The 68651-nt window shown below is 41.2% G+C and overlaps 1 protein-coding gene and 1 long non-coding RNA gene across 3 annotated transcripts in view; one reads left to right on the forward strand and one right to left on the reverse strand.

Moving 5' to 3' along the window:
• Nucleotides 1–11674, reverse strand: part of LOC106889538 — a 231124-nt gene extending 219450 nt beyond the window's left edge. Inside the window, exon 1 of one of the 2 annotated variants that reach the window (XR_001412356.1) lies at nucleotides 11570–11674. This is a non-coding gene — a long non-coding RNA (uncharacterized LOC106889538). The remainder of the gene's footprint in view (nucleotides 1–11569) is intronic. The other variant, XR_001412358.1, reaches the window with a different exon arrangement.
• A 3808-nt stretch (nucleotides 11675–15482) lies between these two features.
• GATB (glutamyl-tRNA(Gln) amidotransferase, subunit B) lies at nucleotides 15483–59379 on the forward strand. Its single transcript, XM_014944935.1, has 13 exons — nucleotides 15483–15659; nucleotides 17688–17838; nucleotides 30959–31072; nucleotides 34170–34368; nucleotides 35328–35450; nucleotides 38672–38785; nucleotides 39853–39937; nucleotides 40300–40344; nucleotides 42270–42459; nucleotides 48969–49102; nucleotides 49518–49596; nucleotides 56251–56385; nucleotides 58928–59379. The coding sequence occupies exons 1-13, from the start codon at nucleotides 15511–15513 to the stop codon at nucleotides 59054–59056; spliced, it is 1647 nt and encodes a 548-aa protein (XP_014800421.1). The 5' UTR covers nucleotides 15483–15510; the 3' UTR covers nucleotides 59057–59379.
• Nucleotides 59380–68651: the final 9272 nt, after the last annotated feature.

The raw sequence follows: 68651 nt of genomic DNA on the forward strand, positions 1-68651 counted from the left end.
TTTGTTGTTTTCCATACAAAGGATTGATTCTCTCCAAAAACAACTCTTTGAACCCATGCATATTCTAGCATTCAAATCTGCACTCATATTTCAGTTCTATAAGGGAACATTATGAAAATGAAAAGGCAGAAAAATTAGCTTAAGAGACCATCACATCCCTAAAATTCTATAGGCTCTAAAATTCTAACAGACAATTTTTGGATTTGACAGGACAAGCCATACTGTGGTTGCTCCATATTGTGGAAATTTTGAGATCATCACCCCTGACTGCAAGACCCTTGTAAGTTTGCGAAGATAGATTTTTCAAAACAAGTCTTCTCTTCCAACTCTTTCAGAGTAAGAGGGGAAAAAAAAAGAAAAAAAAATACACTATTCAGAAAAGAAATCTTAATGTGCTACCGAGAAGTCAAATGGACTACAACAGCATTAAATCCGAGAAAAATCCCCTAGAGAAGCTTGACTCACCGTCTAATTTTTTTCAATTACCATCATAAAAATTATTTCTGCATTGCCATCATTTCTCTTACAGGGTAAAAGATAGAGCCTGCCTTCTCTCAAGCAGAACAATTAGTCCGTTAAGAAAAACTACATAACTTCTAACAGTAATTGAAAGTGTTCGTATCACAAGTTCGTAGACTTAGGCAGGAATAAATAACTGCTCAAAGCAGTGGAGAGCAGCTTGCTAGGTATCAGTTCTGTTGGAAGAATCTGTTGGTTGCATCATATCACAAATATGAATGAAATAATTTTAAGTTTCTTTTAGTACCATACAATAAGAAAAGCAGATATGCTATTTGTAAGGTTAAACAGAAGCTGAAATACAAGTGAAGTAACTCTATTCAGCACAAGTAACACATCAGCTAAGCTATGGAATCACACATTGGCATGACATTTCAGGAAAAACAACATGGAGAGAGTTCAGAAGAGAAGAGAGATCAGAGATTTAAAAAATATCACATATGAAAAGACAGACACGGGACTATTCAGCTTTAAGAGATCAAATGGAAACATACTATAAAGTCTTACTGGATTAAAGAAGACTGCAGCAAAGAGGAAGGGATTCATTTGTTCTGCCTGTTCACTGTGGATAGGACACAAAGTAGTCTTAATCACAGCAAAAAGATGATTTGTGGTAAATATTAGGAAAAGTTTTGCATTAGTAAAGATAGTGAAGGACAGAAATAAGTTGCCTGTAAGGTAGGAAACACCTATTGCTAGTAGTCCTTGAGAACAGGTTAGACAAACATCTGTCAGGAACATCACCAGAGTACAAGCCCAGACACAAACGACTTCTCGTGATCCAAGTGTATTTCCTGATTCTGTGCATACTCTCTACCTTTTCAAAGTGTTTTGTAGCATGCAACTGCTAACCATTTTTAGCCCATCTCTACTTTGTGTCCTAGGATAGTGCAAGTATTCATTCATGTACTGAAAGTTGTTGCAAGCGGAACTGCCAGGTTGGAGGACTCAAAACCAACGCCTAATATAAGCTTAAAAAACATAATAATCTATTGCATAAAAATCTTATAGAAAATACCTAAATTTGTGAGGGAAAAAAGTAATCTAAAAAATAAAGTAATAATTTAGGAATTACAATCCACTGTAAGACTTCTGGAGGGCTGGTAAAGGCCTGAAAACATTCTTGCTAAACTGAAGGTACGCATTTCTGCAGCTGGGAAGCTATACATCAAAGTTGTCAACTTCTCCAGTGTACTGTGCTTCATTTCTCTCTTTCAAAAAATTTGAAAAGCTCTGTAAATTCTAGGAAGACATACACATCATCTTGCACCTGACACATACATGCACCTACTAATTGTGTTTAGGAACTGAAATAAAGGAAATTAAGAAAGATAAATTCAAAAGTGACAAAGCAAGAACACTGCAATATTTGCACGCCCTATCCTCTTCTCTGTGTTCATTTGTCAAATAAATCACAGCACACCAAACAGATAACCTGACTCACTTCTCAGAGTGTTTAAGAATTTCTTCTTCCCTTACACATGATTTAGCAACTCTAGTATTTATTTGTGGAAGAAGGAAGTGGTAGAGAAGAGGGAGTTAATGAAAAGCGTTATTAATGGGTAGCACAGTAGCATTAATAAGCATGGGGGCAGATGGGGCAAATACTTTAGTAATAAATAATATAATTATTTGAAGCATTGCACACTAGTGAGAAGTCCCTGGGAGTCTTTCTCTTATAAAAATAATTGTTGCACCACTGTACTGATTGACCTCTTAGCTTCATTATCTTCTAGTAAGAACTGACAAGCAACAGGATACCTACAGGCTCCAATGGGACGAATATTAAAAAAATTCATGCAACTATACAGGACAAGTATGGCAGGTTAATCAATATTATAGTTAGATTGCTACTTATGCTTATTTTATCTTAAAATTCTGCTACATTATAAGCTTTTTAAAGAAAAAAAAATTAATATATATTTGTCCAGTTGAGTGAATAGTCCCTGTTAATATGAAATCTATGGTACTATCTGTGCAATCAAGGAATTACCCAGGTTAGAAAAGACTGAAGGGTTTGACTCAAAATATTTTTTCCTCCATCCTTGAGATTAATTGTGGAATGAGGTAACAACTCAATACAAATAGTGTTATTAGCATCTGGAACTTCCATCTACTTTTGTGAAGGATAGAGTCAAACAACATATTCATAAGGAGTAGTAATTTACACCTTAATCTCACTGAATTGAAAGGATGAGCATGCCATTAGTCTCACATACCTACACCAAGACACAAAATAGCTCGTTCTACTGCTGAAGCAAATGCAGAAGCAACACAACTGGGATCCTAGACAGGATGGCAAAACCATGACTGTATTTCAGCCAGCCTTCCTCACAGTCCAGCACATTAGCACAAACTTATACTCTGTCATGGCTTGGGCCAATACACCAAAGCACAGACACAGGCTTCATTCTCTGCAGCAGGAGAGATGGTGTTTACATCTGGCATACAGGTGGAAAAAACGGCAGATATGGTAAAAGTTGCCTACCCCCAAGACCTGGTAGCAGAGATGACAATGCCCCTCTTGCCCTAGTAGAGACCCTTGCATAAGAAGGGAAAAATAGGTAGGGTACTTGCTTCCCCTTTCATAAGGGACTTCCCTAAAGGCCCATGTAAGTACACACACTTTTCAATAAACCACATTTCCTCTGCTGACTGTATTTTCCCTCCATTTCCGTTCCAGCCTAGTTGAATGGTTTGTCAGCCACTGTTTGGCTAGCCCTGAATTGTCCTAATATGTAAATTAGACTCCCCTCTCACTTAAATACTCTAGAGAGCAATTTTCCTGCATTTAAATCATTGTACCACCCATTACATGGACAATGAATTCAGTCCCAAGTGTTTGCCCACACTAATGAATATATAACTAATGAAATGAAGATTAATTAAATATTAGTGCAGTGACCTAAGATAGGAAGTACAATAAGAGTACTAAATTTTACTAATGATGCATTTATGAAATATGTGAACAAACTCTGAAACTGAAGGTTACAACATCTTTGAATCTAGACATCAAAAACAAATATGTAACTCACTCACTGCCAGCATGCAATACACAATTACTGTATGACATCTGTAATAACTGCTGTGGCAAGTCAGCAGTCCAAGCAGAACGCAGCCCCAGCCAGAAGACACCACATTCACCAGTTTACTACTAGGCAGTCGAGCAGGTGCAGCCCATTCATAAAATCGTCTACCCAATGAACCAGACTTTTCTGGACTGGATACCAGCTTAGACTACATTTATTTTATATGGCTGTAATGACACCGTTGTCATTACACCAAAGTTTAAATCAAACTAGCATTGATGAAAACCAAGCTTCAACCCCACCACAATTGTGTTTGCTGCCACTGATTATGGGAAGAAAACATTCAGCCACACCTACAATTTGCAAACATATAGGACTGTTAAGAAGCAATTTGGCTTCCATTATAACTTAGAAGAGCATCAGGTTGGTTTAAAATTACATTTTAATGCAATGGTACTTAACCAGTTCGTCTGAAATCCTGCATTGCCAACACTCAGAGGAACACTAATGCTTTATTTCTTCAGCTGAAACCTTACCATCTCTTCAGCTCCCTCATACCATCTTTGGGAGAATCTGCTTAAGACTGCACTACCTGAACATGCTTTTCTACCTGGAAAATCCTCACAGGTTTAATGCTTTTTCCACGCCCCCCCAGAATGTATTTCTTTTGCATCATTAACGCTATTACCACAAAAATTCAGGCCATGGGAGTTCCATTTGTTTGCTGTCCTTGAAATGGAGTTTAGAGAAGATTTCTTGCCTCAGCTAAGGGCAATTACACTAAAACCGGTATGCATTTGCATTATTGGTCAGCAGTTACCACATTATCTGCACCAAAACACAGGCCAAAGGAGGTGTACCCTGAAACACAGTGCTTTTTGCAATTATTTTCTCACATACAAGCAATGATGCAAAAGGGAACAATGTGAACCTGAACCAAGACCTACTGTAACTGTGCTGAGAAAAGTAGAAGCAATGCTGTAAAATCTGGGTGGAAGATTTATATTACTATTATCCTCTATATAATTCCACAGCTGGATATGAAAGCCAATACATAAAGTGATTTTTAGCCATCTCTTACAAAATTAATCTCAGAGAAATGGCCCAGCAGACAAATAGTGAAGGTCAGATTTTTTTGGTTTAATAAGTATGTAGATAAATAGCATTAGACAAGCCATATTTAGGAAGCCTAGGTTAATGGTACTTAAATAGCAATGCACGAGATGAACATCAACTCCGAGGCCTTAGGGTTTCCTGGCATCCTGAGCTACGTGGTAAGTTGGAGTGAAGATCTTCCCCAGACTGTAAAGCTTGTGAGAAAGTCAAGCTACACAGAGTTTGGGAAAAAGAATCACTGCTGCTTACAGGCTGCATTGCTGGGTGGCAGTAGTGAAATTTGGTGAGCTTATCTATCAATCCTAGAAATCCAAGTTACATTCAAAACTTCCAATTATCTTTCCCAATGCATGCTCTTCTGGCCTGGCCTGCCCCTTCTCTCCTGTTAGTTAATTCCACCTGTGCAAGGGAAAGCTAAGCTTTTGCTGCATTCAAACAGGTATCAATGTGATATTTGCAGAATAGATATGAAATTAATCCAAATATGTATGTGGGATGATACAGCTCATCTAGATCCCTGTGTGAAACCTGCTGTCAAGATCCATTTATAGCTGAAGTTTGAAAGCAGACAAAGGAATTGAAAGAATTCAGAAATACATAAGTCTTGACTAGAAAGAGCCACGTAGGTACCTGCGTCTGTGTGAATGCCAATGTGAATTTAAGCAGAAGGAAGGGGGATGGGGCTGCTAAATCGGTGTCTCTCAGGTTGGGGCAATAGGCTTGCAAGGAAAAAAAAAAAAAAAAATTCAAGTCCAAAAGCATTAGTCTGAGTTTTGTCATGTCTGTCACGATTTAGCAACGTGCAAGCTTCTGTGTCAGCAGCAAAGAACCATAAAGGTTCAGCTATGCTTTGCCCTGCTTCCATTACCACTAGAGACATTTCTGTGCAAGTGCAAGAACAGGATAGATGACAGAGAGGAAACACTAGCTACCATCACTATCATACATCTTGTTGAATTCGCCTCACTAATACCAGGGCAGATCATGTAAATTGCCTGCCCAGGGCCTAGTAAGTTTGGTCCCTGGAGTTTTCACTTTGGTATAATCACTAGGCTTGATTAATTGTGTGGCAGTTCCCTAATCCTGCTCTGCTCACTCAGAGAATAAGCACTGGATACTAATTTTTTTAAGTTCTTTTTTAAAAGCTTCTAGAGGCCAAAGTCCATCTTTCATGCATATTATTAGTTCATTCCTAAAAACCAAACACCTGACTGACTGCAGCAGGTTACAGATGCCCTTGAACCTTTCGAATAATCACAGTATGCTCCTGACTTGGTTTATTTCCACTTCTATCAACTGTCGTGAATCAACAACTCCCATTATCAATTGAAAACACCTACTGCCATCCTGGGATCTCAAAGATTCAATACTCCATACACTCTTCATATTTACTTTATAACATTTATACAGACTTGGTAGTTCTGTATCTTCTAATACGAAGTTACATTTTGATATCTGGCATTCCATTTAAAGTTCCAGCTTTGGGAGTCTACTGGATTCATAAGAAACCACATCCCTAAATTTTATTTTCGTATTGTTAATTAAAGTGAGTTTAAAGAAAAACTGAGAATATTAATCTTAACAGCTTTTTTTTTAAAAAAAAAAAAAAAGCCAAGTAAGTAAGAAACACTACTACTTAAAAAAGAAAAAGATCCAAAGACCACCAAACCCCAACCTCTCACAACTCTTGATATATGCCAGTTTGGTCTTGTGATCAGGATTGAGGGGTTCAAACTCTCAACACAAAGAACAGCCCTTTCAATGAATTCACATCACATGGACTTGGATCCATACTTAAATGCATAATAGAAAAATCAAGCCTCAACATCTAAGTGAATACAGCCACACTCTGAAGAGATAAGCTATGAATGAATAGCTTAATTGGACACTTGCAAAATTAACTTGTCAAAAGTAATTACTCTATACATGATCCAACTGCAAATGTTTTATATCAACCACAATTTAAAATAGCATTTAAGCTATTCCTTGGACTTTGAAAGATATATTCACAATGTTCTGCTTATTTACTATGCTACTGCCATGCAATTGCAAATCTTTCAAGCACTATAGTACAAAGAGACAACAAATTCATCGTGCGTTCAGTTCTGAAGAGGTTAGCAGAGACACTGTCTATGTTTTTAATGGAAATTTTCTCATTCTTTCTTCTCCTTAAGTTAGAGTAAAATCATCCTGACTAAAATGTATGTCTTTGCGTTCTGTGTATAGCAATAAAAATGGATTTTAAAATTAAAAAGATGGAAACTGGGAGGCAATTAGCAATTGGGAAAGACCAAGTAAACATGACCACAAGCAAGACATCTAAATTTGCACAGAAACTACCATGGAACGTAGTTTACCTCTTTTCATTGAGGTTATAAGCTCCTTTGCATTACCAAGCACAATATACACATACAGTATGCCAGGACCTGTGTATTTCAGAGCACAGCTTGTTGTACTGCTCTCGTCCTTTGTGCTTTCCAATCACTGAAAGTGTGGCTGTAGAAATATTTGGTTTTATTTCTGTCCATTTGTTTTGTGTGGTGTTTTTTCCAATTAATGCTAAATTCCACATTTCAGAACATTGTAAGAAAACAACAGACAAGCTTTGGGGAAGAGGACTCCAAGAGGAAGCTAAACATGTCCCTCTCAGGACCTGAAAGGACGAGTAAGTTCTGCATGACTCATACAGCGGCAATAAAACGCTCCCTGAACTAGACAGTTCCTATCTCAGTACCATGAGATAGCAGATCATAATTGGAAAAATAAAGTCTCTTGATACGTGTATAAGGCAGCTGCATATCTATTCAAAATAGCATCTCACTGAATCTCCATCTCACTAACATGGGAAGCAGTAATCCAAAGCGTGCCGTTGAGGCCAGATACGTCACATAGCCTTCCAATACACAGTTGCTACTGCATGCCTGTTCTAGCAGAAAAGTTATTCTGTACATTCATTAAAAACACATGAGTTGTCTAGTGACTCAGTAGAGTATCACTTCTCATACTGGTACTACCCTGATAAAAAAAAAAAAGGCTTCCTATGCAATCCCTTATTTATTGCCTTAACCTACACAGAAACAGAAAAAGAGAGAAAAGATATCAAAAGTATTGTTAGAACAAAGGCCAGCAATGCATTCATATGCCATTGCCACTACTTAGGCCACTATAGTGAGCATCAGGAGGGAGAAACTACTACTAGAGTACATAGAAAGCTCTGCTATCATACTATAAATGCTAATGCTTCAAAAGGAAAGAGAATAAGGGCATGTGGCAAAGCTAGAATGGCTGGTCTCTTATGTCCCTTAGGCAAAGGCATTATTGCAATTATCTAACACACACTAACTCTTTTGGTTATACTTTAGCAGCAGTTTGGGGATCAAGCCCAAACTCTTACTAATGTTCCTGACGGTTTTATTTGAACATGGCCTGTAGATCCAGCTTTCTGACACAAAGTATACCGTGCTGCTGCTGCCTTGTACTGAATTCCTTGCACATGCTGCTATACTGGACAAGGCGAGGAGGAAATATAAACTTCAAGCATTATCCAGTTTATTAAAACTCAATGAGCCATTGCCTCAATATGTGCAAAGCACACAACACCTTTTACATTCTGGCTTTAGACTGCAATATACTAATCAGTTACTGAAGCTGAAGCACCTCAGTTCCAAAGCAGTTACTGATTGATTGGTTAATAAAAGTTTCTACAGAAAGAATTTCACTTCCATAATTGGAAGTTTAAGGGGCAAATCTGCTATGAAAAAACCCCAAACCACAGCACTTATTTTAAAGGTAAGGAAAAGAATTAATAGTAAAAGAGGTATTCTACTATCAATGTATTTTATACACTGGCATACAGCTGTTGTCCAGAAGACTGCACAATTATTCATACTTTTTCTAAAGAATAAATTGGAAAACAGAAGCTCTGTGATATAGTACGTACAAAACACAACCCCAAGAGTCTTCAATCAGGACAAGTTATCCCGCAAGCAACCAGGTCACAAGTTCAAAACAAAATGAAAAAGATTCTGGTTAGTCAGCAGCCTATGTGAAGTAGGCTGCTGTTACTGGTGGGCAGCAGTTCACTCCAGTCAGCATGAGCTGATGGTGCCACAGAAAGCCCAAGGACAGAATAAACTACACAAGATTAAATACTTGATTCAACTTTTTAGCAGTCCTTTCCATTAGGAAACTAGATACAAAAGTAACAAAACAGGAAATACATTTGTGCTGCTTCTGTGTATTCTGCCCTGTTCTGCACCCAAAGGCACTCATTTCTCCAGGTTGTCACAATATGACTCTTGTTCACAAGCTCTCAGTTAATGCCCGTGACTAACACACTAACGATCTTTATCAGGTCCATGGAGAAATCATAACCAGGATTCAAAAGCAATGAGCCTGAGTCTGCAGAAAAAAAACCCCAAACCGAACTGCATCCCTCCCATCTAATCTACTAAACAGCGCGGCTTACTTTCTGCTGTATTTCACTCACCATTTTGCTACGTCAGTATTTGGCATTTATACAGGAATAAGTATTGTTTAAATTCAGAGATGACTATATTAAAGGGCATTGCCTTTCTCTTCTCATTCTCAGGAGGAAGCAATGTTTACACTTTTTATTTCAGTATAAGAAAAGTTACCAAACATGCAGGCATGGCATAATTACAGTACAGAGTGGGGGGAAACCCCAAACAGACACCACAAACATTCTTGTCACTTATTTAAAAAAAAAAAAAGCAGAACATAATATCAGATTTTACTTCAAATGCCCCATGCACTGTGGCAAGAGAACAGCTGTGCAGCTATACAAGTAAAAAACAAAAACACGTCCCAGAGTAAAGACATTATATCCAGAAGTATAAGGGTTTCAACCTGTGTTCTTCAAGCCCACTTGGGTGACGCATAACACAATGTATAGGTGTATACCTTTGAAGGCAAGGAATATAAGAGATATAGGAACAGTTTTGAAATAAATACCCCTTTATAAAATAGTCCTAAACAAGCAAATCAAAAGTCAGTGGTGTTGCACAGAAAAAAAAAAAAAAGGTGAGACAGGGCTCACTCACTTCAGGATCTGCAACCTTATTCAAAGCTTTTGAGCATTTATCTGCATTTTTGCTGTGCTTTTAGTGCAGTAATTAATCACAAAGTTCCATCTGGTCAACAGTTTTAGTTCACATCCTTATTGCTTCAGATAATTAAAAACAATCCTTAGTTCTAAGAACAATAAAGGCAGCCCCTAGAAGCACTGAGCTAAGGCTCTGGAATATAATTGTCTTTTAAAATGTAACCTCTTCAAATTGGCTTCAACCTAGAAGTTATCTCACGTTTTAAAGAAACCCTTTGAAAAGCAGCACCTTGGCAGGATTTAACACTTGAGACTGTCTTTAGATTGTTTTTGATTAAAAAATTAATTTTAGACTAAACTAATGTCATTATTATAACTGGTTTACTCCAAGCATTACGCTGCTTGACAACTCTTTCAAACAGTTCCTTCACTTTATTCATGACACAGAAGTCAATACTAATTGAAGGTTTTGTTGATTATTAATGCCATCTCCTAGACAAGGGAAACACTTTGATGCCTATGCCTGATTTGACTGTTCAACTAAAATTTTTTCTCTTTAACAAATTTAGCATAGATCTTTGTGTCTATTTTTTCCTGGGGTGGGGCTGTCAGCTGGAATCTTAATAAATGAGTACATGAAACCAAAGCCATAAACAATTTTAAAGGATACCAGAACAGACAATCTATACATCCAGTGCAGTTTGCAAGGTACAGTTTGTCTATAATTAAATACTTTGACAAGCATCAAGACTATGTCAGGCTAACTTCAGAAAGAAAAGGTTACAATTTAGTCTTGTACTTTGTACAATAGGATTTAGTTCCTTCTCTTATCCTGGGGTCAAGGGAGAAAGTTCTTGTTAGAGTACCAGTTTTGTGAAACCATATGCTGCTGAAATCTTATATCCCTGACTTTGTATATAAACCATAGACAGCCTGCAACAAGAGTTGCGGCTCTTAATTTAGGAAGTAACAGGCCTTAGACATAACAAAGTTATTTGAAATTTCAGTTGAAAACTGTAAACAAAAGAACTGTAAACAGAAGTTTTGTGTAAACAGTTTACACAAAAATGCAATGCAAAAAGTAACAAATAGGAACAAATTAGTATCGCTTCTACATACTTATCCTCTGTCTTTCCTTGTTCTTTACTATATGGAGTAAAGTGAAAACCAAAGGCTGGAAAGGCATTATAAAAGCTTTCTTGTAGATGTCAATACAATTAGAGAATATACTAATAAATTTTAGATCAGCTGAAATGTTATCAATCACTTTCTTCTGCATGCCCCATTACAGACAGTACACGCATAAGATTCATACAGTAAATTTATGGACTCTTCTCTAACCTAGACACTAGCCTAGTCTCTGCTGTTTCCAAATGTAGTTCCCATTGCTTGTAAAGCACACTATAAAGGAAAACCACCACCACCAAAACATATTCCTTATAGACTGAACTGTACCTAAATATAAACCTGTTTCCTGAACTATAATTCAAGCATTTAAAAAACACTGTATATTATACACATAAGCTGTAGAAAACACTGTATATTATATATATATAAACTCAAGCATTTAGAAAACACAGGTCCAAACCAAAACCAGCAATCACCATGGAAATAAGTGATACTGACTTCCACGTAAAAAAAAATTAATCCCTAGACACCTGGGAATCATACCAGAGATAGCATATACTCATAAGGTGAATTTTCTTTAACTTAGTCAATATAAAACAGCAATATGGCAGTGACATACTAGGAAAATCTCTTATGCCTATAATAGCTGAACTTCACACTGGAAAAATAAAAGTTTAATTCTTTAAACAGTAGGATTAGCAGTAGGACTCACCATAAAACAAGATTAGTGGTGCTGAAATTCCCTCAAATGCTGATTTTTGCTTCCACTTTGCTTCCAAGTAACTCGGTGTCCTGAGACACAAGGAGCACACTGTGTACCAAAGTGCTAGTTTTCAAGATTGCCAACACCTGATAAAAATCACAGGTGCAGCCACTTGCTCATTGCAGCACTCCCAGACAAGACATGCCATGTGAAAACCATTACAGAAAGCCATAGTACAAGAGTCTCTCTTGGCTGAACCAAAGATACGGGTTCTCTACCGTAACACAGTTTCTGAGGAATGGTGAATTCACCTTCTATAGTAACATCAGTAGCTGCATGTTACTTTTATATTTCCATTACTGTTTATAGAAATTGCTTGTGCATACTTTTTTTCTAGACAAGTATGGCCCTTATTTCAATTGATGAGTAATAACATTTTATGAAATGAAGTTAAATGGCACTACCTGTCTGCCAATAGAAATCGGCAGCCATTTTGTACATTAACACACTTCGATACAAGACCCTTCAAACCATGAGGCCGTTTGTATTACCTGATCTACCACTGCACGCATGCATGCATGCACACATGCTCAGCAGATCATACAAGGCAGCTCTATTAGCTCCCTAAATACTGTCTCCTGTGGTCAAGAGAAATAACCACTTTCCAATCTGTGAGATCAGGTACATTCTTTTTTTATTTGACATCTCCCATTATTGGTAGATAGACAAATTGAATCTATAGTCCAGGCTGAAAATCATTGCCCTTACTAATTGAAAGTTGCCGAAAATGAATAAAATATTCCTCTTTATACCTGTAGAGAAAAAAAAAAGGCTTTCAAGGTACACAGGTGATCGATCTTAGGGGCCTAAAAATTTGAAAACATCCCTTACCATCGTTTGCTTCCAAACTTAACAATCCTCTTCATTACCCTTCCCTGTAAGGCAATGTCTGATTATTTCATAGACTACAGATTTACTCTTCCAAAAGCCACACCCTCTGCAAAATCTAACAGAGGTTCCTGCCTGTTCCTTATTTCACACACTGAAATAAGACACTGCAGGCAGCCTGTGAAGTATCTAACGAACACACCAGTCCGAATACCCCATTCCCTGCTATACCAAAAGGAGATCTCACAGCCCACAAAAGGAACTAAGTATGTGTGCTAAACATTGCTTGCAAGAAAGCAGAATTTAGAGCTCAGACCCTATAAACTGAAATTCAGAGGGATCTTCTTTCCAATAAATGGGACAGACTGCATGTTTATGGCTTACATGATATGCTGTTGGGCTTTTGTCCTCTACAAAATTCCAGTTTCCTCTCAGGCATTGGTTAAATTCCTATAGTAATAAGAAACTCAGACTCAGAGCAAACTGTCCCCTGCGTCTACCCTCTCTAAAACAGAAGTCTACATAGCTAGTACTGAACTAGCTTTATGCAGTGCTGGAGGTATTTTCCTATTCCAAGCCACAGCATGATCTATAAACACACTGCAAAGTAGAGGCTGCTGCCCAGGGTACGTAAGGAACAAATATGTGGCCTTTCCTACCTCAAAGTAAGCTGCAGAGAAAGGCAATTATTCTCTGCTTGTCTGTGATTGATCAGCTTCCTGTATATGGATGTGTGAGCTTTCATTTATTACCTACTTGGTCACTGGCACAGGGCCGCAAAGAAAAAGGTCTTTCTAATGGGATTTTTTTCTGGAAAAGGAATTAAAATGGCATTGAGGCAATTTAAATCACAAACAATAGCACTTTCCAATTCTCCTCTCTACATAAGACAACACCTATACAGCTAAAAGTTCCAAGGGAATTGTTTGGGATGCAGAAAGCGGATTTCAACCCCTCAGTTGTGTCTACTACCTTTTAAATAATATGCGCAAAGGGCAGAAGTCTGTGCAATCAAGGCAAAGTAAGGATTTAAGTAACATGATTTTAATATTCATAGGGTTTTAACTTCTTAGTAATTACTTATGAAATCTTCTATTACATCAGGATAACAGGCTTAAAATAAAGTAAAATAATCCCAAACTTACCATTTTTAGACTAGTAAAAACATTTTAGAGCTATATTCAGAAGCCACCCTCATAGCTGGGTTGAAATGACATGTCAATCCCAACAAAGTATCAAATAATAATTAAATCCAAAGTTCACGGAGGACAATTGTTAAAGGAATAAATTTGCTACAGAAATAACAATCATATACTAAAGCTTCAGCTTGAAAAGCATTCTTTGCACAATACATTGCATTGCCCCCCCTCTAAGTGCAAAAGACAATGGGGGTTTCTTCATATCAAAATTGTCAAAAACTCTTACCTATTCTATGGGCTTCAAGACTGCTACATAGGCTTTAACTTAGGTTATCTCATATGTGAAGAAGTTTACAACAGGAGAGAAGTAGAAGGGTCACTTCAATGTTCTTTTGGTCTCCACAACATGTCTGAGATGGCCTGTGGCCAGTTCTTCTTTACTGGAAAAGAATTTTGTCTTGGTCACATTTTCATGTACAAGAAAGGGATATTCCACAAGAAAAAAGAATGCAAAAAATTAATTAAACTGAGCTATATTGTACAAGTAACTGTAGATCCGTGTCTGTTGAAGGTATCTCTCATCTGGTTCTTCTTATAAAGAACCTCCTGTTAATGTAACTCAATTAAAATATAAATATATTAGGAAATTAGTGCTGTGGAACAACCATTATAAAACATTTTCTTAGTTGGATAAATTATCTTCCATGTGATTCTGAGCCACTCAGCATCTCATTTGAGCTTGGGAAGAACAGGAGGGTATAAAGATTGCAAGATACCATCAAGTGCTTATGTGCACCACTGTCCTCTGCTGGAAGAAATCAGTCTTACTCATGTTTGTAGCTGATTAGCTTGTATTAGCAGTAGGTGACATAGAGCAAAGATGACATAAGCAACAGCTAATGTACATTCCCATTTAAGCTCCACAGGCCTGTGGCTTAGGACAGAAGGTTGTTAATTCCATTGTCTGTGAAATGTAGCCGCATAAACAGCATTTAAGATGCTTGCATATGCCCCAGACGTGTTCTTTATTACCATCTATTTGTACAGCAGTAACACCCCCAGGCCCTGCGGAGACTGGACCTTGCTGCTCTACATACATGGAGTTAAGATCCAAGATTTCAACTGCATGGTACTCTATCATTTGATGCCCAAGATTTGCAACATGCCATCCATAAAACAGCAGCTGGTTTTGTATCAGTGTGAACCTGAAGGAAAACCACACACAATCCCTTTGAGGACCTGAGCATGAAACATTTTGAACAAGATATCAGACAAATGCAATCACTGTCTCTTGCTCCATTATTTCTAGGAAAACCACCAATTGTCTCAGGATAGACACAGGACCTATAGACCCCTGTTTCAAGCCCTCCCAAAGCTCCCTCAGATTGTGGTGCAGCTGCTTCCCACACTAACGCTACCACCTATCTGGGTGCCTGGGGAAAACACCACTCTGGGAAGAGGAAAGCAGGAGAGCTCCCTGCAGGGAACACCTGCCTGGTAACATGGCGCCATTACACTGGGCCACGAAGGCTAGGGAGGACTTCCCACAGCAAAGGTGAGGGACAAAAGCCCCAGAACGGTTCTTCACCCAGCCGCTGGTGAAGATGGGGATGCGTGCGCCTGCAGTTGCTCCCCACCTTAGCCCTGAGGAGCAGCGGGACCCTCCACACTCCCTTCACCTCTCCACAGCCTCCCTCCCGCCCGCCACGGCCGCCCTCCTGAGGTGGCGCGCGAGGGTACCCCCCGCCCCGCCCTTCCCCCGAAGTGCCGGGCTGCGCGGGGAGGGCGGGGCCTGCCGGGAGTTGTAGTCTCTCTGCACCCCCCTCCCCTCAACAACTCGCCGCTTCGCGCCGCCACCCCGCTCGCTGGACTACATTTCCCAGGGGGCGCTGCGGGAACCCCTCAGAAGCCAGCAAAGGCAAAATGGCGGCGGCGGTGGCAGCGCGGGGGTGCGGTGGGGTTTGGCGGCGGGTGTGGCAGTACGGCGCTGGGGGTCCCCGGCCCTCCTCCCGTGGGCAATGGGCTGCCGCCTCTAGCGCCAGAGGCGCGGTGGTGCCGGTGGGGAAGAGCGGGTACGCTGCCGGGGCGGTGCGGGGAGAGGGGGCCGGCGGAGGTGGTTCTTCGCTGGGGTATCCCGCCCTCAGGGCGTAGCTGCAGGGCGAAGGCCGGGTAGGGTTTGTGGCCACCGGGCTTGGGCCCGAGAGCAACGCCTGTGGGAGCTGGGTGGCGGCAGAATGGTGGTGGCAGCAGGGCCTTCTTTAAACACCGTCTTCTGAGTGGTGTAAGGCATCTACAGGTTCCTGATGGCTGGCAGCACTTCTTCAGCATGTATTTATCTCACAATCCTCCCAAAACGGTGTTTGTCTTAGCGGTAGGGCTGTGTGCCTTTTACACGTTTGGTTGTGATAAGAGCTGGATATAACACAAGCAGATTAGAAAGCCTCAGCATTCACCTGTTGGGAGTATAAGCAGGAAGGGCTGCACCAATTTTCATAAGTATTTTTTGAAGGGTTATTCTGGTCCAAAGGAAGCTTTCTCTTCCAGTGGAAAATTGTGAAACTTCCAGCATTGTGCCTGGAATGATGCACTTTATTCCCGCCACAACTGAAAGTTATGGGCTGTACAACTTTTTATGTTCTCTGGTGAGATTCAGGTTTTCTCTCTGCAGGGCTCATCACTTAAGTGAAGTTGTGCAGACACGGGCAGAAGTATGCTGCTGATTCTTTAGAAAGTAAACTTTGAACAAACACGGCAAGAGACTCCAGGTTTCTCATCTGTGTTGTTAGTAGGGCTCAAGGACTGTCTGATATCTTTTTATCTGAGTATAAGCAAGCACACTGATTAAGTGAAGACTAATGTAATTTTTAATGAGGTGATTGGCATGCATTTCTAAAGAATGCAGGAAACAATGAAATAAATTGGCCTCCAAAATAATAAAAAAAAAAAAACCGAACACCTTTTTTCCTAAACCTTGAGGCCTTTTTATGAACAATTGAAAATGCCAAAGAAAGTACTGTGTTTCAGTAGAAGAAAATGTGTTAGCTTCTATAAACACCTAAACCTTAATCCTTTCTGATAATGTTCTTCCTAAAGCAGTGAATATAAGTGGCGTCTGCATCACTAGTTTGGTGTTTGTAGGGTTGTCCTCAGTTGTTAGGAGGGCAGACAGAGAACTAAGATCTTGGCAATGTATAATGTTCACCTTTGGAAGGAACAATGTACTTGATATATTTGTTTGATGTTTTTCAGTAGCTTGCTTATCTCCTATAGCTGTCTGGGTACTTACACTGCTGAAGTATTCTGCCATAGAGATGTGATTTCATCACTGAAATATTATTTGTGCCACTTCATTTGTACAAGGCCAGATAATTACTTACAGAAACTGTCAAGCAATTCATACGGTAAAGGTGACCTTTTTCTCGTGTCCATATAAAGGTTATGGATGTGAGAATTGCAATTACTTTTTAGATGATATGGAGAAGCTTTATTCTGTGGAATGTGTTCAGAGAGCAGTAGCTCTCTAGTTGAAATGATGATTTCTCTATTACCAGATTACTAATGTTTATGCTAATATGCTAGTAACACTGCTCTGGAGAACCACCTTTCCCAGCATGCAAGTGACTAGCCAACAAAGAATACATAATTTATTATGCCACCTGTCTGTTGGAGATTTATCAAACTACGTGAGAAGTAATTGATAAATGATGATTTTGTGATTTTCACAAGGTACCAAATTAAAGTTCATCCAGCATGCCAGTCTGCCTCATTAATTTCTCTAAGATTTTGTATGTGAGGAAAAGTTAAAAGTTTCAGACCATTACACTTCTTTTTACAGCATTCTTTTCTGTATATAATGAAGACGACACTTTGCCATACAGTCCCCTATGCATATATTGTCAGTTAGTCTCAGTTCTCTGGTACTGCAGCAGAACTTTTGCTGTTACGCCTTAGATGTATTTACAACATCATTTACAATTTTCATATAATTTAATATTTGTTGAACAAATAAAAGGTTCTTAATTCTTGTATTTTTAGATGTTTATGGGGCTTAATGTAATTTATATTTAAATTGTATTTCCCTTCTCTTCTTTCCTTTTCAGTCTCGCACCATGGGTACCAGTTGTGGGTCTGGAAATTCATGCACAGATCAGTTCCAACTCAAAACTTTTCTCTGGCTCCCAAGTCCAGTTTGCAGCACCTCCCAACTCTTTGGTGTCTTTCTTTGATGCTTCCTTACCAGGAACTTTACCAGTAAGTTGTGCTTCAACTTAATTTATATCAGGATTAATGTCAGACAACTTTGAGTATGTTTCTGATTTTTTGTTCTTCCCAAGATTTGATTATAGACCTACTTTTACATGTTTTTATATTTTCTGGTTGTGTGATAACATGAGAAGCCTAATACTGGGGGTTTTTTTCAGTTTACTCACTCCTTAGTTATTGCTACAGATACTTGATATCCTCTGCAAAGGAAAAAAATAAGGAGTGTCTCTTCAACATATTGAATGAATCGCGGTATTTCTGTGAGGCCAGAGTGGGTGTATTTGGTTAGTATGCCACACAGGAAATTCCTTAAATATAAGAGATACTTAAAATCCTATGAGAGAAGAACATCTTAGATTTCCGAGTGGCCATTTTATGTTACTTTGCCATATGTTTGTTTATGTAGCTGTCATTTACCATTTGGAATGTCTCACTATGGAGGTACTTAAGGAAGCAAAGTACAAAGTCTCTGATTTAGGAAAGTGTCAAGCATTTCTATTTCCTGAGCAAAACAATTATTTAAAAAAAAAAAAAAGTCGTCTGTGTAAGACATTGTGGACTAATAAATCAGAATTGCTAGCTGGCACTTAGCAACGAGATTTACTAGTGACAATGTAATAGATTTTTGAAGTCACAGCTTAATTATAACTTTGTGATGTCTGTGATAGTGCTGCTCTAGAATTCTCTGAGAAACTAAGAAGATCAATATAAAAATAACAGTTAAAAAGTATAACATAAGCTCTTACTTTACAGTGAAAATAAATATTGAAGAGACTTAGCATTGCCTCATGCAACAAGCATGCAGAGGCTATAATGGGGTGAAATTATTTAATGCAAAAGTGTTTCACTGAGTATATTTATTGTACTGGAAGTTTGAATTCCAGCTGCAGATTTTTTTTAATCTATTGGAAGCTTTTCATTATCATAATACAGCATTAAATAATCTTCTGAAATTGAGAATTAACTTACACCTGGATTTCTAGGGTCTTGGTACATGCCGTGTGATCCTTAAAAAGAGAAATGAGTTGATATCTTCATTCTGTATTTGCAAAGGTATTGAAACATAAGGAAGCGAAGCTTAGATGCTGATAAAATTTGGACTTCACTCTGGCCTCAGCAGCAGTTCAGGGCTGAGTTTCAGATCTAACTGTATGGAAATTTTGAAAACTTTCCAGGGAGAATGGAAATCTTATGCAATCATTTGGTTTTAGAAGAATCTAGTTAGACTTAAACATGGAAAATAAGTTCCTTTCATTTCGGGGCAGGACTAGGTTAGGGAGTCCATAGTCACAAAATTTAAAAGGGTTCAAGATTTTGGTTTTAGATCTTCTACTTAATATTCTGATAATGCACAGAAGTCCTTGTAAATTGTCTAATGCTTAGCTTCAGTCAAGTAGAAAAATTGTTATTAAATGAACAAAAATGAGTATTTATGAAGGGTTTAATTTTTATATGCATTACTACGTATCTGGCGGTGGGTCTGGCTTTTCCCTCTGCTGAAGTTCTCTGCAGGTGAGGTTTGGTAAGACCTTTATGAGAAAACCCCGGTACCTGTGGGCTTTGGCAGAGAATGTAACTGCACCTGAGAAGCTAAAAGCAGTAAGGTTAGGTTAATTTAAAAGTAGTGATGCTGTGTTAGCTTCTACCAGATGCGTTTATCTATACAAAGAGAAGAAAGATTTTTCTCACTGTAGTACTGGTGAAAATAGAGTTGAAAGTGAATGTTACAAAATACATGTTCTTGCATGTTAGAATGTGATACAAAGTTCAGGCAGTAGTTGTAGCTCTATTTTTCCATTGTACTTGCTGCACAGGAATTAATGTTAGAGACCAAAGTCTGTTGTAGAATCGAATGGGCTTATTTTCTTGAAATAACTATATTTATTTGTACAGTAGTATCTGAAGTAGAATTGGATTTTGGTGGGTTTTGAGAGATGGAAGGTAGTTTTAGAAATTTTTTGCGTATTTCTAAAAGAAGAAAACAAAAACATTTTAATAAATCTTAAGATTATTGCTTTGTAAGTCTCTTTAGAAGGTAAATATTTGGCCTTTCCTTTTGACTCTGTTGAGAAAAAAATAGGAGCAAAGTTTTAATACAGTAGTTGGGCTGTCTGTAGCAGAGAATTAACTGCTGTTATAAACTGAGAGCTATAGGGACAGTTTTCAGTGTCACAGGGATTTAAATTTACTGTGGGATCATAAGATGGTTTTGGTAGACAGCCATGCTAGTATTTGGTTGTCTATCGTGGTGGGGCCAGAAAGAATGGTGGTTTTCTGCTTGTTACACATTTCTGGGTCACTAATGAATGTGGGTGTGAGCCTTTGCTGTGCTCTGCACATGAGAGGGGAAACTAGAAGAAAGCGTTTAGCCCCCCTCCATCTTTCCTCTATATTTTCATCCTGTCCTGTAATACAGCTTATTTTATGCTTCTGCTGCAAGTAGGCCTTAGGAGGACCATCACAGTGTTTGTGTCATGGCCATTTCAGTTATGCTGCTCTCATAATGTGCCTCTGAAACACAGCTACAGGCAAGAACAGCTATGCAGGTGCATTCCTGTTTGGCATGAGACAGAAAAATTGATGTGGCAAAGCTTTGATTAAAAAAGTAGATCCCATGCTACTCTGCACTTTTTGTGCCCTGTGGTGGTAGAGCCCCTCACCACTAAACCAGAGAGTATCTTACTCAAATTACCTCACTGTAAGGCTTTCCTGTCTCTGGAACTACATAGATCACATTTCATGCAATAGTATGTGCAAAGGCCTGGGTTTTTTCCTACCTAATGGATGGACTTGGCAATGATCTTAGCTTGGTGTCTTCAGAGGACCTGTTATAAAGGAAGTATTATGCTACATGTCGTGGCACATAGATCAATCTGCAGATATGATGTACTAAAATTCTTCTGAGGATCCATAAAGGTGGTTGCACTCCCAGTCTGATTTATCCTCTTTGAAAATTCTGAGAGTCTTTATAAAGGCTTTTAAAGATAACACTGGGCTCACAGAAAGAGATGATTATCCATGATTATCTATTTTCATGATTGAGGTGTCTGACTAAAGGTTGGCTCAGCCACAGAAATAAGATGGTAGATCTAGTAGCTGAAGGCTGAAACCTTTTCGCCTGTGCTTAGTCTTTGTTGCTAATCACACCAAAAGATGCACGTTTGATGTTTGTCTCCTGCATGACAGAAGTGAAAGTCTGATCCTATTTCTTTGTAGGCAAGTGTACTAAGAAATAATCTAGGATTTACATAACTAAGGTTTAAATTAATAAGATTTGAATGAATGTTAGCCCTACAGTCTTAAGTAGTTTGAAATTTTTAACACCTTCTCATGCATTTGAATTTCGTTCTCTTCACAGTGTGAACAGCATCTGCTTTTTCTTTTTTTAAGACAGGGTTTTTGGAAACACTTGGTAATGATCAAGCTCTGTTTCTAATGTGGAAAAGGTAAATGCCTTCTGACCTCAGAAGAAACAGAGTAAAATCCGTGTTGAACAATGCTGTAGAATATCATATGAGATGCACTTTTTTATCTGAATTTAGAATTCTTTCCTGTTCCACTGGACATCCTTGAGGACTTGATGACTAGCTCATTGGTGCTATTATATACAGAAAATTTTATATCCTCTTGTTTAAAACTCCTTTAGTTTTCCCTCCATAAGTAGTGTAGAAGGAACCATTTTGGACCTACTGTATCTTCTCTCACCTGTATAATGACAGTTGAGTAACCAAATATGCCTTGTCATGGAAGAAAGCGGGGCTCTAACAACTGTTGGCCCTTGCTTCTTCTGATACTGCACAGCGGGCAACTTAAACTCCAAATTCTGGTTTCTCCAAACCTGAGGAATGTCACTGCAACACTGTGCAGCAGCAGAGAGTGCGTGTATTGTGCTGTTGCCTTCCCCATCCTGCAGTGCTGTGCTATTGAGATGGCTGCCCAGGGATGTGACAGAGGTAATACCCAGTTTGGGGATGTAGAGAATGCTTTAGTTCCCCTTCCTGTATTGACACAGCATCCATCCTTGGCAGTGGCAGATAACCCAGTGTTTTTCCAGATGTCTGGGGTGATAGATTATGAGACTTAATGATGAATGTTAGATGTTACTAATATACAGAATTTACCTAATGCATTTGCTTTCAAAGGCACCAAGAGGTTTGTGTGAGATCTTGATGGATCTGTCTATCAGCTATACCTATTGGAATGGAAACAGTGTTTGAGACCAGAATTTATACTTTACAGCTTGAAACTAGATTTTTTCATATCCTGTGCCTGTTAACTCTGGTGATTGCAACAGCTGCTTTACCAACTTGTGATTTCAGCTTTGTTTTGACATTCCTGCTGGCACGCATACGAATTTACTCCCTACTTGCACTACTTCACTTTGGAAAAAAACCTGCTGCTTAGCGTGACTTTTGATAACTACATTTTTAATTGCATGTACCTTTCTTGAGGAACTGGGCAATCTTCTGATCTTTGTTGATTTTTCTTCTTTTCTTTGAAACCACCTGATGCCTAGGGTGTTGTATCCATGAGTTCTTCTCTAAAAATAAATTAGTGGCAGTGCCTGAAGGAAAAAGTGAGTTCATGCTTGTTTTAAACCATGTACTTATGTCTAGGTCCACTTCAACTGCTTGTTACTTCTTTCGATATAACTGTAAGAATTGTAGTTAGGGGAAAAAAGGAGATGTTTTCTTAGAAATTGATGGTACCTTTCAGTTGCGGTCCTTTCCTGATAATATTTAGGTTTGTGGCATGGATTGTATCATCAGTGGTTAACAGTCTTTTGTTGCCCATACAGTCCCAGGTTGCTGACTTCCAGTCCCAGTTATCCTCTGAAAAGAAAATCCCACATAATTTAGAAAAAAAAAAACCCCAAACAATCTAGGGGAGTGAAATAGGCTTTCAAACCATTGCTCCCTTAGAATGCCTTTGCAGTTCATAGACCCTTGCATTTCTGAGTGTGTGATGGATTAAAGCCTGCCTACAAATTTCAAGCTATTAATCAGTTCAGTGCTCTTTTACTGGTCAGGAGAGGTCTTTGAAAGATGAGGGAGGCCTCCTTCAGGCAATTTTCAGGGCTGGGTTACGGTGCAGGTTGTTCCTTATTCTATATCTTTCTCTTTCATAGGATCGTTCACAGCCCCAGGATTACCTGTGGAACTAGTCTCCTTCACTGGTGTCTGAGAAGTGTTATACTTCCTCAGTTACTGCAGTTGCTTAGCTCAACTTTATTTCATACTTAACTGTAAATGCCATTTTTCTGGAGACACCTCTGCTTTGAAGTATTTGGTGACGTTTGTTGCTCTTCTCTCAAGCTTTGAAGGAGTCCCCTGTAAGGTTTTCTCTTGGTTTTTGCTATGTCGGGTTTATTTGTGGGAAGTTCTGACACTCATTCTGGGTGTTTTAATCTTTTTGTCAAGGCTAACAATTCCTGTAGGGCTTTGTCTCCTTAGCACCTCAGTAACTATTGAGCTCTCTTTCTGTTTGTTGTTCTTGTTGGCTTTCCTGTTCGTCCTTAACAGGTCCCTCTGGCTGATGTAAACTTGCCAGTTAGAACGGCATTGAGTTGATAAAACATCTTGCTATCACCTATTTCAGTAGATCCTTCAATGCATCAGTGATGTTCTCTATGTATTTTCTCTTACCTCCTTTTGTGTTGGTTTTTTTATTGCTTTACCTTTTGCTTTACACAGACATTTTTTTACTTCTTAGTGGGGAGCAGGAGTTTGCAGTATCTTGTTCCCTTTCTTTCACGCAGTTCTGTTACTGCAGTTATTGTGCCATCTTTGATACTTTTGGACAGCACAACCATTACATGACAACTAGACAGATTGGTGTCTCCTCTTTCTGGATTCAGTCTGAAATTGCTCCTGAAATCACAGAATCACAGAATGATATGGGGTCGATTAGCTTTTTGTAGTAGGTTTTCTTAGTGGGCTGGGAACTTCTTTAAGTTCAAACCATGAGTGGATTTTTTGGGACAAAATTTCTATTACTTCTGTTATCAGTCACTATATATGCTCTGGCATCCTTAAGTGTTTGACTTAATTTTCTGTCAGTATGTAGCCAAACAGTAGTTCCATGTGACTGCCTTTGAGGAAATCCAAGGTGGTATATTATATGTATGTGTATGAAAGCTGTGCTCTGTGAAGCAAAAGTTTCTGTAACGCTCATTGTACTGCTAATTTCGTAGCATTTTAACTTTGCAAACTGATATCTTGCTTCTTTTTTCTTCTTAACAATTTTTTCTCTGAAGAGTTTTCTCGTTGAAAGGTATTTAGGAAACATTGTCCAACAGCAGTGATGGATAATTGTAGACTGGGTCTTTGTTCTCTTCATGGTTAGCTGTCTCGTGTGTAATGTTGCGTAACTGTCAGGTTTATGTATTTTGTTTGAAACTTATCTTGGTGCAATTAGGCTGTAATTGGTTCCTGGGGTGAAATTAATGTATTTCTCTGTGTTCTCTCTGACTGTCAGCCACCTTGTCACCTTAAATATATTATGATTATGTATTTGATTTTGAGAGGATCATGTAAGCTTCTGCAATTGGTGTTTATTAGTTACGAGTGCAGATTTTGCTACTGCAACCATTGTTTTCTATACAGAAATGCTAGTTTTGCAATTTCACTGCCAAGTTCAGCCAAATTTGCCTCAAAAAATTTTAGGTTTGTAAATGTTTTTGTGAATACATTAGCAAGCACATGAAGAGGAAATTGGCGATTGAGTCTCTTCTCCCCACTGATGTCAGCTTTATTTGGGCTGCTGCTATTCAGATATTTGTGACACTTTATACTCAATCTGGGATGTTTGGTGAAATGAGGAGAAGATGGGGGAATCATGGAGGAGAGAGTGTTGAGGTCACTGCTTAGGGAAAACGAACTAGGGCAGTTATTTAGAGGAAATTAGTCTTCATTGATTCTGCTGTTCCAGAACAACTTTGTTGAAAACAAATAATTTTAGTTTGCTTTCTTAATAGCTTTTTGCAAGACTTATTGCATTATGTCGCCCATTGTTTTCCTGAATTAGTATATTCTTGTCTCTGTGTGTGACAGACCACTTCTGGTTTACTCTCAATTTGTATGTTGTGCTCTCTTAAGTGATCTGGGTCAGCCTGGGGGGAAAGATGGCTCTGGGGAGCAAATAAGCATGTTTCAGAAGATGGCAAATGGAGGAAAAAGGAATGAGAGAGCAAAGGGCTGGGAGTTTATGGTATGTGTTCAGTGTGGGCTCTCAGACACACTAAGATTGCAAGAAGGAGCAGGGGGCAGATAGCCAAAACTTAGAAATTATAAAAAATGACAGACAATGTGTATCGAAGGTCAGAATTTGTTACAACTTGGGGAAACCACAGAGCTGGCCTTCACCAAGCCTACAAAAGGAAGGACCATCTGCAAGGATAAACAGGGCAGGGGTTGGTTTATAAACTATAAAATTCAGAACTAAGTGTTAATATAACCTAGGTTATATTGAAGAAAGCAGATGTTATTCATGTTTAAAAGCACTTTTTAGCCTTTTTTTTCTGTGGAGCTCAGTGTAGGGGAAAAGGTCTGAGAAAATCCATCTCAAAGCTCTGGTTGACTTTGGATTTGATCACGTTGTGTAACTTAGGTTTTAACTATTGCTCAGTCCCCTACCTCCAGAAGCAGTGAAGAGTTTTCACTGGATCTTCATGTATTTAACTTTTCCTGGATCAGATAACATTAGCAGTGGTTACATTTCAACTGGCATAAGAGAGGGAGCATCCTTATGACAGGTCAAAAAAAGCCATGTGGCAGACACAGAAGACTGTGCTGTCAACAGGGAGGACATGGATGTTAGACAGATACTGGACTTCTTTATGGGAACACCATAGAAACACGGTGTTAGATTATGGATGTTTTGAACAATTGTATTTCCACTGTGTTGTTCAGTCTTCCCTGTGGATTCTCTTGCTTGGAGCCAGTTCTGCATGGTAGAAGGTTTTTTTGGTTTTTTGGGTTTTTTTTAGCCATCCCTGTCTCAGAGGGCTGAGAAACCCAGAAGTTGGTCAGCATTTAAATAGCTTTATATCTGGTGATACTGTCCTGTTTTTCTTGGGCTCAGCATTTCTCCGTAGTGCTGCTGAATTTTTCTGGTCATCACAGGCGCTGGAAGATGCTTCCTCCAATTCAAAGCCTTGTGATATTAGCTCTGAGACTGGCTCTTCAGCTTCAAGAGTGTGTGCCCTCTTATTCTTTGAGTACACGTACAGTAATGTGTTTGGGAGCTGAGCACTTCTCAAAATGTCAGTTGCCTGGTTTTAAGATACAACTTGAATGAGTGTGTCCTGCATCCCCAGAACCTAACTTTGCCACCAGACAAAGTTAGGAATAAGAATGTATTTTGCATAGAAGCACATATCTTTAGTACCAGACTGCAGAAGGATAAAGTTACAAAATGTATTAAGGTATATTTAATGTCCCACCCTCCCAGTCTTCCTTTGCTGCTTCAGCTTCTCAGTTGCCATTTTGTTCTCTCTCTTTGCTTAAGATGAAGTCTCTACTAATCTATGATCTTAATTTTAAACGTCTGGTGCTTCCTCCCCTACTCTCTTGCCCCTTTCCTTAGGGATATAATGCTCATATTAGGGCAGGAAATATACTGTGAAGTAGATGTTGGACTGAAATGCAGAAGACCCGAAGCTGAAGCTGGCCTTCTTTTTAAATTTCCCTTGTGGTTAGAGACCTCAGTTTTTTGAACCTGTGGGCTCTTTGCAGACCAAACAAATGAGATGACTTAGGTTAGCTTTTTTTTAAAAAAAAATTTTTACTCCATGCTTGAGGAGTGGGGTTGGATTGTACACCTGTGGAAGTAAATGGGTCATTTGGGAATGGTTAGCTCTTCATTTATTGTAATGTACATTCTGTACATGCAGAGTTACAAGGCAGTTACGCCTTTCTGTGTGTGTGTGGGAAGATTCCAAGGAAGAACACTGCATTGAAATACTCATCTGCAGCGTCAGACTGAACAGTCACAATTACATTTGGACTAAGTAGATATGAGTAGTTTATTTTGAAGTTTAACTCATGATTGCACTTCAAAGAACCATATATTGGAACAAGTTGATACTTTTAACACAGCAAGAATAGGAAGACTGAATATATCCATTAGTAGAAGCCAATAAAAATCGGAGTGATATGAAATGGGAGTACTGGGAAATATGATTAGATAGATCTGTTGAGGTTTCTAAAGATTACTGCCTGGTCTACGGAGAGCTGGGTTAGTATATTGCACTACTTCCTTCTTCCAGCTGTTATTTTGAATGAAAAGGAGCTAAAATTAAATGTTTCTTAGATAAGCAGTCCTGTAGTTAATCTGATTAATGCTCATTTCTTCATGATTATAAGTAGGAATGAAGGTCTTAAGGTAGCCAGTTAATATGAAATCGACTTTATTAAAATGTGTGACCTAGAATCAAAAAATTTTAAAATTTCCAGGGGATTATTTTGATTTTACTGTTTTTAGTGCAAGGGATACTTTGTTCTGTAACTTAGGCTTCCTGGGTACCACTGTTATGGCAAAGATTACTTTTTTTTAAGGTAGCAAAAATAAACTTTTTCCAGGAGAGAGATATGGATGTTTCTTCTTCCTCCCCTCCCGCCCCCACCGATTATCCTATATAATACTCATTAGGAAAGCAAGAAGCTGCATACCTGCTCTCTTTAAAATGTAAAAATGGTCATTTACTAAATATAGAAACATATATCTTCACCGAAAAGGGGGCCAACTTTCTTTAATGTATTAATATAAGGAGTAAACCTGCTGTTAAAGAAAAAGCTGTTAAAAAATGCTCTTGGTGGGAATTTATGCCATCAAAGGTATTGTGTATAGTTTTGTATAGCTATTGGATAGTCTTGTATTTAAAACCAAGGTCTTGACTAAACTGACCTTGCAAATAAAGATGATAAATTTTTAAAAGGAGTCTTTCCACTTGTGAACTAGATGTAAAGAAGAGATGAATACCATAAAAAGAGAGATCTTGGTTGGATTGTTCGTTCTTTCCTTTAGTGCTCAGTTACCATGGTGCTCTAGCAGGATAGCGAAGCTACAAGGGAAATGGTGCTGGTGTTGTGATGCCATTGTTAAGGTTTTTCATGAGTTTCCAATACAAATGATTTACATTTCCTTTTGTGATAGCTCTCTAGGATTTTCTTTAAGTACCTAGGAGAGATGCTTCCACTTTAGAAAACCGGAAATATTAAGAAGACTTTATAGGCTCTTGTGTTTTGTCCATAGCTATTGCAGGAACTACATAGCTTTCTTTCAAGGCCAGCACTTTGCTAACATACCCGACTGGCAGCTTGTCAGTTCAAGCCAGTAATTTAAATCTTTGGTGCTAGTCAAAGCTGTCAACTTAATAACAGCTTACTGCATAAACAAGCTTGGGGGACTTATTCTAGGTCATTAGTATGGGAAGTTTCACATACTGAATTGATGTTTATCACTGCAGATTATTTGAAAAGCTAGGCTTGTTTGAAAGAAAAGTAGTAGTTTGCTTAAACAGCTCTGCATTGCGCGCACAGCCTTGATCACTGGAATGGGTAGTAGTAATCACTTCAGAAATGGAGCAATATTAAACAGGTAAGTTTGGATTTTTGAGCAAGTAGAGGGTGATCTTTTATTTTTGTTTAGAGTCAAACAGGGCAGGGGAAGCAGATTGGTGCGGTGGATGTTCAGAATGCCATAGTGGGAAAGATCTCCTTTGCAACGCTTTCTATCACCACAGAGGTCAATGGAGAAGCAGCCCAGGAAGGTGGTACTAGTGAATGAGTAATGGTGCATATGCAGTGATTTGGCTGGTATGACCCAGTACACTGGGGACACGTATACATTACAGTTACCTAAATGCTTAGTGATACTGCCTAGAAAATAATCAGTGCTTCACATTTTTATGCCAGTTTTTCCCCAGAGCCACCAAAATGGTTCATGAGCAGTAGTGCAAAAGCTTCTCACCAGTATGAGTAGTATGTATGTGGGAATTATTTCCTTCACCTCTAAACAGTGTTATCCCTTAGGGCAGTAAGTAAGATACACGCTACCTCATTTGAAGCAAAAATTGAAGAGCCAGTGGTCAAAGCCAGTAATTGTAGTATAATCAGTCGCTAAACTCCACCTGTGTTTGAAGAGTGTGCTGTGAGGCTCTAACTGGCTGCAATTTGGGACTTAGGTCTTGTCTCATTCTCCGATTGCAATCAGTCATAACCATAGAGAAATGTAGCAAGACACCAGTTCACTGCTTGGACGCAGTGGTGTTTTGAGTCTACCCAGTCCTTTTGGAGTCTTGATGGTTTCTGGTGACCACTTGTTAAAGGGCTGACTGTCATGGTCCTCCCTAGTTTGCAAAGCTGACCGGGGTCATACCATAAGGCTTTAGTAGGAGGAAATTATGCCTGTGTATTTAGAAATACGATCTTTTAAACATTGAACAATTTGACTAGCACTGTTACAAGCTTCCTTAAACAGTAAAAAAACAGTAGTTATTCTGTCTGGAAGCATTTAACGGTTGAAAACAGGTGCATATACTATATAATGAACTGCAGCTATGATACTAAAATAAATTAATATTTTCTAGTTACTGATTTAACTTTAGATTATAGTCAGGACTAATTGTGTTCATTTTGCTGCAGATCAGTATTTCAAAGAGAAATTGTTCTTTCTTTTTTTCTCATTTCTCATTTACTTTATGTATCTTTTAAATTTTTTAATAAATAAAATATGCCTGAACAGATGATGTGTTCTAGTTAGCCATATATAGCTACACTAAAGATCTGAAAGTTCCCTCGTTAAATGTCTTAAATATTTAATTTCTTGTCTGTATAAGCAATTTTTAAGTTTCTGTTATATGAAGAGTTTCTCATATTTTCTCTTATTATTTTGATTTTTGAAATATTAGATGAGTAAAGCAAAGAGAGTCCTTTTCCAGCTGAAGACATGGGATGATGGGAAATGTACAGCTGCTTAATCTGTTTTCAGAAATCAGGCTGGAGAATATAAAAAATAAATACTGTCAGAAGCATTGAAGAAAACATTATTTAAGCCTTTTATGTTCTGGTCAATGCAGATGAACTCATGTAGATTCTTTTACATAATGTGTCCCTTAAATGGTCCTGCTGGAAATTGACTTCTTGGCAGCTGTACAGTGCAGAATAAGATGGATAAAGTTCTGTTCCTGTTTCAAAATACTGTAAGTGTAAGCATGTTAGTTGTACAAATTCATTCCTTTTTTCTTTTCAGTTTTATCCATCTGATGTTAGTTAAACCAATTAATAATGAGAGCACACATGAAAATACCACAACTTTGAAACATTGCTTGTTAGTACTTTTAGGAGTGGAATTTTCTTTCTCCTCTCAATTCTGACCCTGCTGAGGAGACAGAAGGGTATAGCCCTGAGAGTGGTGGGTCCGTGGTGAGAAACCATATTTAACTCATTTATACCTTCATGAAGGCCTTGCTGGGTCTTGAGATCACGTGGCCTTCTGGAAGAACCTTAATCCTGTGGGTTACCTGAGTACTGGACATGCGTGTATACTTGCAGCCACAGGGTCAATCGATGTCTCTTTGGCTCTGCTTTAGCAAAGCATGTAAGTATGCTTCATTTCATCCTGGTTAAGCAAAGCATTGAAATCTTACGTGTAGATACTCAGGAATTCACTGTGGTTCTGCAGTTACAGGTGAAGTGTTTTACTGAAATGGCACTGCAGTCTCTAATGCAAATCCCCTGTGTTTCCAGTTCCCAGTATGAGTTGTCAGCTGGTTAGAAGTCAGTTATCATTTGCTATGATTTGTCTCACACCCTTGAAGATTCAAAAGTACTGGAATGTTTGCAAAAGTAGCAAGCCAGAACAGTGCACACCTCCTTATGTGGCATGACAAAATGACTGAATGGCTTGTTTTTCCTTCTTTAAGCTTTGCAGATTTGTAGCTACCACGACTTTAATGATGAATAAGAACTACCCACACAAGGAAAGAGATCTAATGGTCACTGAAGGCAAGCAAAATCGAATGTATGCTCCATATAAGGCAATGTGTGGGAGACACATTTATTACATACTGAGTATCTGAGCAAAACCATGTGTCATGTTTCCTTAGGTTCTCAACAGGAGATGTGTAGAAGCAGCAGTGATGACAGGCCTGGCACTCAACTGCAGCATAAACAAGAAGTCCTTGTTTGACAGAAAACACTATTTCTATGCAGATCTGCCTGTAAGTATGCAATATAGCGGGTTCCTTTACCACTCTGGGAGAGGACAAGTCTGGAGTAGGAATGGCAATGGGGGATGAGTGAAGAGATGCTTTTCCTGTGTTCAGTCAGTGTTCTTCTCACCCCAGCAGGATGCTGCGCTGTGCCCTGATGAATAGACAGCTGTACCCTGATGCTCACTGATTGAATATGATTGCTCTGATTGCTGACTCCTTGCTTTGCTGCACGATTCCAGTAGCTTAATGTAATTGAATTGGGAGCTGGAGCTTCTTTGCCCCTTAAGTTCTCCATTCCTGGTGTTTAGTACTAATTGTCTGTTACAGTAAAAGCAGTCTGATAATAGTCCTGCTTTAAAGTAAACGTATAACAAACACAGGTTCCAGTGGTATAAACATAATAGTGTCCTTTTTGTGTGTGTACTTAGAGACTTAAAAATATTTCATTTCCCTTTAAAACTCAGTAGTTCCAATGAATTAAAAAAAAAAAGAGAAACTGAGTCTATGCAGTATGGTTTATTGGTAGCTTTCATATTTGGTATTAGGTGTTACTGGAAGTCAAATGCATTTTGCTGCACTTGATGTGGTTGTAGAAATATTGAAATCAGTTAAGAACCTGACTTCTGTCATTGCAACATGATGCAGCAGGTTTTGAGCCTTTTTTTCTATTTCAATGAAATTAAACCTTTCTAATTTTAAACAGTTTTTTTCTGTCAGCTTATTTGTACTGATATTCAGTTTTAACACTAACCTGTCAAAGGGAGGACACTAGTTTTTACTTCCTCAGATTTTGATGTGAAGATGTGATGACTGCATTGAAGGAAAAAACATCTGTTTCTATTTTATCTGAGAAAGATCAGGCACGTTAGCTCATCCTCTCTTTAGGTGAGGTGGCCTGGGCATCCAGGGAAGCAGAGGGGAAGATTTCTCATATCCCAAATTAATGTGTGGAAGTATATTATTAATGAAACTACTTTCTCTCCTGCTTTTTTGTTCAGACATTGGAAATATTTTGAAGTTACACAAAACATATTAAAATAGAATTACTTCCCACTGTAGAAAGAGAATTATGTTATAGTTGTCCACTGGAGACCTGTATCTCAGAAGAGATTTGTGTTCTTTTTTCTTATAGGTTGGGAACTTGAGGATCTTATGTGAATTTTATGTAATTACTGATTTGATTTCTGGGGATAACTTTGCTAATATTTGTGAGCCATTAAGAGGTCCTTCTTCTGGGGGATCTGTAGTGACCTGCTGGGAATGTGAAACGCAAGCTTACCGGTTTGAATTGCCAATACTTTTTTTTTTTTACTTGTAAAACTATCTTAAAGGCCATTTGCAGTCCTGAAGGAGAAAAAAGTTAAATAGCAGAAAATAAACATGACTTGAAAATTCCTTTACACATCATAAACACCAAAAATATCACAGACTTGTTGGCAAGTCACCTTCAGTGCTTCTGCAGTTAAACTGAAAACAATCTCTTGTATGCTTGTGATGTCTGCTGCTATCAGTCTACTGCATAGAAGCTATATGGAAGAATGTTGTTGTAGGAAAGAAACCACATCCGTGGGCTTAGAGAAAAGTGAGGTGGAAGAAGGTGTGTACAGCACCAAGTTGGCTGCTGTTGTCTCCAAACATGAGTTACAGGATCCTCTGGTCAGATAAGCATGGACATTTGGTCAGGGAGATGCTGACACATTTTATTGGCTTGAAACGTGTAATTCTGGCTTTCTACTGGCTGACTTCTGCAGTTTAAGCACTGACAATAAACTCTCCGACCTCCATTTCATAGTGAAACAGTCTAGTCAGGAGCCCTGTAATAAAATGCAGAGTTTAGGCTAATGAGCTGTATAGAACAGATAAAATAAATCCAGCTCTTAGGGTCGTTTGACAATGGGATTATTGTTACTCCTGAAAATGGGGCTTTGGATGGGAGAAGGAATTCTTGTTATTTATTGTCACTCACTATTTCAGGCTTTAAAAAAATCGTTTTAATGAGAAGTTTTAGGAGATGGGAAGAGCTGTGTGATTAGCATAGGCTGCATAGAGTCAGTTATTTTATTTTTCTTATAGTCATTATGGCTAGAAGGTCATGCACTTCACTGAGTTTATAAATGGAGCTGCTCACAGGGCCAGACCATTGTTCTCTGTTCCGATGCACTGTCACCATCTCTACATTTTAGAGTAAGCTCGCCCTCCCTGCAAAATATGCAAATACTCCTCCCAATTCATTAAAATCTGGCAGGCTTTTTTTTTTTTTTCCTACCGCTGGGGGCATGAGCAGGCTACAGAGGAGGAGAAGATGGGGACCCTACCTCAACAGAGTAATTGATTCAGTTCTATATTTTTACATCATTGCAGTTATTCCAATACCTTGTCACTGGCAACCCCTTTTCTGGGTAGCAGTTTCCCTTCTGAGTGGAGTCCCAGGAATGAGATGGCATTTTTCACCTGAGTGCCTTATGTGGGCTTGCAGCAGCCATCTTTTAAACTGCTACATTAGTGAAATTGAGCTTTCTCATTTTCTTGATTTCCACACCACTCTGTCACCCCTCTTCCCTCCCCTCTAATGAGTCAAGTTCTGAAGGGGCAAAGAGGGGATATTCAGCCTGATGGGAAGATGAGTGCTCGTCCCAGTTTGGGGACAGAGGTACAGTAACTGGCTTCAGACAAGATTTAACATGATCATAGAACCACAGCTGTGGAAGAACCTCTTCTAGTCTGTTTCCTGCCCCAAGGCAATATCAGTGAAATTTACGTCATCCTTGGCAAGGGGTTGTGCAGTTGACTATTGATTATTTCTGCATTAGTATAGTATCTTATGCTTGCCTATATGGAGGAATGCTCTTATTTTTTCCAGACCTCTAGTTTCTCACAGTTATGTCAAATATTCTAGACCCATGTTCTGTCTTGCCTCCATTCCAGCTAAGCAAAATAACTTCTGAATTTTCATGTGTAGGTGTTCTATTGTCTTGCATAGGTCACTAAGGAAGATAATGCATTTTCAGTTCTGTTCTTAGTCTGTAATATTTGCAATTGCCCATGCTGTTGCTTTCTGAAAAGTGAATGTTTTATTTGAATATAAAGCTATTTTTGTTGACAGGCCGGCTATCAAATCACTCAGCAAAGAGTTCCTATTGCGGTGAATGGAAGTCTGTCATACAGTCTCTGCATAGACAACAAAATGAGCCAGATGGTGACCAAAACTGTGAGGATTAAGCAAATTCAGTTGGAGCAAGACAGTGGAAAGAGTCTCCATGATGACACAAGGAGCCAGACTCTCGTTGACTTGAATAGGGCTGGTAGGCTTGGATAATTTTCTTACTTTTCTTTTCCTTTCTATGTTAGATGAACCGTTAAAGGCAAATGGGTGACAGGAAACAGGTGAAAATAAAAACAGCCTGATGTCTCTCCTTGAAAATAAAAATTTGTCAAAATGACCATTGCCCTTGAAGCAGGGGAATACTTGAGTTTTTTAATAGCCAGTGGACCTTTCCCATTCCTGTTTTTTGACGGCAATTGGTAGTAGCACGTTAAAAATTTCTTGGGTTTAGTGTGCTCAGAACTGGGTCAGTCACATACAGCCACTCAGCTATTTAAGCTCTTGCCACTGTATGCACTGTTTTTAAAAAAATAAAAAAAAACAGAGACCTAGTCAATCAAATTTGCCTATAGAAGGAGCAGCTGCTGGAATTTTTCAGTGCATGAGTCAGACATTTCTTTTAATTATTAGCTTTGAAAAAATGTACGCTTTCTCTTTAAACTTTGAAATTGTAAGCAGAACAAACCAAATTAGCACACAACTTGGATGGCCTAGTGTAACCAGGACACAGTGCTCTGCTGTGTCCTGTGGCTGCTCATATTCTTTGAAAGGTGGATCCCAGAGCTAAAAACTAGATTGCATCTGTTCACAGTTCTGTCTCAAAATCAGTTTAAGATAACTAAATTTGAATCTGGAATCAGATTGGCTTTAAATGGGCACTGTCCTAGAGAAAGGCAGGAGAGGAATGTGTTCTTCTGATCTGCATGTCATCAAAGGGTGGAGGATTGTCTCCAGCTTGTCGGTTCCTTTAAAAAAATAGGAGGAAAAGTTTTTATAGCAATCTGCAGCTAGGCCCACAGTGACAGTTCCTAAATAATACATGGGGGTTTATTTTTTTTCAAAAAAAGCCCAAGTGCTTTCATGTGTTTAGCCGGTTGCACTCTAATATGCCAAGATCAAAAGCTATTGTTGAAAATCTCCTCTCTCTTTCCCTGATAGGAGTCGGCCTCATGGAGGTTGTCATGGAGCCTGATATGTGCTGTGGGGAGGAAGCAGCTGCAGCAGTCAGAGAGCTCCAGCTCATCCTTCAAACACTTGGGAGCAGCCAGGCAGTCATGGCAGGTACAGAAGGGGGAAGGGCATGTTCCCTTGTTAACAGTAATTCTCTGTATTTGCCAGGAGTTTTGCAGCTTCTGGTTATTTTGCTCTGTGGTTGCTTATAACGCATAGCCTTTTCTAGCCGTTTTTTTTAACGTTCCTCAGAGCCTGCCCTAATGTCTGCTGTGCTCCAGGTGTCCTTATAGGCCTGCCTCCCTCTGCAGAGATTTGCAGTGCTAGATTTTGTATTGCCTCACACAATAATTTTACAGGATAAACCTAGGCAGGATGGAATGTCCCCAGGGTTAGTGTGGTGTTTCTCCCTGTCTGCACAGAAGACCTGTAGTAAGGATTAGCTGCAGAATATGGGAGTTACGGGACAAAGTAGTGAGAGCGTGGATCATCTTGTAGGTTGTGTGTCAGGCCTCAGCTAGTCATAAAATTGGTGTAGGCGGTAAACTCGTGCTTGTGTTATGGGTGAGATGAGGTAAACGACAGCGTATAGCAGACATGGGTGCTGGGTTTAATTTAAGAACAGATGAGACTGCTGCTTTTACCCTGCTCGCTCTGTCTCTCCCTCCCCTCCAGCATGATATTCACTAGGTCTCAATTTCTCTTCCCGCTAGGGGAGAGTGCTGCTGGTCCGGGGAGGTGAGCCAGAAAATTGTGCAGGTTTGTGCTGTGCAGCAGGCTTGCGAGTACTGGTCCCAGGTGTTAGAGGCCAAGTCCCTAGGCATCCCCTGGCATTTGTCTCCATGCCATCTCTCTGATCTTTGTGGTCCTCCCCCACCTCCAGGATCTCTCTAACCAAGATCACTGCTATCTTTCTGAGACCACTTCCTCTTTTGGAAACCCCTGCTTTTGGCACTAGCTCTTCTTTCTGGAACCATAAGGCTCCAATTCTGCACAACCAAGAGGTGTTGTGCAGAAGCACAGCGTGTGATCAGCCTCTTAGCTGGTGATTCTAGCTCATATCTCTCTATTAATTGGAAGGTTCAGTTCATGCCGTTTTTGCTCAGTCCTAATGTTACCAAAATTTACAACCAGCACGTGGTTACAGCTCGCAAATAGCAGGCTTCTGCTCCAGAGTTCAGAAGTACCGTTTTGGGCATTCATCCTCTCCACCCATACACCCAATTATAAACTACCTATTATTGTTCACAATGTAAGCTATATTTTTTGCCTGTGACAGTTGGCCTCACTGTTCTGGCAACAAATTCAGTCCATAGTATAAGTGGATGCGTTTCCTAGAGAACTGAGTCAGAGTGGTCCATGTATCACCCAATAAATGTGATCTGTTAAATGTTGGCTAGTGATGCAAATCTAATTTAATGTAGGGGGAAGTAATAATTGCTACACATTATATATGGCTCTGAATCTTTTCTCACACTAGTGTTACACATATCAAATGGACCACAGTTGTTAATATTAAGCAGCCAGTTTGCATGCTTCTTCAAAGGCCTTTGTGGACATACATATATAACATCATTTATTGCTACTGAATTTGGCCCCATTGGGATTACACTGTGATATCTTTTATCACAGTGAGATTTCTGACTTTAAGGGAGAATTCCAGTGTTGGGAATATTTTTCCCTCCAGTATAGTTGCCTTTAAAAGTGTTTGGATTTTTTTTTTTTCAAGGTGGTGTTCTTAGGAGCTTTCTACTGTGATATTCCCACATCATAATTACTTTCTTTCAAATAAGGGCTTTACATTCTCATATTTTTCCTTCATTCTACTTGTGTGTTTAGTTTAGAAATCTGGTGCCCGGTTTTATCACATGCTAGTTCAGTAACAACAAACAGATGAAAAGATGATTTCATTGCAAAGTGAAAGGAAGAGAAGCTGAGCTTAAAGTGGGCATAAAGGAAAAAAGCTTTTTTTAAGAACATTTGGGGCCTGGCTCTCCTTTCACTTATGCCTAATTAACTTCGTTGTCTTGTCACATTGACACCTACATCCAAATGGAAGCAGGTCATGCTTCAAAATGAAGCAAGGGCAGGACAAGACTATTCCTCTTTTGGAACAAGTACTCATTTCACCCCAAAGAGGGAGCACATGCAAAACGCTTCTCTTGAAAGAGATGCTGGGTCATTACAGTGCCTTTGTCTCTCATTTGCATGTCTGGCAAGACTGTATGAAGACAGAGGTAATTAGTGCACTATCATCCAGCCTACTTTTACAAAGTGTACCAAGGTCTCTCTAGTCAATTTACATCTATTGACCAGAATGGATTCTGAAGCTGCAGACATCTTCACAGGTTTAACTCTGAACTATTTTGCGCTCTCTTTAATACTGTTACTGTATCTAAACATAAGTGTTTTATTTCTTTCTATCTGTATTTGAATTATTTAAAACAACAAAACAAAAAACCCCAAAAGCAAAGAGGGAGGCTACAGATGCTCACTGTGTGATAGGGGAAAAATGATGTTTCTTTTTTGTACAGCCTCTCCTGTTTGTTTATTCCCATTGGCTGAATAACTGTGGCAAACCTTTTCTGCTCAGAAGGGATGTCTTTAGAGGGGAAAAACTTAGGAAGATAAAACTGCAAGTTGTGGTTGAGTCCTTAAAGATCTCTAAGGACATTATTCCATTTTGAACTAAAAGTGCAGGATGCTTTTATATACAACTTTGTACTCAGTTTTTGGCAGCCAGGGAAATTTGGGGTGGGGGGAGATTGCAGTTTCTTGAAGGAGAGGAAGAAAATTACAAAAAAAATCCGCTACTTCTCACATTTTGTCCTTGAGCTATAAATTTCTAAGCACACCTTAGTAAATCTGTTCAACATAACTGTAAGTTCTTCTGTTCTATGCTAGGGTAGTGTATATCCATCAAATTGTAATTCCAAAAGGTATTTTTATGCTGTTTTTAGAGGAATGGAAGCTCACAATCCACCACTTTAAATTGCTTGTCTAATTCTGCCTTTATTTAAGAGCTGTGAATTGGAAGCTTTTTTCACTATATGGCTTAGAGGATCTGTGCTGCACTGTTTTCTCTGAGAGGAATTTTGAGTAGTTTTTTTTTTTTTTAAAGTATTCTCAGAAAATTTTGAATGATTGGAGGCAGTGTCTTGAGATGGAATCACAAACAGAACATTATGATGAGGTGGTTGTTGCTCCTTTCTGAACATATGGAAGTCTGCTATTAATGCTCTGCACATAGCATGGAGTTTATTAATGCATGACAAGGTTTTTACTCTAGTTTTCAAGGCAGACTATTCTGTTGATGAAGTTTCCTTTCACAGAGGGTCAGCTGAGAGTGGATGCCAATGTTTCTGTGCATCACCCTGGAGAGCCTTATGGAGTGAGGACTGAAGTGAAGAATATCAATAGCCTACGATTCCTGGCAAAAGCAGTAGGTAAATGATGGTTACTTCATTACAGGAGCATTGTAGATAATTTATGTGGTCAGGATCCTGAATGCACTAATTAGCCTTAAATGCCCTGACTAGCTTCATTGGGGTGTCCCATCCATGCACCTTGCCTGTGGGTCCAGAAGTTCCATTTAAGCTCAGGCTGGGGCCTTCAGACTTTGCCTGAGCTACATCACAGGTGTGGCAGTTTTCAATCCGGTCTCTTGATGGACCTTGGACGTATTCTGTAGTCTTGTTCCCAGTCCTGTCTCTGGACTTACCTCCTGCTTCTTCTGACTGAACTCCCTGGATGGCCCCTGGAACCCAACTCATCCCCTCACCTTGACAGATCCTGTCAGTGGACCCTGTTAAATAGCACGTGCCTCTGGCTGAGCTGTTCAGACCAGTGGGACTGCACCAGGCAGTGAGGGCTCTGCCTGTGCTGTGGTCACCCTTGGCTCCTGGCCTGTCCCCTCCTGTGGAGCAACCCCATTTTTGCTGCTCCCTGACAGAATAAATCTTAGCATGGGGTACTGTGAGGGTAGCAGCCATGTTAGTTTGCAGTTTTCTTTCAGGTGTAACCTTTTGCCCGCAAGAAGAATAAAGCAGATAATTCAATGCCAAGCATGTTTATTACTGACATATGTCAGCAGTAGCTGTGTCCTCCAGTGTAGATGATTGCTTTCCACTGAGTACGGTAGGTGGTGTATATGAAGTTCAGATGCAGCTTGGGTATGAGCAAGAAAGGATGATTATTACATCTCCAAAAGAAAGCTCAACTGAGTAATAGGATGGTCACTAGGAATATATGGCTTGGCTGTAGTGCCTGGGAGAAAATGTTTTCTATTTAAAAGGAATGAATGGAGATGAGGAAAACACACAAAGAAGGAAACAGTGCTGGAGAAAGAGACAGTGACTGATAATTCTGCCTGGAACTACTTTTGTTTATTTCATTAAGGTTAAAACAACAAACTATTCCATTATTGCATAGCAGTGAAAAATGAAATAGTGGAGTGTACAAAAGCTAATAGTGCAGTATAACAAGGTTACTACTTTTCTTTTGTTTCTTTCAGACTATGAAATACAGAGGCAAATTAAAGAACTTGAAAATGGAGGAACAATTCTGAATGAAACAAGAGCCTTTGATTCCAAGCTTGGGTGAGTATTTATTTTGGAGGAACAGCAGCTTTAGAGTGCCGGGGATACCTAGTGGCATGATCAGGAGATGTAATGTAGTATTGCTCAACTTCTGCCTTCTAAAGCTCACGTTTACAATCATAGTCTCCTCACAGGCAGTAATATATTCTTAAAGTTGAGGCTTTTTGACAACAGATTGTGTGCTATATCAAGCAGCGTCCATGTGAAAATGACTGCCCTCTTACATATACACGTTCTTTGAAGCGGCCTTAAGAAGCTCTCCCAATCTTCATGAGGCAAAGCTTTTGTTTTGTGTGTTTGCCATAAAGCTAATTCTGTAGTGTGCTACTTACCACATCTTACTGGTTTTGTTTTTCTTTCAGGTGCACTGTACCCATGAGAGACAAAGAAGGAAAACAGGATTATCGGTATTATTTTTTTAAAAATAAAAGTTAACATTTCAATAACTGAGAATTTATTTCATTTCTTAAGTATAATCAGTGGAATAAGCATATAAAGTTAGTCAGCGTAGTGTGAATGTATTGGAAGTTTACTTTCCACTGGAAAGGGAAGAGACCTGTCAAAATCAGTGCTAGTCTGAGCAGTGCAGATCTAGAACTGTGTCTCATCTCTGCTAAAGAGATGTGTCTCATCTCTGCCCCATCCCTGAAGGTGTTCAAGGCCAGGCTGGATGGGGCTTTGATCTAGTGGGAGGTGTCTCTGCCCATGGCAGGCAGGGAGGGTTGGAACTGGATGATCTTTAAGGTCCCTTCCAATTCTAACCATTCTATGGTTCTATAGAAGGCATGGACCTTTCCAAAAACTAATCTGGAGTGCCTTAGCTCGATGTGGGTAAGTTGAAGGTTTACTTTGAGGCCAGTACATGTGTACTTAAGGATGGCAGACATAAAATATAAGAATATTGTGAGTTAAGCATTACTCCCACTTTAAGAAAATACTGAGGGAAGTGATTTTCAGATAGCAGGCCCTGCCTCTCTGTGCTTGAGTTCTGGGATCATAGATCACAATCACTGTTTGAAAATCCTAACTTTTATTGAAAGGTGTCAGCATTCATAGACAGGCTTCTACCATAAAATCCCTTCTGCTCTGTGCATGCCTGCCTCCTCCCCTCCTTAGGGCCATCTTAACTGCTGGTCCTCCCGGTAGTTCCCCAGCTTTGCATCCCAGAGACAGTCTTCCTGTTGCTCCCAGAGTTCACTTCCCAACTGGAGAATTGTAGTTCTGCAGGAGAACTTCCAGAGCCTCTTAGCTTTGCCATATCCATGTTCCTGTTAGATCTGCCTATCTGTATTCTACCACTGATCTTTACTAGAGCAGAACAAGTATTTGGAAAACATGCCACAAACTTTAAGTTTAAATCTGCTCTTTAAATTCTTGTTTGTAGAAATGCAGCAGAAAAGGCAGTGGTTGTTTTGTGAATTCCTTATGGTAGGGGATGGCATGAGACTTAATAACAAGACTAATTGGAACAAAGGCAAGAGGAAATTCAGGAAAAACTAACAAGTGGTGAGTCTGATATTTCAGATAAAGATCAGGAAGGTTATTGCTAAGATAATGATCAGTATTAATCTGTTTTTCAGATTTTTGTAACTTAACACTGCACATTATACATTAAACTTAAAATCTATGTTTAGGCAGATATGAAATAGAAATTATTATAGTAAATGTAGAGGGTGCCCAATGTCCTTTACTCTGATATTTTTTTGAACCCTTCATTTGATCATGTAAGAGTGGGATTTCTGCTTGAATCGCAGTTATTCGAGTGGTTTGAATTGGCCTTCTCTTTAAGGGAGCCTTTTGTTCTGTGATGGCACCCTGCTGAGTGCAGTAACTTTGCTTTTAGCACAGCATGAGATTTCCCCCAGGTTTTTGAAGTTATTCTGGAAAAGGCTACAGCCTGCCCAGATCACTCCTTGCAGTTGGCTGTCAATCTGGGGTTTTCCCTGACAGTCCTTTCCTGGTTTTGTCCAAATCCACAATTCATACTTGGTGTCAAAAGGAGTGGGTTGTTTCCATATCTATTCTTACTATTTTTACTGGGTTTTTTAAATTATTATTTTGGGTTCAGAGGCATTAATTACCCCTTTCCTATCATTGACTCTGACAGTCAGTGGCAAATACTCAAAGAGAACAGAGTCTTTGCAACAGTTTAGGGGCTGATCTCTTACTACTTAACAGTGATATACCAAGTCAGGAATTTTTAATATTTTGTTTAGTTGACATAGTAATACAGCTTCCGGGTAAGTATAAGCTTGTGCTATGAACTTTAGTCCTTGTTGTTCAGCTTCCAATTGAAAAGAATTATAAAGGAGTTTTTCTTCATTTTTACTAGGTTTATGCCAGAGCCAAACCTTCCTCCTTTGATTCTGTACGATGCGAAATCTCTGCCAGCTAATATGAACCACCAGCAAGTGGTGAATATTGATTGGATTCACAAGAGACTTCCTGACCTCCCCAGTGTGACGAGAGCGAAGCTTGTTGAACGGTATGGGATTCTTCCTGAACACAGCTTTGCCTTATTGGTAAGTCTATTGATCAAGTACTAAAATAAGCCTAGAAACTTCAAAGTTGCACGGTTCTGGAAAAGATTTACAAATGTCATATTAACCAGCTGTCAGTTCTCATGGATGTTTTTTATTTGGAAATATGTCTGATTCGTACTTGGTACCTTGGAGCCATATGTATGGAATGGTAGGGAAAAGAAACCATATGGACACAGTGCACCTAGAAGTGTTTCTCATGCAAGATGCAGTCAGATAACTATTATTTACTATTGATCTTGTCTGTCTACGCACGGATGCACCCGTGACTGACTGCAATGAATGTACAACTTCCTGCTGACAAATCCTTGTCTGCAAGCGCCTGCCCTTCTTGGCTGTGGGTCTGGTACGAGGCTGGGCACGTTGTCAGTATTTAACAAATTAATAGACGTGTTTTCCTGATTGCAGAAGCAAAACCCAAAGTTTAAATATTTCAGCTTCACGTGCCCTTTAATCTGGCTTCCACACTATTTTGAAAAAAACAACTTAGTCTTAGGTAAATATACAGAATGGCTGTGCAACATCGACCTTGACCTCACAATGCAATTTACCTGGGATAGGTGCAGAAGAGGGAATGAGAAAGAAGTGGACGTGACAAATAGGATATAAATAAGGAAATGACAGAAAATCTCATAACTTCTAGAATTATTCTAAAGGACTTTAAGATTTTTAAATACAAACCAGATAATTTCTCTTCACCAATGATAACTGGGGGGGAGTTAGTATACCCACCCAAAATTAGACATTTCACATACCCAGCCAAGCTAGGACTGTGTCCTGACTTAGTTTCCTCTGAGATTAGTGGAGACAGAAGGAAAAAGACTTCTTTAGAGTAAGATTCAGAGCAGAACAATAAATAGTTTAAATTGTCCTCTGGAGGAGTTCCTTTCCTTTGACTATAAATGGAGAGAGAGCAATGCACCTAACTTAACTACCTAATATTCCTCCTTTGTGTGTCTGTAATTTAATACACTTGTACAAGAAGCTGGTTCTACAGGGAAAAAATGGTTCTTTCTCTTGAAGAAAGCTGTTAGGGAAAGTGCTTTTGTGGTGCTGTGCCATTTTAGTGAGTTGCAGATCTTTTACTGTTTGGTGGGAAGGTGAGCCATAAGTCTCATCAAAGTCATGGGGCTGCAGTGATGGTGCTGAGGCGCAGCGGTCGTTCTTACCTTTCTGTTTCATTGTATAAGATGCAAAATGTGATTTTTGCAGCCAGTATTCCTGTCTGTCCGTCCATGTATTTTTTTTCACATCAACCTACTTCTCACGTATTAAAATAAACAGATCTCAGAAAGGTGGAAAGGTCCTGAACCCTTTTTTCTGCCTTTTTTTCCTTCTCCCGTTCTGTGATGGGTTGACCCTGGGCAGCTGCTAAGCACCACAGCTGCTTGCTCATTCCCCACACCAGGGTGACAGGGAAAAGAATTGGAAGAGCAAAAGGAAGAAGACTTGTGGTTTGAGATAAAGACACTTAAATAAGTGAAGAGGGAAACCCAGAAATGATGCAAGTGCAATCACTTGCCACCTCCCACAAGTAGACTGATGCCCAACCAGTCTCTGAGCAATGCTAAAGACTACCTTCTCCAAAATCCCCTTCCTTCAGTTTTCCTTGTTGAGCAGGGTGTTATATATAGGCAGGGAATATCCCCTTGGTCAGTTTGGGGTGGCTGCCCAGGTTGTGTCCCTGCCCAGCTTTGTGCCCACCCTTGGCCCACTCACTGTTGGGGGGCAGAGTGGGAGAAAGTACTGCTCAGAAGTAGCTAAAACACCAGTGTGTTCTCAGCACTGCTTTAGGCACAAGTCTGGAACACAGCACCCTCTTAAGAAAATAGACTCCATCCCAGCCAGACCCAGCACACCCACTCCTTTCGCTTGGCATCAACCCACTTCTTGACCTGTTTCAGTTTTGCTGGTATTGATGGCTTCTACTGTGTGGTTCTGTCATCTCTATCAACTAGCCCAATATAATTGTCTCATCAACTGCCCTTTCTTTCAAGCTGTTCTCTGAATTCCACTATTGCCTTTGCTTTTTCCCTTTTGACTTTTTTTTTCCCCTCCTTTTTGCAATGTATAAGATAATTAACGAGCTCCGAGCTGAAATTTGGTATTCAGCTTGTAATAAGATAATGCATCCATTTGAATGCATGAAGTAAATGCATTCTTCAGTGCGGGTCGTCTTTTATTGTGCATTAGAATGTCAGTGTGTGTACTCTCCATAAAAGTTGCTTGCCTGTTCACTAGGAGACTAGTTAACCTTAATTCATCTGAAAACGGTACGTCCGTCGCTGTGTTAAGCTTACATCAGGAGTTGCAGAAGATTGCTGATAGGGCCAGATGCACGCATCTAATGAGCATTCTTTCAGGTTAGAGCGCCCAGGAGTGCTCATTAAATAAATGGCAGTGGTAGAGGGATGGCTCTAAAATGCAAAAATCTCTGTTCTGCACAAACTTGTTAGAGAAAACATTATGCGCTAAAGTTATAATAAAACAATCCCATTCTTCAATGTGTGAGTTAGTTCCCGAGCTTGCTGCATGAGCTTTATTCTCATGTACAGTGGCTGTCTGTACGTGCTGCAGCACTGAGAGGCTGAGACTCCTGCTTTGCCTAATTGCAAGATGTACTGAAAGGAAAGCACTACCTATTAATATCTTTATATCTGAAATGGCTTAAGTGTAAAGTGCTTCATTTTTGACAGTTTTGTATAAATTGAAAAAATGAATGAAACTTCTGATTTTCTTCATGCAGAACCAATATAACTGGTAAAGACACAATTCTTTGAGCCTCATAGACTGCATGGTATTTGGGTATTCAATTTCTGCATGCAGTTTCTACTTTGCTGTGTAAACTGGCAGGGTGGCAAATACTGCAGTCAAAAGGGATCTCTAACAGCTTTGCTAGTTATGGTATTATAATGTTTTTGTTTTGCTTCCTGTTGAGTCAAAAAAGAAAGATGTATTGGCATTGACATTAGTGTGATGTTTTGTTTTCAAAAAGCTTGCTGAAGTCCAGGGAGGTCCAGCTAAAAAATAGATCAGTTGTCACAGTACAGCATTAGAAAAAATCAGGCTGATCACTGCCTTTCTCATCTGAATTCCAAGCCTTCCTGTGCAATTACTGTTCCTCTGCTTACTCGGAAAAAAGCAGCTGTTCCACTTGGGCTTTGGCGTATTGCTTTGGTGGGACAATTACATTGGTGAATCCTTTGAACAGTCACACAACAAACGGGACGATGTAGAAGTTGGTTTTGACCACTTTGTTTATGACATGCTGTCTGCATACAGGTCGGTGTTCAGGAGAATCTATGCTTGTTTTTAGAACTTAAATCATTTTATAAAAAGCTGTGGGGAAAAAGTTTGAACTTTCTTTGACTGCTCTGCTTGTCTGCTTTAATAGGCTAGACTTTCTGGTTTTTTATTCCTGACAATCTTGCACATTTTTGCAGCAGTTGATACCTCACAGTTGGTTATTGTGGGAACTGTGATGGTGAAAATGGGAATAAGAAAGCAGAAAAAGACATTTTATTTGTGAACATTGATGTGGTTTTCTTCTTCAGTTCTTGGGAATCGTTACTGGTCTTTAAAAGCATGTTTGCATTGCAGACCCAATGTCCCTAAAGATTGTACCCATGGTATTTTGTAAAATAATGTATTGTTTTAAACCTGTTTAAGAAGCATTTGAAATCACTCTACCACTAGTTTTTTTGACATCTCAGTTAAATGATCGTTTTAAACCATGTTTAAGACAGAAATTTGCATTTGATTGAAATACTGGTATGTCAGATCTCATGCCAGTGGGACTCTAATGAATAAATTACAGCATATTTGGTGTGTAATGGGAGCACCAAGTGGACCTGGATCACAAACATGGTGCTGCAATTCCAGATTTCTGGTTTTCCTTCTATGAAGATTAAAATAAGTTATTCAGAATTAAGTGAGAACGGTCAGTTAGTGTTCCTGTAAACCAGTATGTTAGAGCATGCAGTGGTTTTGAGCTCAGATCTGAGGTGGACAGGGAGGTGCGTGTTGGTAGTTGGAATGAACTTGATATGAAGAAAGTTGACCAAAATGCAGAACAAACTAACGTCACATTCAATAAGTACAGTATCTAGAAATTGAAGTTAATCACGTTATGCTCGTATTTTTCTAATATGGCAGGAAAATAAGGAAAATGTTTCATTTCTGTCAGTGCTTCTGATGTTTTGGCATTCTGCCTTACTCATTTCAGTCTAGCATTGCTGGGTTTTCCTGCTCTTTGGCTACAGAGAGTCACTTTAAAAAAACCTAAAACGAAATGCAAAGGAATTTTGGGGACTGTGTCTGGTTTTACATGCACAAGTATTGAGTTTGGGGCTCGGTACCTGGTAGTAAGTGTAAGTCTCTCTCTGAGTGTCCCTGGGCTTTTCTGCTCTTGCTGCCTGGAAATCATCTGATTAAGATATGGAGGCTGGGTATCTTTGTCCTTGATTTTCAAAGGTCTGGCAGCAGGGTCAGAGCTGGAGCTCCAACCAGGCTGTTGGTACCCAGAAATCTGAATGTGCCCCACTGCTAGAGATGGGCTCTGTAGCCTGGCCGTGATGGAAGCGTTGGACGTGCTGCATCTGAGCTGTGGAGCCTGCGTGGGGCATCTGCAAATATTTTTTTTGCGTGTGCATGATGTTGTAGCCAGACCTACTCTGCCTGGAGTGTTTGTAAACCCTTCTGCAGCATGTGTAAAGAAAACCAGCATTTATATGTGCTCGCTTTTTCCTACCTAAATTGGACAGGTGTTTTTGTGGAAGGGAACCTGCTGTTTAAATAATCAGTGTTTGTTTGTGCTGTTGAAACCTGAGGTGAATTAGAAAGAGTACAGTATTTAGTAATGGATCATTTTAGTAATTCCACTTAACACACATGCAGTTTTAAATCAAGTTTACTGTACTTTGGTAATCATGTCATTCCTTTACTGTTTTTTTTTTCTTTGAGCCAAATTTGTTCCTCAAGTCTATTTAGCCTTAGATTTTACGTAATTTGATTACAAAGTAAGTGCTAGTTGAATTTGTAAGAACACTGGAAAAGAAGGGAATTAGATCTGTGTGTATTAGATGGATAACTAGGGGGAGTTACAAGGTTTACCTTGGTTCACAAAAGGCCTCAGTGGCTTTCCTGCACTCAGAACTTGATTTCTTGCTCACGGTCTCAAGGTAAACTGAGGCATAAAAAAGGGATGGGTCTGATTTTTGTCACGCTGGTTTTACAGCACATCAACCATTAATCTAAGTACATTTTGTTCTCTTTCACAGAGCAGAGAGCAGTAGTCTGCAGTCTTCTCAAAAGCCATACATCATTACCAGTGAAAAATGTGGTATCTACAGATGTTGGAAGTTTGTGTCCTGAAAATTTTGAGGGGAAAAAGTCTAAAATTCTGTATTGTGGTGGTGATAAATTGCCTTTAAAAACAAGGGAAAATGAGGCTGTTTTGATGGGATGTGTTTGAGTGGAAAAGTTAGGCTTTGGTTTAGTGTGTACCTGTGCTCTTTCTGCTCAGAACTGTTAAGAGATCTGGCTGCAGTCAGTGTGTGCTTGGGAAACGTTTTTGCTGTGATGCCAGTGTACTTAGAATAGCTCCTTGGCTGTCTCTGAACTGTTACCTCTCAACTTCTGAGAGCTGGCTTGTCCTCCTGGGCGTTTATGCCACACACTGCAGAAGTCCAGTGGCACGCTGGCTTTGGATTCCTCCTTGAAAAGGCAGGGGCTGCCACTTAATATCTCTTCAGCCTTCAGTAGACCTAATGAGTTCTGTTCTACAGTTAAAGATCCATCAGTGCCTTGATGACAAACAGCACAGCGTTCACCAGACTGTGCAGTATCTGTTCTTCTAAAAACAGTCTCAGATTTCACTTAGGCTATAAATTGAATCCCCTACTGTCATACCTTCTGAGCATTTAGGGTGCTGTGGAAAAGCTTACATAGCTTCTCTGAAAAAACTAGAAAAATAAAACTCTGCTTCTTACAGTATGACCTTTCCATATCATCGAAGGGCGAATGCAAGCTAAACTTACTCCTTCGATACAAAATAAATAGAAGTGATTGCAAGATCAAGAGTGAAAAATCTGTAGGCAGTTTCAGGAAAAATCTTGGTTAAAGGTAGCACAAGAGCCTGTTCAATCGCAGCATTATATTTTCTCACATTATATGTACTTAAAACACATGAAGAGATGAGAAAGTTTCTCCCCAATTTTAGGGAGGAGTTAAGAGTTAAGATCTCTTGTTTATTGGAAGTTCCATGGAAACAGACAGGCTGGCAGATAAACTGTATATACCTGTTCTAGATGTAACACAGTTTGTTTGCTGTGATGTTAACAAAATTACTCCAAAGCTGTGTGACTTTAGAATGAATTCACAAAACCAAGTTTACTTTCAGATTGAGTATTTATACTCTGGATGTAATTGTATAATTAGTCATGTTCGTACTGTGGTATTTTTTTTTGATGCATTTAACTTTTCTTAAACAGAATGAAGATGGATTAACTGAGTTCTTTGAAAATGTGGTAAAGCAGACCCAGATGAAACCAAAGAAAGTGATCGGCTGGATTCTCAATGTCCTACTCAGTTATTTGAAGCAACATTCCCTCACAGTAAAGGAAAGGTCAGGCTTCTTGGTTACTACAGTGGCGAAACAAAAGCGATCCTTTTCTCATGTACCATTAATAGTATCGTGTCACTCTGTTGCTCGCTTCTGCTTTAGTTATTGTCTGTGAAGTTCGTTAGGCCAGGCAGTAATAGGTAGGCCTGGACGCTGTCATGCTGAATGAACTTAACCAAATGCTTTGCAGAGAAGAGAACCGTGTAGTTAAGAGCAGTAATCAGAGTCTGCCTTCTTTGGAGTATGAGAGTGGTAAGGCATAACCAGGCAATCAATACCAAAGTTGAATATAGTGTATCGTGAGGAAAAACACTAGCTTGTCGTGCTAAGTTGTGTGATCTTTAGGTAAGCAACAGTAGCCTGGATGTAGTATTACTCACCTTATTCTCTAGGTAACTTCTGCCCCTTTTTCCCCTAGCCCAGTCAGTTCTGTTCTCATGGCTGACCTTCTGAACCTTCTAGAAAAAAAAGAAATCTCTTCTACAGCAGCAAAGCAGGTAAGTACCTTTTGGATTTCACTACACTCTGAATGTGTGGCTGCTTACTCCGTTTGCGTAGCAATTTTATAATCAGGGATGTCAGTTGGTTTAAGAGGAAATTATGTAGAGTATTGATGAAGGATAAATTTTGTATCTACTGTCTACACGTACTAGATGAAAATGCCACATGTGTAGATAATTTTACAGATAGATCTGCATATTCTGTGTTAGAAGGGGGCACAAGCGAAATAGTAGATTTAAGCAACGTGAACTGAAAGTTAAATAAATCCTGCTTCTGAACAGACTGAACATGATCTCAATTTCACAGCTTGAGTCAAATCTGAGTGAAAGGCCAGTGGGAGCTAATCCAGGACTTGCAGTTAAGCTGAGAGTATCTGTTAGTAGGTACTAAGGGACAGTCAGGTCTACGTTCCCAAGCATTAGCATGTGGAAAAGGACATAATTCACCCGAGTGTAGTGACAAAAGGGTTCTGCTTTCCTGTACCCCTGAGTCAAAAGTGGAGGAGTCTGGCCTTTCTTTTATCCTTGCTTCTTGAGAGCAAGTTCTGTCATGGACCTCTCAGGCAAGTACTGATGGTAAAGCTAATTTGTCCCTCTTTTTAAAATCATTTTAGGACAGTCTGAAAACTCAGCTCTTGATGACTTGTATCTAAAATTGTGAACTGCTTATCATGGGTATGGTGGCTGCTGTGTCTATAGACAAAATCCGGAGGTTTTTTGTGATAGAGAATAATCTGTCATTCACCTGAAATTGTTGCCAGCTCATTTCTGTGAAATGCGTTGTATTTTCAGATTAATTATTACCCTCTAGATAAGTACATCAGATGACTGCTTCTTCTCAGGTGTTCATCAGTGAAACTAGTTAGTGAACATATTTAACTTGCAATGAAGATATTTAACTTGCCTTGACTACTTTCAAGCTCTGAAATACACAGGGCAGGTTTCTGTCTTTCACACATGGTGATTTAATCCAAGTACAAGTTCACAATAGTGTTGAAGTCTGTTCACTTTTTTTTTTTTTGCATGGTTATGAACCAAGTGTGACTGTTGCAAATGTGGCTCTTTACCCTACTTGGAGACAGATACTTAAACTTCCTTGTTTGTTGTTTTCTTTTTTGGAGATGCATGTGGTTCTTAATTAAGATGGTCTCGTCGTTGGTCTGCCTCTGTGAATAGCCAGCTGCCTGCAACAGGCGTCATAAGTAAGGATTTAAGTGCCTGACTTCAGGCATGTGCATTTGGCAATTTTGGATTGGAAAAGTAAAAGCTTCAAAAAGGAGATGAAGTATTAATAGGCAAAGCGTTGGAATGCAGCGCGGTTCTGTGCCTGCGGGGCTATGGCCCACCCATCAGTTTGGTGTCTGCCTTTCAAAGGGAAGCCTCAGAACTCCGGTCTTAAATCTCAGCTTCCTTGTGGAGGTAGAGAGAGGGTACTGACACTCTTCTACGGGAGTTTCTTGCCTTGTGGTATATTTGTGTGCCAGCACTTCTGACAGCTTATGAAATGTTGAGAATTTCAGAGATGCTTTTCTTGTTTAATTACCAGCTCCTTGTAATGTGCATGTTGTCCTCGTTGTTCTGAAATTGGACACAGAGAAATAACAGTACTGTTTGCCATCCCTGAGTGATGCTATCAAACTGCAGAAACCTTGCCACATTTAGAAAAGTATTTTGGTTGCCTGGATGTCGGAAGAATAACAAATGTTTATAACAATTCTCAGCAGTAGGCAGAGATACTGGATGGCCCGAGGGCAGAAAGGGCTATATATACACAACAGCAGATGAATTGCAGCACTTGGGGCGGGGGAGAGAGTGAACTGCAGTGGTAGAGACAGATCCAACGAGAAAGGATGGAAGGGTTGGATGGGGTGAGCACGCAGACATGCACACATATACGTGCTCGCTGCAGGAAGCCCTTAACAGTTTCAATTTTTTAAGAGGTTCTGTGTTCGGTCTCTGCTGTATAAGGCACTAAAACACAGAGAGATAAAAGCTGTAAGTGCTGATTATAGACACAGAACATTGTATGGTAGGATGCATATGCCAAGGAAAGGGCACTGTGTGCTTCCATAATTACCACTTAGGTAATTACAGAGCTCACGCCCAACTTGCCATCAAATATAGCATCCTACTCCAGAGGTCTCCCAAGCAGTTTCAGCCTGGTGTGCCCGTGCAAAGTGGAGCAGCTTCCAGCTCTGCTGGCATGCGGGGCTGTGGGGTGTGCTCTGGACTGGGGCACCTGCACGGGCACACACTGTGGCCCACCCCAGAGACACTGTTTTGAAGCCCCCAGTGGGAGGTGCTGGTGCTGCTTACCCAGGGCTGAAACCAGTCTGTCCCATAGATCACAGGGCTGGAACCAGTCTGTCCCACCGTTTGCAGGCCGAAAACCAGTCTGTCCCATTGTTTGCAGGGCTGGCAGTGAGTAGTCTCTGGTATAAGGGGCCTGCTGTTGAGTTACAGCACTGGGAGGAGGCTGGTTCCTGGGCTGGGGATGCAGAAACTGGCCCGTGCTGCTGAGAGCCATGCTCCATGTGGACACCCTTGTCACACATTCATCAGGGATCTGTAGCAGGGTATGGAGCGGAGCAGACCCCAGGTCTCATTTGCTTCTGCAGTTGCACAGTTCACCCACACAGGAATAACTTCAACAGACCCACTTGGCACCCCTACTTTAAAGTAGATAGCAGGGAAATGAGTACGGTACACAAACCTAAACAGAACCATCTGCTTTGACGATTATGGCTATACCATCTGGAGGACTGGACCCAGCCTGCCCCTCACTTTTGTCAGAGGCTGAGGGACAACTGCCAGACACGGAGGCTTTCCATCAACGGGAAGGAGAGATGCCCACAGGAGTGACTGGAGTGGTACTGCCTGCTGCTTCCCCCCGCCCTTGGCAGCAAATCACTGCAGATAGGGTTTCCAGTTGGAGCATTCTCAGGCACAGCAGTCAGCTGGCACATTCACCAGTTGCAAAATGTTTGATATGGTGCCCGTGGCAGCCAGACATGGAAGTCCTGATTAATTCATCTTGACCAATGGTTTGCTGCCATGCCTATGGAGGTAAGAAACAGCAGAACATCATTAAAATCTAATCACGCTCAGGCAAGAATCAATAGTAGAAACTACTGAGATTTCAGTAATGGAAATGAGGCCTGAGATTCTCATTTTGGCTCTGGAGACTTCATAATTTGATCCTCCTGTTCTAGTGCAGGCAGTTTGTGTAAATGAGTTGAAATCATTTTTTAAACTGCTTTCTTTAGATTTGTACTCCTTGCCAAGAGGAGAAACACATTTTTAAAAGTGCATCTTTGACAGGTCTTGGCCACATCTCTCTCTGCTTTTCTACATACCTGTAAACAAGCGAGGGCCTTGATAACATTGTTGCTCCACTAGCTAAGTGGAGATGCTTGTTACCAAATTGAGAAGTACACATCGTGCAGATGTCACGGGGAAAATCTGGTGCCTTCAAGGTTTCTAATGGGCAGGCTTTTCTCAGTGCCAGGAGATGTTTGGCACAGGAATAGCAGGGAATCAGAGCTGGATCTCTGACTGTCAAGCTGTCCTGCCCCTGATCTAAGTCAGCCTGATGTACGGGTTGCTCCTGGGTAACTCCGCCATGGTCGGCTGCTTAGATTTTGTTTGTTGCAGATTTTCCACTCCTGCAGCCCATGGCATCCTGCTTGAATACCTACCAGTCCTAAAAACCACATCTGCAGTTTCCCAGAAGAGTGATAAGGCTTATTCATTGTCCAGCCCCCAATTTGTGCAGTGCTTCAGATTCTCCAGGGTGTTTTGCTGTGGGCTGTGCTGTGCAGAGAGGACAAAGCTCCTTCTTGAGGAGTGATGCACCCTCCTGGTGCCTCAGGTGGCCTTGAGGACAGAAAGCCTCCTGCCTGGTCCCTCAGGGAAGGAGCGGGAGGGGGTTGCAGTGGAGTGCAACAAAAACAGAAAGACGAGTGGCTGCAGACAGGTAGAGTCTCAGTATTTCTTTCTAGGGGTATTCCAGGCATGATGATTTTTAAGTCCTGCACTAGAAGGAAGACTGTGTAGAAGGCATCGTATACTGCACTGATTTATTTAGATATAAACACCTGAAAGCTTTGCCTATAAGAGCGGTTGTAACTCTGACTGCTTATCAGTCCCTTTAATATTGTTAACCCTCTTCTAGGGGAAAACCCAAGCTGCAGCTGCCACAGCTCAGCTGCGTGTCATTACCCTCTCTCAAGGTCCCCAGTGGAGGGATAAGATCCCATAAAAAGCTTTGGGGTACCGCTGGCAAACAAATCTCCTCTTGCAGGAATTGTGTCAATGCGTGGTTCTTAAATACCCAATGTGGGTACAAAATTGTTTAACTGAAGCTCTTTTGTACCAGAAAATTTTTCATGCTGAAGAAAATTGCTGGGGTAGTTAAGATACCATCCCACATGCTTCATTTCCTAAGTTGTCTCGCTGCCCTGCTGGTAATTTAACATGCAGCTTGAATGCCCCTTCTCCTCTCCCCGTCCCTGTTTCTTCATCCCGCAGTGAGCATTTAATGCTGAAATTGGGATGTGACATCCATTTCCATATTGGTACACAGCAACGGCCCGAACATACAATCATATCTTCAGCTCAGGATGGAGCACAAGCAGCTGTTTTAATAATGGTTTTCTTTCTCTCCTCCCACAGCTCTGAAATAAGAGCAAAGGGAATACAGAAAATGACTGCCCAAGGAAATTGGTTTTTTATAAATGTTCTCTTCTCTCAAGTTTATTCCAGGGCGATAGCCCCGCTAGAGCACAGGGAAACACACCGGCATTAGCAAGTGATTATTCTGAAGGCCTGGGTTCACCCAGCATTCCAGTACTGGAGGTGATGCATAGATGGGCTGGAGCTGCTGCCTTCCTTCTGCTCAGCACTATTTTTCTTCTGCTTTGTCACACGTATCCTCATTACAGCTGGCTGATGAGGGCTGGTAATGGGATGAGTTACCTGGGATTGGACTCGGTACAATAGTCAGCTCATCGCCAGGTGGCCTTGAGGACAGAAAGCCTCCTGCCTGGTCCCTCAGGGAAGGAGCGGGAGGGGGTTGCAGTGGAGTGCAACAAAAACAGAAAGACGAGTGGCTGCAGACAGGTAGAGTCTCAGTTGGATGTATTTCTTTCTAGGGGTATTCCAGGCATGATGATTTTTAAGTCCTGCACTAGAAGGAAGACTGTGTAGAAGGCATCGTATACTGCACTGATTTATTTAGATATAAACACCTGAAAGCTTTGCCTATAAGAGCGGTTGTAACTCTGACTGCTTATCAGTCCCTTTAATATTGTTAACCCTCTTCTAGGGGAAAACCCAAGCTGCAGCTGCCACAGCTCAGCTGCGTGTCATTACCCTCTCTCAAGGTCCCCAGTGGAGGGATAAGATCCCATAAAAAGCTTTGGGGTACCGCTGGCAAACAAATCTCCTCTTGCAGGAATTGTGTCAATGCGTGGTTCTTAAATACCCAATGTGGGTACAAAATTGTTTAACTGAAGCTCTTTTGTACCAGAAAATTTTTCATGCTGAAGAAAATTGCTGGGGTAGTTAAGATACCATCCCACATGCTTCATTTCCTAAGTTGTCTCGCTGCCCTGCTGGTAATTTAACATGCAGCTTGAATGCCCCTTCTCCTCTCCCCGTCCCTGTTTCTTCATCCCGCAGTGAGCATTTAATGCTGAAATTGGGATGTGACATCCATTTCCATATTGGTACACAGCAACGGCCCGAACATACAATCATATCTTCAGCTCAGGATGGAGCACAAGCAGCTGTTTTAATAATGGTTTTCTTTCTCTCCTCCCACAGCTCTGAAATAAGAGCAAAGGGAATACAGAAAATGACTGCCCAAGGAAATTGGTTTTTTATAAATGTTCTCTTCTCTCAAGTTTATTCCAGGGCGATAGCCCCGCTAGAGCACAGGGAAACACACCGGCATTAGCAAGTGATTATTCTGAAGGCCTGGGTTCACCCAGCATTCCAGTACTGGAGGTGATGCATAGATGGGCTGGAGCTGCTGCCTGCCTTCTGCTCAGCACTATTTTTCTTCTGCTTTGTCACACGTATCCTCATTACAGCTGGCTGATGAGGGCTGGTAATGGGATGAGTTACCTGGGATTGGACTCGGTACAATAGTCAGCTCATCGCCACTTCCCGGGCAGAGACATTGCTCATGGAAATGCATTTTCTTCCTGCTCTCAGGCAGATTTTGTGAATAATGTGAGCTGAGGGTGAGTGCTGCCTGAGGGGCAGCCTTGGGGGCAGCGACACTGCCCCGGCGCCCCCCTCTCCCAGCAAAGGTGCACGGGGGCTGCACCAGACAAACTTCTTTGTGCAGGTTCCATCGCTGGGAGCAGCGAGCAGGGCCCGGGACAGGGGTAGGCTGCAGAGGACCGGTTGCAAACCATTGACCTGCACTCACACAGAGTGAAAATGCTTTGTCTTATTTCTCTTTCAACGTCTCTTATGTCTCTTTCAGCACAGCACAGGTTTAAATCCTGGCTTTGTTCACATTTAGACAGTGTGCTCTTGCTTTAACTAAAATCTGACTTCTTGGACAGTAACTGAAATGCTGCACGTAAACAACACTGGTAATTCAAGACACTGACCTGCGCTACTCCTTGTGATTTTCAGGTGTTTGCGGAGCTGTGGAAGGGAGAAGGGAAGACTCCTCTTGAAATTGTTAAAGAAAAGAAACTTGAACTGATACAGGATCAAAAAGAGCTTGAACAGATCTGCCAGGCGGTGATTGATGGACAAGAAAATGAGGTGATTATGATGGTGCTGGGAAGCTTGTGCACTCTGGCACTCTGTGACACTAAAAAGGGGCTTAAAATGGCCTTTTTTTTTTTTTTCCTTTTGATTGTCATTTGAGCTCTAGAGCCAGTATAGAAGCATCAAAGCTACTGCTCAGATATTATCAGGCTTTTCTTCTCCTTTCTTATTTTACTAAACGTTATTTTGGAAATGGAAGCATACACCAGATGATCAGCAGAAGAAATTACCAGTCTGGCTAATGTGCTAAGTTACTCTGAGAGACCATACAAATTTAATGCAGGAAAGGAAAACCGTGGGACTCTTTCTCTCTCCAGCTCTACTGCCATTAACCTGACCTGGCCACCCGGCCACATAACTCTGATTTTTATGTCATGGGTTGTGATATTAGGGCAACGCTCTTAAACTGTTCCGAAGCTGGAGATGGAGGTGATCTGCCAGCGAGGCAGAGATTAGTTATGAAATTGGAGACTGTATCCGAGCTGGCAAGGCAGAAATTTTACTTGGATCTGTCTCTTTGCCATGTTCCTGTCTCCATGCCCTGCCAAAGAGCCCAGTCCAGCTGGCTTTCCTGCCCCACGGTGGCTGTGGGGTGGGGAGGAGCTGGACTCCCGTGGCAGCGGCATCGGTATCAGTGGCTCCAGAGCTGCTGTCTGCTCCGCTGCTGGGCTGAGGCAGCAGCAGGAGAGATGGGGTTTTGGATCTTCCCCATCTCCTTGGAAGAAGATGCAGCAGTTCTACCTGGCTCGTGGGTCTAACAAGGTCTGAACTGGAAAAAGGGGGGGAAAAAAACCTCCACCCTTGTTGATGGTGAAGGGGAGGAGCGGGAAGGGATCTTGTCTGAGTCTAAAATCAGCTTTAGAAAAAGCAAAATGAAAACAAGTGCTTATATATTCTCTGGAGCAAAAATGTAAAAGCAGAAGTGAATAGCTGACTTCCAGTATAAACATTGTCTAGATACATTTGCCATTTGGAAAAAAACATTAACATCTTTTGAGAACAATACCACCCACCCCGGATCTCATTGGGGGATGCTAACAGCTCGGCAAGAGCTTTTGATAAAGAAAATGAGCTTTGCAGTAGGTCGGCGTGACCTCCATCAGCGTGACTCATTTGCAGAGCCTGATAAAAGTGCTGCTGTATTTTCAGACTGGTTCGGAGGCACAAGTGTGGATAGAAAGAACATTAGAACTGATTGGGAAGTGCAGAAGCCGAAGGTCCATAACTGTGCTGCCATTTCAATAATAATGCTTTTTCAGAGGATGTAATTCCTCTCTTGTTTTCCACTGTTTCAGTCGAGCTGAAAGCAGTAGAACGGCCACACTTCCCTGCTTTTTCCAGGTGATTTTTTGCTCAGGCAAAAGCTGCTTTGAAGGCCTGTAATTCATTGCTTTAAATGGCTGCGAGAGCTCACCTCACCAAAGAGTTAGCCGAGTACTTGACGGGGAAGAGAACAAAGTATGCTGTGCTTGGTGATAGCGACTTCCTTTACAATGAACTGACTTACAAACAGTTGCTCAAGCCCACATTGAGCTCTCCATGAGAAGTGGGGTATCTGGATTGTTCTGCGCTCTGCCCCGCAAAGGGAATTTCTAGATCAGGAGTCACGAGTCCTTTCCGTATTGAGATATTACAGGGAAGGTTTTAGACTGCCAATAATTCAGATACCATCACAAGTAGTAATATTTGCATTTGTGCTTGGTGTTGGCACAGTGGGTGGTTCATATGTTCGCAGTCCTTGCCTTAATGTCTGTAAACATGACATCCTGTTTCATTGAAGCCATCGTGTTTTGCCCAGCGACTCTGACAACGTAGAGAACGTCTTCCCTGCCACACAAACAACATGAAGGCCAGAAGCTTGTCTTTCAGCGGTAACATCTCCTTTAGAAATGCCTGGAAGTGACACTTCCAATGCTTTTTTCAGTGTCATTTACTTAGCTTTTAAATACGGCCCGTGCTGTTTTGCAGGTGATGGTGCATCAAGCACTGCCTGATAGGAGGTCGTATTTCTGATCAGTTAATTAACTGCCACGTTGCAAAGGATTCCTTGCTTAAAGGAAATAACATGCTGTTACAAAACCACCTACGTCTGAGCTTGAAGGATCTCACAAATGTTATCAAATAAGGTTGTGATTTGATGCAAATTACTTGTAACTGAACAGTGCAGTGAGTAAAAAGGTAGATCCTATTAGCGAAAAGAAGTGCATCTCCCTTTTCTGGCTCTTTTCCAGGAAGTCGCTGTTCGAGTTGCAGCTGCTGTTAAAATCTAAAAATGTTTTCTTACTTCCAATAAAAGGAGATCTTTCTATTAGTTGTAAGGCCCTGCTGTTGGAGGGACTTGCTGCAGTCTCATGGGAGCGGAGCAGGAGCTTATTGCAGAGCTGAAGGCAGTTTTTATAAATAGCAGCCCAAAATACAGCATTCTACAACAATGGTCCAAAGGACAAAATTATTCATACCCTGGCTGTGAATGGGGGAAATTTCCAGTTTCCATGTAACAGCGGTGTCTCTTGTTCTGTTTTGTTTTTCTTTAAAGGTTATGGCCATAAAGGCAGGAAATCTAAAAGTCCTAAATAAGTTGATCGGCCTGGTACAAAGGGAAACCCAAGGACGATCCAACCCAGTTCTGGTGAAGCAGTTACTAGAGAAGAAGCTCTCGGAGTAGCCACAAGAGAACAACCACCCAAGTGGCTACAGAAAGCCTGAGCTTCCTTCCATCTGCTTTGCTGCAAGTGAACTTCGTCAGGACTATTGGTTCTACCCCAAGCGGCATTTCATCCTGGCCTCCCCTGGATGCTGCAGCCAAAAGCAGAGGAGCAAAAGAATAGCAGGAGGTGAAAGAGTCATTTTCATCTCTCTCCCTTCGGTGTGACATTGGGGAATGTGATTTCCACCCGCCCTGGGAGGGAAGTTGCCAGGGGTGTGTGTGAGCAGGCAGAGCGCTGGAGCTCTACGGGTAAGTTTTGTAATAAAGCACAGGTAAACTCAGCTTTTCTACTGCCTTTTTGTGAGAAGGGGAATGCACAGATCCTGAATGCAAAGTCTGGTGGCACACGCTAGCAACTCATTGTAAATTAGTGAGAGCACACTAGTAACAATGATTAAAACACCTAGTGGTAATTAAGAAGATGACATGTGCCTCCTGCCTAGCAGAAGGGAAAAAAAATATGCACTGCTATCGTTCTTCCTGCTTTCTGAGGGATGGGGGAAAGATGGAAGTCACTACCTCCTTAACTCAGTGCCTGAGGCAAGTGCCACAAACAGAGGCACCTACAGCTACAAATTAGTGTCACATTGTTTGCTCCCCTTCTCCTTCTTACGTGCCCAAGCCCAGGCCTGTATGTGGCTTTCTGCTGTCACCTGGCACTGCACCTCTATTGAATCCAAAGGAGCATTTTATGCTGGGGTTTCTGTGGGTTTTTTTAATCTCTTCCATTTTTCAGCTCCTACCTTTAAGTGCCTGCTGAAATCCAGGGTCCTCGACTTAACTTCCCACTCCCAACCCCCTTTAGCTGATCAAACCATTAGCAGGAAACACAACTAGAAGCAGCTGATCAAATTTACATTTCCCAGGGACAGAAATCCCAGTTAGTACCAGGGGTTTGAAGTTCTTAAATCCCCTCTGGAGGCTGCTAAGCCCTAAGTTTCAAAGATCACATCTTATCTCAGACCTCAGCTACTACTTCTTCAGCATTGTTCTTGAGGATGTGCCTGCAGGGCAGACAGTGTCACAGGAGGGCAGCAGGCACAGTCTTGGGACTTCAGTCACCTTTTCCATGTGTTGCTTGCAAGGGCAGCTCAAACTAGTTTGATGGCAGCTCATCTGGGACTGGGGGAGGCTGGTTCTGTACAAACCGGCTCACGGTTCAAGTGGAACTTCTAATTAGAAGGAAAGAAAGAAAAAAAAATCTGTAGTTTTCAAATACATTTAATGAATAAAATATATACCCATTATTCACATAAAAATAACTTTACAATTCCAAAGTTACACAGCTGACAAAAAGCAGTAACATGGGTGCAACCAAACCATGACCCTTTAAAAAAAACAACACAACAAAAAACTAACAACACCCCCCCAAAAAAAACCCAAAACCAACCTCCCCCTGACTTTCCTGTAACCTGACCTTCACACAAAGGCTTTTACTATTACTTTTCACGTCATGAGCAAGAAGTGGTGTGAGTTTTCAGGTAAATGTTCAGTCAATAAAGGTTTAGATTATGCAGCAAACTTCCAGTTTTGGAATTCTGTTCAACTCTTGCCCTGGCAGCAAGAAATGAAAAGGCACAAGGGCTTTTGCATGAAATCTTGAACCTTAATTTAAAGGTAGTCCCTCAAATTTAGAAAAACACAACTGTTTGCCAAAGGTGCTCCTCCCAGGTTAATGCTGTTTTGCTGCACAGGCTGGTGGTGCTGTGCTGAGCGTCCCCACGGCTGCCATGGGCATCTCCTAAAAAAGAGGCCTTGGATGTTTTTGGAAGAGTAGGAATTGAGCTGTATTTGACAGAAGGAAGGATCTCCACTGCTGTAGCGCGGTTACTGCTGGTAAATGTCTTTTTAATGGCTATTTCTTCTTAGCCCCGCTTTTCTATGTAATTACACTTTGCTAATATGGTACAAAATCTGTTAAAAATCATGAGCCAAGTTCTGGATGAGTCCAGCATTAGATCTTTAAACAGATGCACTGTAAATCTCCCATCTATTTTCACCTCCACCTGCCAGACACAATGGATAACAAGAAAGATTAAAAAGGGATAATTGCAATATTCTTCCCCTTCCAGGGAAGGGAAGAGCAGCTACAGTCTATAAATTTTGCACTGTATTATGAAACGGTCGCTTCTAAAATTTTTAAAGAAATCTTTTGCAGATGGACACAAACTGTCAGTTTCTTTCTGATAGACAAGATAGATACAACCACAAAACACCAGATCCCTTTTTGCCAGCCAAGGGCCTGACAGAGCAGCCTCCACCTTCCTCTGTCTCCTAAATGGAGCTAAAGGCAAATTCTAAATACTCCCCGAGGAAACTCTGTGCTGCACAAAACACCTTTGGTTGATGTTTGTGCAGCAGCAGTTGGTGGAGCACATTAAAAGACAGAAGTGGCAGCCTCACAGAATTTAAAACCTGCTGTAAAGACAAATAAACCCCCCCCAGGACGGGTGGGTCTGCCAGATACAAGGGCAGAGCCCCGCTATGAAGTGTTCCACGTCAGACCGTGTTGCAGACCAGGAGGCTGCTTCAAGGCTGGTTGTATTGAGGTGAGGAACTCAAGAATGAGGATTGAGGCTTTGACCCCAACCTGCAAGTCTTATTTAAGCTGCACCAGCGCTCCCTTGCTCTCCTGATTGCAGATGCCATCTGTGCGGCAGCGTCAGGCGGGGTGAATCAAGGACAGGTCCGCGCAGATTTTCAGCAGTAACCCTCCACGAACAGAGGGCCAAGGAAAAGGCTCACAAATTAAAAGCTGTCATGACAGTGTCTGGTGTCACTCTCATCTACTCGGTGCTGGAAGTTCCTTTAGGAGGTCACTCCTGAGGGCGGAGAGATGATACTTACTGTCCTGTAGAGCTGAAGTATCCCGTATCTGAGGTTGCAGAAGAGGAGAAGAAAGTTGTCTAAAAAGACACTGGCAATGCTGAAGTAGTGAAGAAAGAATTTCTAGCGCTCAGCCTTGGCTGCAGAGTTTAATTTTAACTGTGTTAAAAATAGAAGCATATGATAGGAACCTTAACTAAAAAATTTACAGCTCGAGTATTCATGCTGCGATTTCACTGCGGCCCCTCTCCGCTCCCCTTCAGGGCGCTGCCACCTTCTCCTTTCTCTTCTGAGCACCTCTCTACCCACACAGCACCCCCTTCGCAGCGATTCCCGGCCTCGGGGGTACCCTCCACCTGTGGAGCCTTTGGGTTTTTCCACATAAAGAAGAACAAGTTGGGTGTTACTCAAGTCCCTTCTCCGAGGCTGAGGGAGAAGAGGGAACAGCGTGCCGCTCCTCTTTTTTTTGCCCTTGTTGCCTGCATCTTCCTTGCAGCGCTGTTTACAAATACTCCAAAGTTCATTGGATTCTGCTCCGTGTAATGGCCACAAAAACCAAGTTACAGCAGACAGGAGGTCAAGATTTATTGACCTCAGTGCTTAGCAGCTTGCCTGCAGTGGGTTGGATGTTCAGTACAAGTCATCCCTGTCCCCCCGCGAGCTGTAAACTCTCTGATAACATAAAGAATTCTCTTGCTAAACAGCGTGAGGAAGGCAATAAAATAGAAAATCCCAAGTTGTCATGACCTGTGATTTGCTGTGGCTTTTTCTGCCCATTGTGATAGCAAATTTAAACTCCTTCTAGAAGAGCTTCTGGATGAAGCCAGATCAGCAATTAGGGATTGACTTTAGCAGGAACACAAAGCCTCCAGGAGTGCCCTTTCTCTTCTGACTCTGCTCCAGGACACACCCCACCTCAGGCCCTACGCCCTGAATTTAACTGCAACAAAGCAAACCTACAGAAACGCTCAGGTGGTGCCAGAGGCCAGAGAGATGCAGGAGGTGGTAGAGCTCAGTGAGCAGCACAGCTGTGCCTGGTCCTCGTGACGGAGTCTGCCCTCCAGGACTGTCATAATCCCAGACCCTGAGGAGCTCCCATAGGGTGCACAGGCATTTCACCCTTTGTCTGCTGCCTTTGCTGACCTGTTGTACGTATAGATGGAGAAGGACCCCGACCTTTGCTGTCCCTCCCCTTTATCTGTGTGTGTGAGGACCAACTCATCCCCCTGCCAATGACTCCATCTCACCTGCTGGCATTTCCTCCCAAAAGACTGGTGACAGCTGTGCTGGACCCCACGTAACCCCAGCACCCACACAGGAAGGCAATAATTTATACCACATCCATTGCCTTGTCCTCGCAGCCTTTGGAGGAAGGCCTAGAGCTGGGTTCAGCATTTAGAGCTGCAGAGGTTGTACCACCATGAGCTAATCCTAACGAGCGCTTGAAGGCCAACACTTCCACTGCAGGGAACACCCCCTCCATGCACAGGCGTTTTGTGTGAGCACGATGCAGAAGCTCTCCTGACATACAGTCACATCAGCCACAGCTTTAATTACCTAAAGCACTGACACCCACTAAGGAGAGATAACCATCAGCAAGGCAGATTTTACCTTCTCATTTCTAAAGCTTGAGAGCCATATTTTCAGACCAGTCTCAGAGGTGTCTAGGTTTTTCCACACTGATGCTCAGAAACCGATGGTACGGCTCTGGAGTTTTACAGCAGACAGAGTTACCAACACAGTTTACAGCTGCTCAGAGTTACCAACACCAAGCTGGGCTTGGACACTGAGAGACACCAGTCCTGGAGTCAAGCTGCAGCAAGGGACACCGAGACCCAGAGCCGCTCCCTCTCCTTTGAGGAGGAGACGGCATTTCGTCTGAGCTCTGGCCAAACTGACACAGCAGCACCGAGCTGGACACAGTCTAGTTGTCTCGGATTTGACTCATCCACATTATTTTTTGGTCTGAATCCAAGCTACTTATTTTTAAAGCGGACTGCGATAAAATACGGCCGCTGTGGGATTGGCTTCGTCAGAAACCTAAGTTTGCAGGTATTTAGTCCCCAATCCGTAATTGTATGTGGGCAGCCTGCCCACGCGCCACGGAAAGTTACTTAGTTGAGAAATGCAGCCTTTGCACAAAAGTTCCAGCAGGGCTTTTAGCCCAGAGACTTCAGTCTTAATTTAATCCAGCTGCCACACAAGAACCATTATAATCAATGAACAAAAAGAAGATTTGCACAGTCAGCAACAAAACGCCACTTTAAGTACCTACATATTTGAGAATCCAAGTAATGCTCCTATTCATAAATAAGAGGCTTCCAACTGAGCATATAACAAATGAGGTACAGTGATGCTGGGCCACAATGAGTTTAGAAAAGCTGGGGGGCCCTCAAAAATAAAGGATGTTTAGGTGAGAGCTGGGCTTTCACCACCAGCAAAAGTTTGCATTCTGTGGCTGTTTTCTGGCTGACGGCTGGCCCCACCGTCCTATCAGCTGAACACCTATTTATGCAAGTCTCACACCACCTTAGCCAGGAGCAAGTTTTACCCTCCTGGCCTTCTGGCCCAAAATGTTACATATCAGTGCTACCCACTCGGACAGCGACCACAGGACACACTCATTTTTCAGGTGTGCGGCGAGCTTTTTCTTTCTAGTCCCCGGTAAATCAGAGCAAGAGGAATGTAAATTCTTACTGCATCTCACACGGAGGCAGGTGCCCCCCGCTAATCTGCAGGTTTCCCTTCGGTTTGCTCATTAACGAAAGCAGCCCGAGTGTCATGTACCCTCCCTTTCTGCTGATAGTGCTCAAAAGGTTCAAGGAAGAACATACTGTAATTATCTCAATCGGATCGGGACACGGCGGCAGCATTACCCTATTGTGTCACAGCTATCTGAGGGGAGAGACAAGAAAGAGGAAAATGCCAGTATTCTACTCGTAACCACAGATGCAGCTTAAATGTTACAAATGTAATAGGAGCCGTCACAAAAACTGCAGGCGTGACAGAGCAATTCCAGTAAATACAGCACAGCAAATTGCTTATTAAACGAAGCTGCCCTCAAACAGTAGCTGTGGCTACAAATTCAAATGCTACGATGACATAATTTAACCACACGAAGCCACACCGCTCCCATCCTTTTCTCCCTCACCCTGGGACTTTGGAGGAGCTAAAAAAAAAAATAAATAAACCACCTTCCTGCAGTGGATCACCTTGTGGGAGGCACAAGCAGAGCGCACAGAAGGGCAGGGAACGCTCTCATGCTGTGCTGGATGCTCCACTTCTCTCGGTAAATACAACTTAACCTCTTGAACTTGAACTTGGGCCCGGCGGGATGCAGTCGGTCTGTTTGCAGACCTCGCCGTCGGGAGAAGCGACCGGACCCCCGGGGTGTCCTGCCCGGGCCAGAGAGCAATTAGAGCAGTGCTGGGGGCAGAAAGGCTGTGGAGGCTGCTGCCCCTCCTCGCCCCTTCCCAGGCCAAAGCACAGCCCCTGCCCGAGCTCCACCCAGACCATGCCACGCTTTCTCCTGTTCTAGGAAATTTACTGATTTAAAAAAAAGAAAAAAAAAAAGATCAAATCGCATCTAAAAGGTGGCTGCACTAAGCGGGTCGGGCAGCACAACACCACGGAATCCATCAGGCTTTTCACAAAGTGACAAACCCCCATGAAAATAGAAATAAGTCATTTATGACCCGGATGCTCTGAAGGACGTGGCCAGGGGAGGGACAGCCCATGCCCACTACTGGGAGTTTTCTCCTCTCCCCAGAATGCAGCTGAGAGCAGCAGCTCCCATTTCTGCCCTTCCAAACCCAGGTCAGAAGTCACCTGGACACAAAAGGCAGCAGCGCACCTCTCACATCCAAAACTGCCAACACCAACAACGTGATCTCATTTGAAATTCCCAATTTTTGTTTTTAGGGCACAAAGGGAAAAGATCAAATTTAAGAAAAATGCCTACGACACAATAATAAGGCGGCAGTAAGTAGGGCCAGTTACACAGCACATGAACTCAACTGACTGTACACCCCCAAAGAGCAGCACGGGCAAAGGGTCACCCTGTTTTGAATGAAAGTTACTGAGTGCTTTAGCCCAATTAATACAAACCTCGTGTGTGTGTGCTGAGACTAATCCACAGCACATCCAGAAATTGTTGAAGGTAAAAGAAAATGACAACTGGTTTAAGACACAAAATGTTCACTTTTTAGGTAGGTTGCCAAAAAAAACCAAAAAGCAGGTTGAAGTTGCCAGAAAGATTCCCTAACAGCTTAAAAGCACACTCAAAGGCTACACCATTGGAAATGTGGCATTCACAGTTTGAAACATGTAGCAGGAGACTGGAAATTAGCTTTGGTATCACGGAGCCACCACCTGCAGGTTTTGGAATAGATCTGCCAACCCCAAGACACTTCGTTGGTGAGTGACGCTGCCACAAGGCGCAGAAGAGGGAGACTGAAGTCCCACACACCCCCGAGGGTGGGGAAGGCAGAGCACAGCACAGCACACCTCCTCACTCTTGGGAAGGGCAGCACCACACCGTGTCTGCTGGGGACCTACCAGCTGGGCCACAGCTTGGACCAGAGGCCTCTCGGGTTTTTTGGAAACAAAAGATGTATCATTGGAGAGAGATGGGATAACACTTCATCTAATTGGAAGGAAGCAGCTTATTAAACAAGCATTTGGCTGGAGAACTTACATGCACAGAGGTAATTAATCTCAAAAGATCAACATTTTCAAGCTAAATCATAGGTTCTGCATTTTGAGGACAGGAAGATGCAATTCCTGCCAATATTTTTTTTCACTGGGCGCTGGACGTTACGCTGCTATCACAGCTAAGACACAGTTGCAAGTCTGGCTCTGCTCAGGAACCCCGTAACGTTAAGGTGACACATATGACCCACATTTTTACAGTCCTGAGCCAGGCTCCCTGCTCTCCTCCTCCTCCTCTTCCTTTTGGGGAGCCGGGAGACAGATTGCACATTTCCAAGGGGACACTGCACACACACAGTTGTGACCTTCCAGCGAGAAGTCTTCCACACGACTCTAGATTTCAAAGGCTGACTTTATCCTACCCCATGTAGAGCATAAGCCCTGCTACAGCTTGTGAGGTAAATCCTTCCCTTCCTCAAATTTACAGATGCCTTTTTGAGCAGTCCACGTTTTAAAACCCCCGTGTAGCTTAACAGACCTGCTGAGATGAAAACTGCCAGGACTTTGAACGTTTGTTGAAAACACCAGTTAAAATTAAGAATCTTAAAACAAAATCCTTCTACCCAGCAAATAAAGATTCTTTTTTTATATTAAAGCCAAGGGAAGGGAGTGTCCACATAGTAACCCTACTGCCTTGAGCACTGGTCTGCAGAATTCTTTATTAAAAAAAAAAAAATTAAAAAAACCTTTTCATTCCTTTTGAAACGGTCCTTCAGAAAAAGGACTGAATTGCTTCTGCAACTCAGCACTTGCTTCCGAACCACTAAAAGTGAGCTCATCACACTTATTTTGCTTAATCTTAAATCTTAATTTGCTTATCACCCTTTTACAACAATAATGCAGGGGAAAAGAGAAAGAGTTTTTTTTAAACCTGCAAAACTGAGATTTAAAAAGAAAAACCCAGCCTTGGCTTCAGCTTCTAAGGTGAAAGAGGGCCATGTGGAGGTCAGTAGAGATTTACAGGGTGGACAATGCAATCGTGCCTAAAAAATAAACAAGTTAGACATGAAAGCAAGCCAGAGAGTCAGGTGGGAAGCAGCACGACCCCCAGCCAATGTGGAAGTGAAGACTGTGCAGCAAAGGAGTGAAGACAGACCCAGAGAAGCTGTTGAGGTGACTTTGCCAGAGGTGCGCTGTGGGACTGTGCTCCTTCCTTGGAATAGCCTAGAGCAGTCCCACACAACAACTGCATCTCACAGCTTGAAGATTAAAGGTACAACTTTTCTGAAGCATCTAAAGGATTTAGGAACTTAAATTGCACTGCAAATTCCACAGGAATCCGATCTGTAATTAATTAGACTCTTCTGGAGTGGCTTTGTTTTTCGTTTTTGAAGTGTTCTTTTCCCTTGGGATCTCGGAGAATGTGTGTTTCAGAATCAGGATGGGATGAACTGGAGCATCCCACATTGCAGAATTACAATGAGCAAGAGAACTGACGAATGCAAGTGTTATTTCTGATTTCTGTTTCTTCAGATTTCCTGGAGTCACTTTTAGTTTCTTTCCTGGTCAAAGGGGTTTAAGGCTTTCTTGAACTAAGCCCCTTGTTACGTAGCCAACTACAGCACACTGGAAGCACAATTATGCTACTAAGATAAGATGAAATGCAGTGGTGATGCACCAATTCATCATGTTTGGGTTCTTCTAATGAAGCCCATTACTCACAGAAGAGAATTTTCTCAAGCAGTTAGTCACCAGCAGACAGCTTTCCCTGTTACTCCTTCCTTTCCTACAGCTGGTGAATTGTCTGGTCCTCCCCTCACCATCCCAAAAGTGCAATATTAGGTAAAGTCAACACCTAAATTAAAAGTAAACAAACAGTATTTAACTTTCCCTTACCCCCCCAAAATAACATTAGAACAGAACAGCTTTCAGGAGCAAGCCAACCTTTTTCATTAAAAAACCAAAAAGACGACGAAAACAGCCTGCTGTCCTTTTAATACTACGGAAAGATATCAAATACCTTTCTTTAGCTTATTAAAATAAGCATAAAACAAACTACATACTAATTACAGCTTGC

Source organism: Calidris pugnax, unplaced genomic scaffold, assembly GCF_001431845.1.
Source record: "Calidris pugnax isolate Ruff unplaced genomic scaffold, ASM143184v1 scaffold15, whole genome shotgun sequence".
NCBI lineage: Eukaryota > Metazoa > Chordata > Aves > Charadriiformes > Scolopacidae > Calidris > Calidris pugnax.

What these genes read in the sequence shown, in the direction of transcription:
- GATB (XM_014944935.1), top strand. Translation starts at nt 15,511, where the DNA reads ATGGCGGCGGCGGTGGCAGCGCGGGGGTGCGGTGGGGTTTGGCGGCGG. An exon ending in AACACAGCTTTGCCTTATTG is followed by an intron (nt 42,460 to 48,968) that starts GTAAGTCTATTG and finishes TTTCTTAAACAG; the next exon opens with AATGAAGATGGATTAACTGA. An exon ending in CTTCTACAGCAGCAAAGCAG is followed by an intron (nt 49,597 to 56,250) that starts GTAAGTACCTTT and finishes TGTGATTTTCAG; the next exon opens with GTGTTTGCGGAGCTGTGGAA.